The 72089-nt window shown below is 43.8% G+C and overlaps 1 protein-coding gene and 1 pseudogene across 2 annotated transcripts; one reads left to right on the top strand and one right to left on the bottom strand.

Annotated features, from left to right (window-relative positions):
- Window positions 1–23427: 23427 nt before the first annotated feature.
- Window positions 23428–24130, top strand: LOC123765342 (tRNA (guanine-N(7)-)-methyltransferase-like; annotated as a pseudogene).
- Window positions 24131–34938: 10808 nt separating this feature from the next.
- On the bottom strand, window positions 34939–49711 carry LOC138370855 (collagen alpha-1(VII) chain-like). Of its 2 annotated transcripts, none has more exons than XM_069335465.1 (3): window positions 49409–49711; window positions 48281–48366; window positions 34939–41543 (listed from the first exon to the last, which is right to left on the bottom strand). In XM_069335465.1, exon 3 carries the CDS (start codon window positions 37221–37223, stop codon window positions 35865–35867), a length of 1359 nt encoding a protein of 452 aa, XP_069191566.1. In that variant the 5' UTR covers window positions 37224–41543; window positions 48281–48366; window positions 49409–49711; the 3' UTR covers window positions 34939–35864. The 2 variants fall into 2 exon arrangements, 1 of the variants encoding a protein (XP_069191566.1); XR_011230229.1 differs by lacking the exon at window positions 34939–41543 and adding an exon at window positions 46692–47943.
- Window positions 49712–72089: the final 22378 nt, after the last annotated feature.

The raw sequence follows: 72089 nt of genomic DNA, 5'->3' as shown, positions 1-72089 counted from the left end.
GTGTAATCTCTGGTACCTTTCGCAGAGCTGCAGCTAAATGGCGCCCATCTGCATTGGCTGATCAAGTCGCATCCAACTCTAGACAATGAGCATTAATATCCCCAGCAATAAATTACATTTTCATGCGTGGCCAAGGCAAGCACTGCCTTAGGCAAACCAGTGTGCCGGGGGGGGGCCCCCCTGGGCAAACCAGTGCGCCGGGGGCGCCCCCCCCCCCCGCTGGGCAAACCAGTGCGCAGGGGGCTCCCCCCCCCCAGGGCCAACCAGTGCGCTAGGGGTCCCCCCCCTGGGCAAACCAGTGCGGTGGGGGCTCCTCCCCCCCCTGGGCAAACCAGTGCGCTGGGGGCTCCTCCCCCCCCCCCTAGGCAAACCAGTGCGCTGGGGGCTCCTCCCCCCCCCCCTGGGCAAACCAGTGCGCTGGGGGCTCCCCCCCCCCCTGGGCAAGCCAGTGCGCTGGGGGTTCCCCCCCCCTGGGCAAACCAGTGCGCTGGGGGTTCCCCCCCCCCTGGGCAAACCAGTGCGCTGGGGGTTCCCCCCCCCCTGGGCAAACCAGTGCGCTGGGGGCTCCCCCCCCCCCCCTGGGCAAGCCAGTGCGCTGGGGGCCCCTCCCCCCCCCTGGGCAAACCAGTGCGCTGGGGGCTCCCTTCCCCTCTGGGCAAGCCAGTGTGCTGGGAGCTCCCCTCCCCCCCTTGGGTAAACCAGTGCGCTGGGGGCTCCCCATTTGCAAACCACTGTGCTGGGGGCTCCCCGCCCTGGGCAAATCAGTGTGCTGGGGGCTCCCCCCCCCCCCTTGGGTAAACCAGTGCGCTGGGGGCTCCCCATTTGCAAACCACTGTGCTGGGGGCTCCCCCCCCCCCTGGGCAAATCAGTGTGCTGGGGGCTCCCCCCCCCCTTGGGTAAACCAGTGCGCTGGGGGCTCCCCATTTGCAAACCACTATGCTGGGGGCTCCCCCCCCCCACCTGGGCAAATCAGTGTGCTGGGGGCTCCCCCCCCCCTGGGCAAACCAGTGCGCTGGGGGCTCCCCCCCCCCCCTGGGCAAACCAGTGCGCTGGGGGCTCCCCCCCCCCTGGGCAAACCAGTGCGCTGGGGGCTCCCCCCCCCCTGGGCAAACCAGTGCGCTGACCAATGCGCTGGGGGCTCCCCCCCCCTGGGCTAACCAGTGCGCTGGGGGCTAACCAGTGCGCTGGGGGCTCCCCCCCCCCCTGGGCAAACCAGTGCGCTGGGGGCACCCCTTCCCCCTGGGCAAACCAGTGCGCTGGGGGCACCCCCTCCCCCTGGGCAAACAAGTGCGCTGGGGGCTCTTCCCCACCCCCCCCCCCCCCCCCCCCCCCTGGGCAAACCAGTGTTCCTATGACAACCACTCGCAGGAATAACAAGTAAATGGCCGGTAATATTATACATTAATTTTATTGGCACCAACAAAACTGGTGTTAATTAAAACATTAAAAACCATGCTGTAGAACATCAACTAATCAACATGATAAATATATGAACAATACACACAAGGCTTTAAAAAACAATAGTTTTCAGTAGGCTACACATTAGACGACAGCATGAAATTACTACAAACTTATTATAACAAGCATTTGTGGCATTTCTTTTCAGCGAATTACTTTATTATTGGCTTGAAGTCAATGGTTTTCAGGATGGGATTTTCCATGCACATGACAAAGCCAGTTCAAATGCTGCTGCCCCATTGTGCTACGAAGTAGATTTTTTGTGTCTTGAAAAAGAACGTTCTACTGTACGGTTAGTCACTATCATGCACACGAACACAGTGCAATTTCAACATTCAGGAATATAGATTACAAAATATCCCAAATTATTTTTTCTGTTCCGTGCAGGGAGAGTCAAAATTTTCATCAAGAGCCACGTAGTCCTCGAGATGCTCACCGTTATTTAAAAGTTTATCATAATTCAGGTCTGTGATACATAAAACTTTTGTTCAAACTGTTTCTTTAATGCATCATAAGCAATGGTTTTAAATTTACTAAAGAAAAACAGATTTCAAATCTGAATAAGCTTCTGTACGTTTTATCCATTCAAAGATTAGAGTGACCAGAATTGGGAGGAAATATTCCACCTCTCATTTTCGGTTTTAATGAGAAGTGCCTCTTCCGCCGATCCATCATATCTATTAAGACGCACAATTCGTTTTCGTTCAAGTTTTTCAAACGTTCCACAGGCTCACAGCAATTAATATACTGGAGAGTAAATATTAGTTGACCCGTGTGCGAGATGTCTGGAGTGGAATCTATTCTTAGTCAATAGTACTTTGACTCATACTTCAAGAATTGTACAAAAAACCTGTTGTCCCAATAATTCAATAGATTCCTCATATTTGTAAATAAATATGGAAGATTTCCTTTTTGCAGGATTTCCATAAATTGAGATTTTCTTCCAAGAAAGGGTTAAATTCACTCAGCTTCTCTAGTATAGCTACATTGTTGACATGTTTTGCTCACCCAATACGATTTTCTCCACGAAATGGCAAACCTCTAAAGGCAAGAAAGAATTATAGTAACCACACGTGTCAACACTATGCCAATATTCCTGCTCTGAGCGATGTTGCTCAAGTAACAAATAATCTACATTTCCAGTTTCTTTATGCCTTATCAAATATGCTGCCAATGCACACTATGTTCTCCATTTTCATGATCTACAATAACATTGTGGTTCTGTTACTGGAAGCACAGCAATGTGGCAAAGGGAGATTATTTCTTGGACAATAGGCGACATTCAGAGCAGTACAAACGACCTTAGGATTGTGATAGAGTGGCCATTCCAGTTTTACATGCTCGCCATTCCACAGTTCACGTTTGAACACATTGATAAATACCTTGCCTTCAGATGAACAAACCCACAAGGGCCGTGACGAGGATTCGAACCTGCGTCCAAGAGTGTAATAAAGTAAGGGCGAAGTAAGCAAGTTCAATAGAACTTCGGTTTCAACTCTTGACCATGACGTAGCTCATTCGATTAAGGCAGCGTCTGGGATGCTTTTGGACGCAGGTTCGAATCCTCGTCACAGCCCTTGTGGGCTTGTTCATTTGATGCATCACGTTGTGATTTCCGTGTGTAACCTTGCATTCATATTCTCTACTCCAGCTGTTTTACACACTGTGCGAGTTAGAAAGGTTGCTATCATAATTCTGACATAAGGGCCCACTACGAATTCAGTAATCTATTGCTAGTGTCATTATGTTCCATAGCCCCGGATGTCTCTTGGATTGCCAACTCCTTTACTGTTACAGATATGGTTATTTCCTCTTGTAAAATGTCACCAGCAGCAGCAGCAACAACAGGCAATGATGATATGGCTGCTGAAACTGGATGACTGATAAACAGGAATGGATGTAGATGTGGATGCTATATCTGAAGGAATGGTATGAGAGGCTCTCGTTGCACCTGTGTTGAGAGCCATGGTGTTTATTTTGGAAGTTTTCCTATTTTCTTCTCCTCTGCAGCTCTTCCTCTTCTGTGCTCCACTCAGAACATAACGTTTAATTTCTGCTGAAAGGGTTATTCACTTGGAAATATATTTCTTAAATACGTAATCCAACATCAGGTTGTAGTGTTATATAAGTGTGCTTGCAACATGACCTTAATATTTAAACATCCTGCTTCCATAATGAACATGTCCTATGCTCGTGGGGCCCTCAGGCAAGTGCCCATCGGGCCCAGGCGGTAAGACGGCTCTGCTCTTCAGATACATATTTACACAATAGAAAAAAATCCGTAAGAAAATTACCAAGCCAATACTATTGTATTTAATTACGCATGTATTATAGAAAACCTGCTCTCAAAATATACTAACAATTATATACAGTCACATACACGGCAGGAGAGCTCTGGGAGACATGACCACTACTGTGACGGTGTTCCCCCCCTTATATTTCTCCCAAGCCTGCTGTAAGAGTCATGTCCACTTTACCCGAGCGTTCTCTACGTCGCAGTCATCAGTTTGATATATGTGGGAGAGTGTAGTGTTCTCGAGGTGGCGAGAAATTTGTAAGAGTATTTTGGCCTGTGGTATAGGCCCATTAGGAAGCCAATATGGCGCTGGCCCCTCCGTTTTGCCGCCAAAACTGTGTGACGTCAGTAGCGCCAGATTGGTCACCGACAGCAACGTGGCACAGGGAGCCAATGAAAACCTCTCTTGGCAAGTATGACGTCACGAAGGAAGGGGGTCCGGTCATCGTGCCGCTGTGGCACCACCTGTGGGGTCTTCCTTCGTTCATGTGTTGGACTAGAGAGGGAATTAAAAGAATATTGAGCAACAAGTGCTCCCGGGACAGGTGTTGAGCAGGTGAAGTCTTGGCAACAACGTATGCGACGGCTGATAGCTTCACAGTGATGACGTAGTGGCTGGGCCAATCCTCCGTGAGGGAATCAGTGTCACGACATGTCAAGGTGGACGGATGTGTGAAGGTTGATCCTGTCAATCTGACAGTAATACGCCACTCCCGTGGATCTTACGCGTCACCCGTAGTTTGCAAGTACGTCGAGATGTCTTCATTCATTCCATGTGTGGACCGAAGAGGGAATTAACGGAATATTGAGCATCAAGTGCTCCAGGGTCAGGTGCTGTGCAGGTGAAGTCTAGGCAGTATCGTCTGGGACGTCTGATAGCTTCACAGTGACGACGTAGTGGCTGGGCCAATCCACCAGGAAGCAGTGAAAGAAGATACTAATTGGGAATCCGTACGACTGCAGCTGAGACGTAGGTTGGCAGCCGTAGTTGGGAGAAGTTGACGGCCGGGAGATCGACTCCAACCCTACAAGACGTGGAGGAGGAGGAGCACGAACCCGCGGAGGACAGAACACAGAGACGACGCGTTTATTTTGGGACGTTGATTGGGTTCCTGGAGGACACGACAGTGTGTGTGTGGGGGCGTTCCCTACACGAGGCGGGAGCCTGGACCAGGAGCTACAACTCAACTCTCACTGGAGGATAGGTGGAAGTAGGTGACTCTAGTTTCCCTCCCAATTCCCCTTTAGTCAGCTATATTATTTAGCCAGAGTATTTTGTATGTCGTGAGCAAGGCTCACCAATGTCACGGTAGGACACAGTTGTGAGAAGTGGGGCTGGAGAAAGCTCTCACAGGATATTTGCGGTGTGTGGATACACCTGTGTTATTATTGAAGAGTTTGCTGTGTTAGTTGACGAATTCTTTCATGTGACATTTATGGTGTAACTTATGCCAGAGAATATATATATATATATATATATATATATATATATATATATATATATATATATATATATATATATATATATATATATATATATATATATATATATATAAAGTGAACCAGTTATTGGTGTTAGGCTATGTGCCCAGTATTGATATTATTACTATTATTGATATCTATGATTTATCTATATATATATACATGCTTGTGTGTTGAATAATCTCATGTGTGCAGTGATCAATTGAATATTCGCCTACGAAAGGAATTACTGAGAACTCCAGTATTATATCTTGTAGCATTCGTTATCATTATATGAAGTACAGTGTGTTACGCCATGATAGTGAATTATTATGTTCATTAATATAGAAATATGTGATTGAGCTCAAGATCAGTGCAGTGAATCATATGCGTTCTATTGCCATTATAGCAGTAATCGTGTTGTGTGTTAATACAGTGATAGTTGAGAATTTAAAGAAACAGGCGCCTCACGCCAGACAAACAGATAAACGAACATTCGCGCGGTGAGAATCGCTCAGCTGATTTTGGCATTTGACGCGAGGGGGAGAGCGTGTTGCCATATAGTGTGCCCAAATTATATGTGGAGAGAGAGAGCGACTCCTGCTTGTACTTGTTCGCCTGTGGATATATGAATATGATCTCTTGAGTTTTAAGTAAAATACAAAATTTCTTCTCGTTTGTATTACCCCTCCATAATTCTTGCTGCTACCTAACTATTACAAAGGTGAGAGTGATAGATACATACCTGCCTGATATCAGACCTATTGAGTGTTATCTTGCCGCTGTTACCACAATTCCACAATACCACTAACGTGTTACTGGACACAGGAAACACCAGTTGGCGACCTTGTGGTTAATAGTAGAGCCCTTGCCGGGGCGGGCACACAGTTGAAAGAGCAAACTGTGTCCCCACTCATCTCTAACTACTAAGGCCGGTTGGGGATCGACTGGGGTACTCTCCTGGCGTACAGTGGCTTTGCGAGGATGGAGTGAAGACCCGCAGGGCTATGGTGAGTAACGGTTATCGCTAATAGTGCGACCGTTGAGAGGACATCTTGTATACTGTTGCTCACGCCTCTTATGGTGAACCCCGACACTACCTACAAAATTCTAAGAATCGACAGGGAATAAAGATAAATTTTTAACACTGGTGGTATGTGAACAAGGGGACACAGGTGGAATCTGAGTTTCTATCTGACTACTATCTACTATCGTCAGTAGGATCACCACCAGACAAACTGACAATTATTGCTTTTGAGCTAGAGGGGTTGACTGATGCAGTCAAGGACGCAAAGGACGAGGCAGAACTACAAAACCACCTTAGAAGAGAAATGCCATCTGCCGAAAGGGTAGAATTAAAGCGCAAACTGAAACGCGCTAAGCACAAATTATTGCTCAAAACTAGAGCAGCTAACAAGTATGCCGTAGAACATGTTCCGTCTAGTGCAGATTCTAAACAATTTATTTTCAATGATTCATTGAGGAAGTTAAATCAATTTTGTTAGAAATTGTTAAAAATTGGTTAAAGTATGATTATAATTACATATGTAATAAATAATAATTATATGGTTATGCATTAAAAAGAACACTGATCACAAGGTAACTTAGCCTGCATCTCCTCCTCCCTCTCATGTGTGGTTTTTAAAACATTGCTGCAGTGTTGGACATTCTTGAATTATTCTAATATTCAGGGGTGGCGCGAGTTCATAGCTCCAACTCATAGCTGCTATGGCAAAGCATAATAGAGGCGAGTACGGAAACAAAATAACTAACATTTACCGAGAATAATAAATACAACACTGGTAGTACTAGCCTCATTTACCAAGTATTTATTAGCCGCTCTCGGCCATGATTCTCAGTTTTCACTACATTGCAGAGATACTGGTAGTGACAAATAGTAATAATCCCCAATAATTATGAGATGTTGAGCCAAAATTTAATTTAATTTAAATTCTCTTGGTCAAAATTCAGCAGATGACCTCTAACCGCCACTAGGCTACAGCACAAGTTTGATTATTATACCACATCAGTAATCAGCACACCTTAATATATGTAAATCAAAGCATATCCTGACAGTATTAGATTATAAAACCTGTTCTCTAAGGAGCTCCTTATCATAAGGGGATATTACGGGAGGGGGGGGGGGTATTAACAGTTAACTAGTATCACTGAGGCGAAGAGCTGCTCCTGGCCCAAGTTTCGCCACTGCTTCAGATGCTGTCTCCAATGACGTTACTCCCTCACCAGTTGTCCTCCGATGTTGGGTGCACCCTTCAATCCACTCCACTTTCTAATAGCCTCGGTGGGTATTCACTGGCTTCATATTCCAGCTTCCTCACATCCGAGCCCACCACTACTTGGCTTCCTCGTAAGTGTCACAGGTCACGTTCCCGGGGGTCCTTCCTGAACCCACTCGGGGCCCTTCCGGAACCCACTCGGGCTAAGCTGTTGTAAAAGCTCTTCGCTCTACTAGCCTAATCGCCATCCCCGTGTAGCTGTTGGGAAGTTGCTTCACACACTAACAAGCTACACTAGCGCCGAGAACCCCACAACCACTGTCACTACTTGTTGGCCAATATTTAACACTAACCATCTCTGCTGACCAATAGTTTCTCGACTCGACAGCGAACTCCTCATTAATCACTGCTTTGCCGCATCAGTGTAATGTTTCCTGTCACTGCAATTTTTTGACTGAAAATTGCAGTGACAGGAAACATTACACTGATGGAATTTTACATTACAATTTTTCAGTGAAAATTGTCACTGGCCACTTCCAAACCGGCATTTCGTGTGCACTGACCACTGACCGACTCCCTCACTTCTTCGGGACTGCGTTGAGGACCTGGAGGGTGACTACACTGCCCACAGTTACTCTTGGGGTTGTGGCTGATGTCCTTGGTCACTTCATTAAGCTGTGGAGCGACCCCTCACTAGGCCCTCCTGCACAGTCTCTTCCATCCCATATACCTCTTCAAAATGTCATCAGCCGCCCCTCACGTAAAGCAGAGGTCTATTGCTGTCTCTTTAAAGCTACACTTTACAGTACAAAAGGTAATCCAGCAAAAATCTTTGAGCACTCACGTGTACGTCGTTCCTCGTCCAAGTCTGAGATAACAGTTACATCGTCAGGATCTATGAGCTGTCTCGTAGTTCGGCTCGCCCAAAACAATCAGAAGGTACAGCCCTGCACCTTTCCTATTGATTAGAGGAAGGTGCAGGGCTGTAGCCAATCACGTCTCTCGTTGCATCCCGGGTATGCCAGTGTCACCGCCCTAGATGGGAACCAACACCCCTACAACTGTCACAGAAGCCAAATTTGGAGTACTAGGCAAATACCTTCCCTTGCGAATTCCTCAAAGCTGACGTTATAAACAAAATCGTGCAACTCGCACTTTCCCACAAACTTAAACATTCTCTGGGCCATCTAGCACATATGTAGGGTGGATATCAATGACTGTGGGGAAGGCCTGAATTAGACAAATCAAAATATTCTACATGGTGCAATTTCAGAAAAGGTTTCATGTATCATTTCATCTCTTGCCTGCGTGTGCTGCTAAAGACCTTGTTTTCATAACCATATCTTTACATTTAAGTCATTGAAGGCTGGTGCAATCCCCGTTTTTCTATTACTCCCTTTCATCTAAGCAAGTGGATCGTAGTTGGTCAAATTCTTGAACCATCTCACTGATTCTGATGTTGCAGTTGTTGTGTTGTGGTCACTGTATGTCTTTGGCATTCCCCTCTCAATTATTTGCTTAATCTGTGCTAAACTAGTATGTAAATGTCCAGATTTTTCTCTTTGTTGCAAGTTTAAGTATCCTACAATCTTAACTGTCGAGTGTTCACATTAATGCTATGACATTTGTAGTCAGATGGATGTTGCAATGTCTGTTCAACAAGAGCAGGTTCCAAAGCCTTTTGAATGGCTAGCATTTATGTAAGGTAGAACACCTGTTTGAGTCTCTCCAACTAGCTACAGAATTTACTGCCTTAACTGCAGCTCCGGATTCATGTCCTTGCTGGTCTACTGATCCGTCAGTGAAGTGAAGCCGTCAGGTAAGTTTGCTTCGTATTCATCTGTGCAATGAAACAACAGATCGGGATTAGGCCGATTCTTTTTTTCTTAAAGAGCAATGATCTTAAAGTCTGCTGGCAGATGGATTACCAAGGAGCCTACATAAAGAAGTCTGCATGTATTTCGTCGACAACCCACTCAGTGATTGTATTTGTGACCTCTTATGTATGATGTGTTTATTGCACAATGGGTCCACGTGCTGGAGTCTGAAGCTCTTCGGTTCCGAGTTGGTGCTCCAGTGATTATAATTTCAAGTGAACCGATTCTTTGTCTAATCATTATCTTGGTCAATGCATCAAGCCCATATACCGTTATTTCAACCGATGTTAGTTTAAATTCTAGTCTTAGGCTTAATATTTTCGTTCATCTAGGCGCTCCTGTTGTGTCTCACATTACATCCATTTGAACAACCTCAACCTGTGCCCATTGGCCCAACCCGTCCTCGACTAAAGTCCATTACATCCAGGGGTCGACCCCACAGATTCACTCCAAATTTTTTACATGCTGTTCATTCAAAACGGAAATTCTCAAAGATAAATTAATATAATATAATAGCAAATTGTGCATATATAGGCATAGGTTAGGTTAGGTGTTTAGGTTCTGTTGATTATTTGTATTTGTAGTACCTGGGTGAAGCATTTACAGCGTTGTGGTTCGAACAAAATTCGTCAGTGAAGCAGTTGTTCTGGAAGTGTTCGAATGAAATCTGTTGCGATTCATGTGTATTCCGTTTTTCATTTATAAACTGGGGGGTTTGGCAGGTGCATGGAATCACTTTTGGGTCTGTTTGGAGGATTGGAGGATCGGCCGATTGGCCAGTAGGAAGAATGATTAAGAAAAACGCTGCATAATCAACTAGGGAACGAACGACACATTTGTAAAACATTAATACTGTCCAGCTCCTAGACTGTGCCATGTGATTGCTCTTATTGTGGTGATAATGCTCAGTCGCCATGTACCATGTGATAATTGTTCAGTCGCAATTATGCCTTCTGATATTGAATTTACTGACAATGTCATTTTAGAATTAATCCCCCGAAGATACCAGAGTTGTGTAACCCACTGAAGGTTAATGTCGTGAATGCGTAGGTGCCTGTCTGGAGTGTTGTCACCTTGTTTCAATGCCTTAGGTTTCTTTGCAGACATGTTTAGCCCTAAAATGCTGCATTCGGCCGTTACTTTATCTAGTGCTACTTGTGTTTTATTCGAGAGTGAAGGACCTTTGGCGACTAATGCTGTATCAGCATAGCTTTCTAATTTAACTCCTGCGAATGCCATGGTAACTTTTTATCATTATTAACATATTTAAGTACAATTGCATTTGTGCAGCTATCTTAGACAATATGAAGGAAGAGTACAGTGTGTCAAAAAGCTAGCTACGTGATGGTTAAATCCCCATCACACAGGATGGTTAGTCATTTGGGGCCGTATGTGCAGTAGCCTGCACTGGCAAATTTTGGGTGCATTATTAAGATATCCTCAAGAACACGAGTGTGAATAAAGTTATTGCAAATCTCCAGGTACCTCATGCCAAAGGATCTGAATGGTCTAATAACTGGGCATTCGGTGATGTGTGCAAGATCATACCCCAGTTCCTACTCACAGTTTGCATCTGGAGTGCTCAGGATTGGGAGATCTGTCAGAGTTGCGTGGTGACCGCCGGCCAGGTCGGACGTTCCTGAGGTCTCTCCGCTCCTGGCTAGTGTTTACGTTGGGTGATCGCTTGTTTGCCCTGCTGGTGGTGGTGGTGGTTTGCCACTGACAGGGTGACGTTTGCTTAGCCATGGGGACGTCTCGCCCTCCAATGACGAGGACGCTGTCAGCTGGTCTGGCGTTTACGGTGCCGGTGGACCATCCATTGGTTGGTGTCGCCCTGGTGGACGTGCTGCATGTGGAGCTGTCGGACCTGGTGGGCATCCAGCTGCTTCAGGGCCACCGTGCTGTAGTCAAGTTCCGCCTCCAGGCTGCCTTTCAGGCGTTTCTCGAGCGGTGTGAGGGGCGTGTTTACCCTCTCCCTGATACTGCTGGCTCCGTTAAGGTAGTGAATCTCAGTGTCACCTTGACGTCTGTGACGGTGCATGGTGCCCCCTTCGAATGTCAGGACGACTTTTTAACGTCCTGTTTCGAACGGTTTGGGGCTGTGTTAAGTGTTCAATGGAATAAGGTCGTTGCCGGGCACTGTGTTGGTATGCTTGACGGCTCCCGCACCCTGACGATGTCGCTGAAGTGTAATGTACCGTCGTCGATGTCCGTGTTGGGTTACACGCTCCGCTGCCAGTACCGGGGTCAACCGCGCACCTGTTATCGGTGTGGTCACGAGGGTCATCTGGCTGCGGCGTGCGACGTGGGAGCAACTGGTCGGGTGCATGTTCTTCGTGCGGAGGATTTTCCGCCCCTGATGCGTTCGGACGGTGTGGGTGCTGTGCCTGAGGCGCCTGTCTGCTGCTCCGCCTGTTGCGGCGAGTTCTCTGGCCCGTGCGACACGTCGGGTGACTGCTGTGGCCCCTGGGGTTGTTGAGCCGGTGTGTGAGGGTGACGGGGCGTCGCCTGCGCTGCGTGTAGTGAAGGGTGTCCCGGTGGAGGTTCATGTCCCAACCCCGCCTGTGGATGTGGTAACGGGTCCCGGGGACGCGGGTTCTGCTGTTTTGGAGGGGGTGCTTCGGCAAGGTGAGGTGCCTGCCGTGCCTGTGTGTGTTAACGACTGTAGTTCTGCTCTTTCCATTCCTTTGCAGAAGCGTGCACGTCGGTGTTCTGAGGATGTTTCCGTGGATGATGTAAACAGTGTGGGTGATGTGGCCTCTGTGGACTCTTCGGACGGTGCGGGTGTGGCCTGTGTGGATGTAAAGATGGTGGTCGTGCCTGCGGAGGGGCCTGCTGGGCGTGGTGTGGTGCGGCCTGTCTCGAAGCGTTCGCGGCGGGCTCCCCCCTTCGTGGTGTGCCTTGGGAGGAGGTGGAATATGGTGCTCAGCTGGCGTCCCCCGCCGTGGATGATGGTGCTGTGCGGGGCTCCGAAGTTGCTACCTGTGTCCCCCTTCCTGTGTCACCTGCTGTTGGATCCCCGCAGTGGGGGGTTGTCCCTGATGATCGGGACCTCGTCGTGATGTTGCGGAAAGATGTGCGCCGGGGGTCCTCGGCTCCTGTGCCCTGTGGTGGGGTCGCTGCCGCGCCTGCATCCCCTGCTGTTCCCCCTCCTTCATTGCCCCGATCTGGTGGTTGCCTAGTCCCGTCTGCTGGGGTCGTGCCCTGTGAGGGTCCGAAGTTGGGCCCTTATCGGGATGCCCGGGTGCTTCCGATCCCATGGTGCTCGTCCACTATCTGGGTATCGTCTGAGAAGGTGTTTGTTTTAGGGTGCCGGATAGGATGTCTCAGCCGAGGGCACTGCCTGATGGCCGGCTGCCCGCCGACCTGTGGGTGATTTGGGAAGCGTACTGCTTGCGCTTTCCGATACGCAAGTTTCCGGAGAAGTATTAGTTCCCATCTTGCGCACACGGCTACGCCGTGCCTGGATCAGCTGCCGCCGTGACCACGACTCCCCGCCCCCCGGTGCGGGGAGTCTCCCTCTAATGTTCGCCTCTGTTTTCGCCGCCACTCCTCTCTCTACGGCCCATCACATCTACCGCTTTTGACTTTCTTCTCCTCCTCACCATCAACGCGTCTCCTTACATCTGTCCTGGTGCAGTCATCGGGAGTGTTACCCCTTCATGCAAACTGCACTTATTCTCAAGAAGAAGAGATCTGTCACCTGTAACCACCTGCCACAGGTAACTAACCCAACCTGATCCTGGCAACCACTGTGTCGCACAGTCTGGTGGACGTTTAGTACTGACCATAAACATATGGTTCAGTTTCAGATCTGAACAAAACTTTTTATACTGGTGCTTTCAGGTTGTTGGGAGTCTAATTTCTCTATCAGACCCGAGTGTTTGGAACAATATAGTTTTGACAGCAGAGATGGTGATACCCAGGTTAATTTAACTTCATCTTTGTTACACGCTATTTTGGCTGCTATGTCATTATGATGGCTTATATTTGTGTGATGGTATCCATGCAAAGTAGATTCGAAACCCTTTACTCTGTGCAGCGATTAGGTCATTTAAAACGTGGTAGTATGAGGCTCTTGCCGTCGACCTTCCTGAAGTTTTTGATTGCTGGAAGACCAGACTTTGAATCACTAAATATTTTTCTTCCTCTTATGTTTTTTAATGTACTGGTAGCTCGTTCAAGTGCTGCTAGTTCTGCTTGTGTGGAGTACAGCCAGTTGTTTAACCAGACACCGACAGTCTGTGTGCATGTGTTATTTCTATAAAACATTTATGCTGCGGCAATCCGTCCAGTAGAAGATTGGACAGTACCGTCGGGGTAGACAGTGCTCGTGAGATCAAACTTTTTATGAAGGAGGCAATTGTTTCAAGTGTAACTTTGAGAAGAGCAAGTTTCTCATTACCCTTCTTGGTGACTGGTGTGTATGACACCAGAATGGTGAGGTCCAGATGAAGAAGAATATCGGAGACAAGTAGATTGAATGTAAAAGGAATGTCGAGTTTGATGAGATTGTAGGCACTTTTTCTCAGCCATTAATCACAAAAGGCGTGAGTCTGTAAGTTGGCACCAGTCATTAGGGTGTTAACAACACTGAATAATGTCAGAGTAATGCAGGAGATGCAGGGTTTCTCATGACTAAGGCGAAAGTTAGGATGGCAAAAGGACCATGGCAGAGGTGGACTCCTCGAAGAGTTCCACTCTCATACAAGTGTTGTCTCGCACTTGGCCTTGCAGCTTTACTAAAGCATGTGCGCCTGTGCCTAAGAGCCAATGTCTACAAAATAATTATAATTATTATATAATCAATGCAGTCCGATTTGCAATGTCTACTAGCGAAGTGGAGAATATGGAAGTCGATTCCATAGATAAGTTCTACTAAGACAGGTAATACCAACAGAAATTGATTCTGCATTGATTATTTATGCCGGTTTCTGGTGTTGTCTGAATGCATCTCTGTCATCCAGTATTTCGTTGTTGCTACATATCAAACTGCATTGATTGTTCATGTCTGTCTCTCTTGAATTACAAGATATCATTGATTCTGAGTGGCTACTGCTTCCTGCAGCTGCTTTAGTGGATCGTTATGGTCTGATGCCTTTACTACCAGACTCTTATTGGTAGTCTGTCCATGTCGTGTTTGTCCTCTTGTGCTCCGTCTTTTCTCATACTGTTGCTTATGTAACTGTAGTCTAATGCACGACCGTGTCTATTATTACACGTGATTTATCGAGTCTTGTTGGGCGAGTCTGCGTTATCTGTAAGCACTTAATAATGGTCTTTAGCCATGATCTTCACAATGTTTCTCAGCTGGACCTCTGTAAAAATGTAAATCATGTGTTGACTCAAAGTAATTGTATTTTGACCAATCCACACTAGAAAATGAAGGGACGATGACGTTTCGGTCCGTTTTGGATCATTCTTAAGTCGATTGTCTTAACAATCTACTTGAGAATGGTCCAGAACAGACCGAAGTGTCGTCGTCCCTTCATTATCTAGTGTGTGGATTGGTCAAAATACTTCATTCCCGTTATTGTGAATCATCGGCTGCTAATTGTATTTTGTTACCATGTATTTCTGCAGTGTTTTTGTTTATTAACCTATTTGGAGTTGATTGAGTCGGGAAATTGTGTTCCGAGTACGCGTTTTTGTCGTGGCTGTGCACGAGTGTTCCAGACGTTGGTGTTTGTGTATGTAGTGCTGGTCTGATTAACCTAACCTCAGCTGTCTGTACCTTTTCTTTCCGTGTGGCTCAGGTTCTCCATGCACGATGTTTGCCGCCATAACTTGGACATTTGGCTGCTGTGGTCTGGGTTGCCTTGTGCTTTGCTATAATGTCTTTGGTTGGATGCCTCAGGCTGTACACTCCGCATCTCTCCTGCTCGGTGCAGCGTGTTTGATGGAGGCCGTATTTCTGACATCTGAAGCCGCGCAGGGGTTCCGAGACGTATGGTCTCTGTACATTCTCCAACTTCCATGATTTGATTCCATGATTTGACTTCCATTCAAGATTTGCTTGTGTTTTAGTATTGGATCTAGTGTTACGTCGACTGGGTATCCCAACAGCAAGTCTCGTGTGCGTCTTTCTGAAGGGTCCAGCTTGAGCAAGCACACAGATTTTCCTTGCAGGAATATTACCATTTCTAGATAAATTGCAGTCTTTTGGACTGGTTGTGTCATTATAATTTATCCTTTTAGGTTGACTGGGATGGGAATTTTGAGCTCTGGTTGGCTCTTCCATTGCCGTTACTACTCCATATATTATAGGAAAGTTGGCTGTGCATTATCTTGAATTTGGGAAAATGCGCCGAGTCTGACGGTGGATGGTGTATGACTGGTGTTATCCTCTCTAGGTTCATTATATTTGATGTCTTTCTGGTAGAAATACTTTGTGTAGCCTTGATAGCAGTTTCCTTCTCTACTTGCTGTTCCTCGGTGCACTGTCCCTCGTTGTCAGGAAAAGGCTTCCATTTCCCCTTTCTCCGGAACTTCTTCATGTCGTTTCCCCATAGTGAGGACATTTTCACTGTCCTCCCAAATCTCCAAGTCACTCGTAAATCTGGAGAAATTTATTTCACTCCAACGGAGGTCTAAAGTGATTTTAACATTGTAATCAGGGATATCTAACACCTAATTGAGCGGTTTGGTTTACCTTTCACAGGCAAGCTCAGTGCACCTTGTAAAATGCCCCTTTGTGGCACTACCCACAGGGTATCGCCTCCCCCTTCAGGGTATGACTAAGTGACCTGGTCAGTGGTAATGCCCTCACACAAAATAATAGGTCATGGGAGCTGAGCTACCAGACCACTGTGTTAACTGTGGGTCTCCTGCATAAGGTGCAAACAGCAAATAGTCAACAACTGTATTTATAAAAGAATTGCAGACGAAATCTTCAACGTTCGTTCCAAACAAGCTATGATCAGAGTTTGGGTACTAATTGGTTGTTCCTCACAAGTTAGTAAGTAATTATCAAAAGAAGGCACCAAACCGGGAAGGCTATGTAGCACCATCAAATACGCAAAATAATCAGAGGGCGCTAAATATCACCAAGGATGCCAATACGAGAACAAAAACGCATAAGGCGAACGATATCAAAAGTATCCGAGTCACCAAGAATTCTATCGAGGGACAGGTGACCGCGAGGGGCGGTCGGAAAGCAAGACACACGCCCGTCCTGGAAGTCAGGACATTCAAGAAGGACATGCACGACCGTAAGAGGGACAATGCACCTAGGACAATAAGGAGCAGGGCGGCGCTCCATCAAGTGACCATGGGTTAAGCGAGTATGGCCAATACGCAACCTCGCCAGAGCTGTTTCCCACCGCCGGTTACGGTGGAAGGAGGACGGCCACGAGGAAACACAACATTTAAGAGTACGTAGCTTGTTACCAGTAACAGACAACCAAGAAGCCTGCCAACGGGTAAGGTCTGAGGAATGGATAACCGGGTAAAAGTCGGAATACGGAATGCCTTTACGAGAGATGGGACAAGAGCGGACAGCTTCCTTAGCGGAAGCATCCGCACGCTCATTTAAAGACACACCAATATGGCTGGGAACCCAACAAAACTCAACCGACTTAAATTTACTGTGAACGAGAAACAGCCAATGCTGGATCTCGACAACTACTGGATGAACCGGATTAAAGGACCCGAGAGCCATGAGGGCACTACGAGAGTCAACAACAACCACAAAGGAAGACTGACAACGAGAAAGCAGGAGATGAAGAGCATAGAGAATAGCATAAAGTTCCGCTGTAAAGATGCTAGTCTCCGGAGGCAAGCGACACATATAAGTGCAATCAGGAAACACAACAGAGTAGCCAACACCGTCCGCTGACTTAGACCCATCGGTGAAGACAGAAACGGAGCGGGAGTGAGAAGAAAAGTGCTCGAGGAAAAGGCGTTTTAGAACCGTAGGAGGGGTAAAAGCTTTAGTGATACGGGTCAAGGAAGTACAAAACCACGGAAGAGGGACCCTCCACGGGGGCAAAGAAGGAACAACACGAGGAGAAACATCAGAAATACGAACGGAGAGAATACGAACGGAGAGAGAATCCTGTAGGCGAGATAACCGGACAGAAAGAGGGAGGTGGTGAAGAGGAACAGGAACCGCAGGAGGGGTAAAAGGTAAAGCACGACAGAGGCGAGAGGAAGGATGTTGCAAGGACCGCGCAAGATAGCGAAGACAGTAGCGATCACGGCGGTCCTGGAGAGACAGGAAGCCAGTGTCAACATATAAGCTAAGGATGGGAGTCGAACGAAAGGCACCAGAACTGAGGCGCAACCCAGTATGGTGCAAAGCATCAAGACGGCGAAGAGTAGAAGGAGAAGCAGACGAGTAAGCAGGGCAACCATAATCGAGCTTAGACAGGACGAGAGAGGAATGTAAAGCAAGGAGAGTGCGCCTATCTGCCCCCCAAGAAGTATGGGACAAGACCCGAAGGAGGGTAAGGGCCTTAGAGCACTCAACACGGAGGTAAGAGATATGGGGAGACCAAGACAAACGAGTGTCAAGGAATTACCCCAAAAGCTTTGCGGAATCTTTGTATTCAAGGGGATGACCATAAAGTGACAAAGAGGGACGAAGAACAACCCGTTTCCGCGTAAAAGTCATGGCACAAGTCTTAGAAGTAGAGAACTTGAAGCCATGACCTGTGGCCCAAGACGACACGGCATCAATTGCAAGTTGAAGCCGGCGTTGAAGGAGAGGCGAATCATCACCCTGACAACAAAGGGTAAGATCATCGACATAGAGAGCGGAGAAGACACCAGAAGGAAGAGAGGAAAGAAGACCATTGAGGGCAACAAGAAAAAGAGTAGTGCTCAGAACACTACCCTGGGGCACACCTTCGTATTGCTGAAAAGAGGGAGAGAGAGCGGTACCAAGGCGCACCCGAAAGGAACGACGAGAGAGGAAGCTGCGGAGAAAGAGAGGGAGATGACCACGAAGGCCAAAAGAATGAAGTTGAGATAGGATATGATAACGCCAAGTGGTGTCGTAAGCCTTTTCTATGTCAAAAAGGACGGCAACAACGGAGGTCTTCGCAGCAAAAGCAGTACGAATATAGACCTCCAAGTTCACCAGGACATCTGTCGTGCTGCGGCACTTGCGGAAACCAAATTGAGAAGGGGAGAGGAGGTGATGGTGTTCCAGGAACCACATCAGACGAACGTTAACCATACGTTCAAAGAGTTTGCAGACAACTTGTGAGAGCAATAGGGCGAAAGTCCTTAGGGGAAGTACCCAGAGACCCCGGTTTGCGAACAGGGAGGACAACGGCATCGAGCCAGTCCTCAGGGACTGACGACGACTCCCAGATCCGATTATACAGACTCAGTAAATACTGAGACGTGCTCGGAGGGAGATGGCGAAGCATCTCATAATGAATACCATCGGAGCCCGCCGCCGTAGAACCGCAGAGAGCCAGGGCAGAACGAAGTTCAGAGAGAGAGAAGGGATCATTATAGGGAAGCTGAAGATGAGTGCAGAAATCTAAAGGACGAGACTCAAGGACAGGTTTACGAAGAAGGAAAGATCGGGGAAGATGAAGACCAGAGCTAACAGAAGAAAAGTGGGAACCCAGTTCGGAAGCGACCTGCAACGGGTCCGCCACAAGAGTATCATGGAGGTGAAGGACCGGTGAAACATCGGGAACGAACTTACCCGCTATCTTGCGGATACGCTTCCAGATCTGGGCCAGAGGGGTCTCGGACGTAATTGTTGAGACATAAGATGCCCAACATTCACGTTTAGCCGTACGGATGGCCCTACGGGCCACCGCACTCGCTTTCCGAAAGAAAAGAAAAGAATCGGTCGTCTGCCTACGGCGGTGCCTCTTCCAGGCTGCACGCTTACAGCGGACAGCCCGAGCACAGTCCGCATTCCACCAGGGAACGCACTTCCGTGGACCCCGAGAGGAAGAGCGAGGAATAGAGCGGAGGGCAGCGTTGAAGACAGTGTCATGAAAAAGGAGGAGAGCGCGAGAGAGAGGCAGAAGGGAGAGGTCAGGGAGAGCAGCACTGAGGGTAAATAGGGTCCAGTCTGCCTTAGCAAACTGCCACCTAGGGAAAGAGAGGGAAGGGCGAAAAGAGAAAAAGGAAACAAGGATGGGGAAATGATCACTTCCATGGAGGTCATCAAGAACCTGCCACGTGAAATTTAAGTAAAGAGAAGAAGAGCAGAGAGAAAGATCAAGACAAGAAAGGGTGCGAGTCCGAGAGTCCAAATGAGTGGGCTCACCAGAATTCAGAAGAGACAGGGAAGAAGAGGAGAAACGGCTCAAGGAGGCGACCCCGGGTATTCGTCAGAGCGTCACCCCAGAGAGAATGACGACAATTGAAGTCACCCAGCAGGAGCACAGGCTCCGGCAAGGAGTCCAGGAGGTGTTTCAAATCAGGAAGAGAGAGCGTGACACTCGGGGGGAGATAAATGGAACAAACTGTGTACCATTTCCCCCCAAAGATACGAGCAGCAGAACAATGGAGAGGCGAAGGAAAAAGTAAAGGAACAAAGGGAACATCAGCCCGAACCAAGAGAGCAGAAGAATTAGAAGCCCCAGCAATGGCTGGGGGGGGGGGAGAGAAAGGAATTGCCACGAAAACGACCAGGACGAGCACCAAGCATTGGCTCCTGGAGACAGACACAAAGGGGCGAAAACCGCGAAATCAGAAGTTGGAGTTCGAGGAAATTGGCGTAATAACCTCGAACGTACCATTGAAGAATGGACAACGATGAGAAGAGAAAGGACAAAAACAGAGAACAAGGAAGAAACAAAGGCGAAAGAGCAAAAGAGCACGTTAAAGAATATCAGGGTCGGGATCAGGGTCAGCAAAGTCAGGGTTAGGGGGCATGGGTAAACTGAGCAAAGACGGAGGGAAGGAAACGGGAGAACAGATCAGAGGTGGGCGGGCAGGGTCCGGAGGAGGAGGAGGAAGAGGAGGAGACAACGGAGAGGAGCCGTCAAGGACAGCAGCAGGAGGAGGGGGAGAGGGGAGCGCACCCCAGCAAGAGCAGCAACCGAAAGGGAAGCAGGGGCCAAAGAAACCTCCATAGCAGGAACAGGGGCGCAAACACTGAAACGGGAGGGGAAGGAGCAACAGAGCCAGGAGGAGGAGCTGAGGAAGAAAGCGAAGCCTTCTTACCCGCCGGGGAAGAGGAAGGAGAGGAGCCAGGCTTACGCTTCTGACTTAAAAGAGACCGGTGTCCCAGCAACTACGTACCGGGCAACGGATTCCAGTGTCTCAACAGGAGAAGCCGAACGAGAGCACACAAGACGGCCGTTAGGAGAGCGATGGACATCCGCCCGCACCGACAGGCGGTGGGGAGAGCCGATAGATGGAGGAAGAGGATGGGAAGGAGGATCGGAGGGGGACGAGGAAGAAGACACAGAAGACACGACAGACCGGGTAGAAGGAAGGGGAACCCCAGACAGAGGACCAGGAGGAGGATCCTTCGGGAGAGAACCCAAAGGAACAGAGGAGGGGGCAGTGGGCGCATCAGGGTCCAAGGCCCGGAAACGGTTGTGAGTCTGAGGAAGGCGGGAAGGACGAGGAGAGGAAGAGCGCAACACGCGAGCATCAGAGATATTAGCATAAGACGGGAGCCGGCGAACCTGGCGCCTCGCCTCAGGAAAAGATAAACGCTCCCGGTGCTTCAGGTTGAGGACGGCTGCCTCAAGCTTGTAATGGACACACGCACGGGAGAAGGTAGGATGGGCCTCACCGCAGTTGAGGCAACGAGCCTGGGGAGAAGTGCACTCCGACTTAGAGTGACCTTCGCCACCACACAAAGGACAGAGAGAGATAGTCCCGGAGCAGCGGACGGCACCATGCCCAAACCTCCAGCACTTGTTGCAGAGCCGAGGAGAAGGAATGTACTCCTGGACAGAGCACCTGGCACCAGCAAGAATGACAGAGGGTGGAAGGGTCCTACCATCAAAGGTAATCTTCACAACCCGGAGGGGTTGACGGCGACTACCACGAGGGGGACGAGTAAACGTGTCCACCTGGAGAATAGAATGGCCCTGGGCAGCAATGATATGTCGAATATCGTCGTGGCAGTCGCGCAGGTCCCGAACACCGGTTGCAACATGGGGCGGGAGCAAAATAGTGCCAACACTGGCATTCAACTGAGCATTCTTCGAGACCCGAACGGGGGTCTCGCCAAGGCAGGATAAGGCAGCCAAGCGGGAAGCAGCGTCCTGAGAAGGAGCAGCAACGACACGTGTACCGAGACGAGTGGGGTTGAAAGTAATGGAGGCATCCACGGAATCAATGAGATGTCGATGAAGGGAGAAATCGTCAGGAGGCGCAGAATCAAGAGGGAGGAGATCAAAATATTTGGCCCACGAAGCGGGACCAAACAAGGCTTGATAGGTAGCAGAACTGGAAGGAATCGAGCGAGGGCGGCCGTGACGAGGACGGCGGTGAGAACCCCCAGAGAGAGAGGGGTTAAAAGGCGCAGTAGTTACAACTAGAGAAGGAGCCGCGCCAGGGGACGAGGTAGTCACCACTGGGGGCTTGGGGCTCGACCCAACCACAGAGGAGGGAGGGGAGCCAGGGGAAGGAGTCAGAGAGGCCAAAGGAGGAGCAAGGTCGGGGCCCAATGCAGCGGAGGCTACAGAGCCCGGTCTTCCAATACGGACCGACTCGGGGGCTTGGTCGCCCACCCCACGAGCCTGAGAAGGTAAGCCAGAAGCAGCCGAAACAGGGGTTATCATCTTGACGAAAAGAAGAATTCACTCACGAATGTGCCCCCACACCCACCATGGAGCCACAATTAGAGGCAGGACACCCAACAAGAAGCTATCGCCGATCTTGTCGGGGCCTCCTAGGGGTGCATCGTGAGTATACGCCCCACAAACGCCACCTTAAGAAACCGACAGTCCGTCGAGATCGGGTTCAGTGACGAAGTGGGGATTGACAATAAAAGGTTCCCCTCGCTCTCGACGTCGGGTACTGCAGTTCTACGGGTGCATGAGTATGCCTCCTCAAGCACCCGGGCATCAAAATAGAAGAAGGCCATGGAAGAACCAGAACGAGCAAAAGGTCGGCAGGAAACGGCAAGCAGATAGGAGAAGAGGGGGGAGAAAAACGAAACAGAAGGAAAAGGAAAAGGTGCCCAGCAGAATTGGAGAGGACGGCAGCATGAGCACAAGGCTAGAAAAGGACAGAGGACTGTCCTAAGGAGCATCACACTCCGGCAGCCGCCCACGAAGCCCCCACACGGCGACAACGAGCTGAGCGGGGAGGGGGTTGTTCCTCACAAAACAGCGAGGATTTGATCTCATAACTGCTCAAAGTCTGAAGTTTTCCATAGAACAAACCCGTGTGTCCTCTGCTGTACCAGTGGCGAGTCTCACGGCTTGTGATAGGCTCATCTTAGTAATGTAGGTCATTATGAGCTTTAGCCACAGCCTATAGTTTTTAGTTACCTCTATCTCTCGCCTGATGCTTCACTACTCGTAATTTGTATTATAGCTGCACTCAATTCTTAATGGATAGACCAAGTTATGGTATACTTTTATTAGCGTCTTGGCCTTGACACATACCAAACATCCATGATCCCTCCCAATTATTAAAGATTCTAGAACATCACGCACTCCCGGCGGCCCGACACACATGCAGTCAACATGTTACATCAACAGCTGTGCAAGTTCACTTCCTTGTATCACTGGAGATTACTGCGAACCCAAAATGTTTCGTCTGAGAACATTTAATACAAGAACATTAAGTCCAACAGATGCTATGTAGTGATTGTCTACAAGAAGACCTCATCCAGTAGACGACCCCGTCGTCATAACCTCGGAGAGCTCAAGAGGTTCCTGCTCATGCTAACACCGCCAGGTGATGAACATTCCTTGACATGAGCGCTATGTGATGAGCATTCCTTCACATGAGCGCTATGTGATGAGCAACTGCAGCCATCGTGTTGGGTTTGAGTGTTGTGAGTGGTGAGCCGGACTACGGTGCTCGGTGCTCACATGGCCACGTGTGCTCTTCGCCCCACAACCAACAACACTGCTCAAATAATGGAGAGAAAAAGGCCTCCAGAGACAACCTATTCTCCCTTGCCAAGCTCTCCAGTAATTCACTAAAAATGCCTAAATGACCACAGAAGAAAAATTATCGACAGTGTGCTCACTTCAACCCAATTCCCGGACTGGAATTGGAATTACAATGGACCGGAGTCCATACTTTCCCCAAGTACTTATCTGGAGATGTACCAAGAAGGTGGAATTTGCTGACATTGTGTGTGGCTATGGAGGAGTGTTGGTTGTCCTTGCCCAGATTTTTCCTGACACGCTTATGTTAGGCATGGAAATACGGGTGAAGGTGCCAGACTTTGTTGTTGACCGCATTCATGGCTCGAGAGATAAGAAGGATGTGCCTGGGGGATATCAAAATGTAGCTTGTATTTGTACTAATGCAATGAAGTACCTTCCAAATTTCTTTGAGAAAGGACATTTAAGCAAAATGTTCATGTTTCGTCATCCACACTTCAAAAGAGCCAAGCACAAATGGAGAATTATCAATGCATCACTCCTGGCAGAATATGGTTACGTTCTGCGTGAACGGGGGCCTTGTGTACACTGACGGATGTGAAGGACCTTCATGAGTGGATGGTTCATCATTTTACAGAACATCCTTTATTTATTCGTGTGGATGAGAATAATTTGGCTAATGATCCAGTGGCACAGTGCCTATTTGAGAGCACCGAGGAGGGTCAGAAGGTATCCCGCAATAGTGGAGACAAGTTCCTGGCTATTTTGTCGCAGCATGTCAGGTCCAGGACAACTTAGCATTTTGGAAGTGTGTGTACAGTAACAAACTGTATCAGACGACAGACGAGTGGGCGCCTGACAGCTGAGTGGACAGCGCTTCGGATTCGTAGTCATGAGGTTCCGGGTTCGATCCCCTGGGGCGGCGGGGACATAGGGCAAAAAGTTTTTCACTGATGTCCCCTGTTACCTAGCAGTAAATATGTACCTGGGAGGTAGACAGCTGCTACGGGCTGCTTCATGGGTGTGTGTGTAACAAAAAGGAAGCCTGGTCGAGGACCGGGCCGCGGGAACGCTAAGCCCCAAAATCTCAAGATAACCTCAAGAGAAGAGTAGCGAGGGCAGCCAAGTAACATTCTTACACATGTCCACTACTGTGTACACTACCAACAATCTCTAGCAGCTTCACGCTCCAGTACTACAGGTACAAATGTCCACCACTGTGTACACCACCAACAATCTCTAGCAGCTTCACGCTCCAGTACTACAGGTACACATGTCCACCACTGTGTACACCACAAACAATCTCTAGCAGCTTCACGCTCCAGTACTACAGGTACACATGTCCACCACTGTGTGCACCACAAACAATCTCTAGCAGCTTCACGCCCCAGTACTACAGGTACACATGTCCACCACTGTGTACACCACCAACAATCTCTAGCAGCTTCACGCCCCAGTACTACAGGTACACATGTCCACCACTGTGTACACCACCAACAATCTCTAGCAGCTTCGCGCCTCAGTACTACAGGTACACATGTCCACCACTGTGTACACCACCAACAATCTCTAGCAGCTTCACGCCCCAGTACTACAGGTACAAACGTTACCATCATCCTCCTGGTGGTTCCTGAACCTCAGGCAGCTGTGAGTGCTTGACCGCAGCGGTCACCCATCTGTGGTCACAGCCACCATCTTGTGTAAATAAGGACACCTGGGTGTGGTCACAGCCACCATCTTGTGTAAATAAGGACACCTGGGTGTGGTCACAGCCACCATCTTGTGTAAATAAGGTCACCTGGGTGTGGTCACAACCACCATCTTGTGTAAATAAGGTCACCTGGGTGTGGTCACAGCCACCATCTTGTGTAAATAAGGACACCTGGGTGTGGTCACAGCCACCATCTTGTGTAAATAAGGTCACCTGGGTGTGGTCACAGCCACCATCTTGTGTAAATAAGGTCACCTGGGTGTGGTCACAGCCACCATCTTGTGTAAATAAGGACACCTGGGTGTGGTCACAACCACCATCTTGTGTAAATAAGGACACCTGGGTGTGGTCACAACCACCATCTTGTGTAAATAAGGTCACCTGGGTGTGGTCACAGCCACCGTCTTGTGTAAATAAGGTCACCTGGATGTGGATTTGATTTTCACGAACTTATTATTTGTGTGTTGAATTGTCTTCCACTGACGTGTCCATGTCCACAGCCATTAGCCTGTCAGTGCCAGAACAGGTGAAGGCCGAGTCTTGGAGACGAAGATTACCTGACCATCCCTGGCGTGTCCAGCACTGGGCGAGGTGTCCTCAGGTGAGTGGGTAAGTATAGCGGAAATATCTTATTTAACAACTCACTTTTCAACACTTTGTAGAGATTATTTAATGTATCAACTATGCATAACAAAGAACAATTATCTTGATTGGAACGTGTCTAAATCTTTGAAATTTGGGGAGAGAGAAGCCATATTGGTGAGGCAGGTCAAAGGGTTAAGGAAAGATTTCCCTCGAGAGGGTTGAGTACCCATCCAGTTGTATTGTTATGTGCCTCTGATATACAGATCAATCGCAGCATAATGCATTATGCTTAATACACTGGATGACGAACACGTCAGTTATGTTAGGTTGATTAACGATCCAACCCAACCTTGCAGGTTAGGTTGGGTTGGTTTGCAATTAAAAAAAAAAAACATCTGGACTAGCACTATAGGTCACTGGTAGATGGAGGAGCTGGTAGGCGGTGGACAACGGTGTGACCCGTTAGATGAATGGTGGATTAACAGGACGATGACTCACTGGTAGATGAATGGTGGATTTACAGGACGATGGTTCACTGGTAGATGAATGGTGGATTAACAGGGCGATGGTTCACTGGTAGACGAATGGTGGATTAACAAGATGGTGGTTAACTGGTAGATGAATGGAGCTTTAACAGGGGACACCGAGGGATGATGGGGTTTACATCACACAATTCGCTCTTGTACACAATAAGACTATTTAGGTTAGGTCAGGACAGTTAGTGATGCATCGACATTATTTACACGTTAAATGTGTAGTGGGAGGGGGGGGGGGGGGGAAACAGTCGGGACGGCCAGCCGACGAACGGAAGGGCAGACAGTCGGGACTGCCAGCCGACGAACGGAAGGGCAGACAGTCACGACTGGGTGTTACTCTTGTACGGGAAGTAATCATTGCTAACAGGTATTGTATCTCACACCCCCTAAACCTTCCTTCATGCTGACACTAACCTGGTAATGCTTATCTCCTCACTCTAAACCTTAATGGCTTCACACAATCTACTTTAAATGTTCCTTGAAGCGACCTTGAAAAATGTTTTTTTTCCTCTGTGAATCCTTATTTGCTTAATTGCTGCAAAGGGGCCTGACGGCTGAGTGGACAGCTTTCGTTATTCCTAGTCCTAAGGTTCCGAATTCAATCCCCGGCGGAGGCGGAAACAATTGGGTAGTTTCTTTCACCCTGAAGATCCTGTTCACCTAGCAATAAATAGGTACCAAACAGACAGCTGCTAAGGGGTACTTCATGGGGGTGTGTAACAAAAAGGGAGCTTGGTCGAGGACCGGGCCGCAGGGACACTAAACCCCGAAATCATCTCAAGATGACCAAGATAACCTCATTGAAACTGACTTAACCAATTTGAAACTCTTCCCGAAACGTTTCTCCTCCCGAAATTAAAGTCTAATGTTTGCTGTATCTCTCACCCTAATTCTTTGTTACAGTATATGAAATGATCAACTGTATGAATCTATTTAAAACATTTGGAATTCTCTTCGAATTTCCTCCCTTCCCATCATTCCCAGGCATGTTGCAATGATAATTACAGTTGAAAAACCATACTTACACTATCTAATGTACGAAACATTTTAAAACGCTAAGACATTGATAAAACAAACATTTTGGTTTTCAAAGTTTTTAACTTCGTTCGTCACTTATGCTCTTCTTACCCTACTATTTTATCTTGTTGTGTACCACTATAAATGTGTTTTAGTAATATTCTCATACAACGAGACAGGATAGTTGAGGGCGCCAGGCTGTCTGATCTTAGTAATTAAGGGATCTCACCCTTTAGAAGTAATGACTACAGGTTGACCTTGCCTTTTGCCAAGCCGATAATTGCAGACGGCTGGCTGGGGTGTGTTACCTATCGTTCGTTACGGCTCGTGACCCTACAGCAGCCAAGCTTTAGTTACGTCTAGGGATACCACTGCTGCTCTCTAAAGCGGGTCACCAGTATAACCCCATGAATGATAACAGGCTAAGACTTAAAATTATTTCTCCCTTAGGACTGAAGAATTATACATATAACTTATAATATATATATTCAAAACAGTATAATATAAACACACAGATGGTAAAATTAACTTATACAACAAACCAAAAAAGTATTGTCCTTCTCCTAATATAATATAATAAAATATGGCACAACAAGAAGTAAACAGACTTATCTCCCACATGTTATTCCTTCGAGTCCCGTGAAGCTACTGAACTCTCGCTCTGTCGCTACCCATAATTCTTTCCCGTCTGCCTCATCCAGGATGAGGGATGGAAACTAAGGACTTTTTAATATTTAAAACTAATTGAACAACCACTTGTTCTCAAACACATAAGAATGCAAATTACATATAATAGTTACTTACAAAATATATAAGTACAATGCCACCTGTTTAATTACAGTACATAAACAATTATATAAACTAAATAAAAGTGACATCTGGAACTCCCAAACTGAACAGGTCCAACTTCCCGAATCTAACAGGTATTAGACGTGTGCAAAGCAACCGCGCTCCTGTCCCCACTGACGCTGCCACACCACACGATAATTTATAAAAACACTGTGTACATATACAGGCATGATATAATGGAACAAAACAAGTTATTTTAAATTTATATACGTATTCTGCTAGGAGTACGTAACACTTCCACCTCCAAGAAAAAAAATGCAATAGATTGAAGATCAATGGCATTTTTTCAAAGTAAAATGTATGACACTTGAGATTTATGGTATTAATTACACCAAACATGTAAAAGTAATAAAAACACATTTCTGGACAAAAATGAAAACACGCCAAATATAGTCTTACAGGAAACTCAGAAATTTCAGTCTTATGACTATGTTCTACATATGTGTCACTGGAGTATGCAAATTTATCTCTCCAAGGTACTATCTCATTTATTTCACTTTGTTTCAGATCATATTTCACACTCCTATCTACAACATTATCATTATTAGCATGAATAGAATTGTCAAGAAAGGTAGCTGCATTCACACAGTTATCACAGCAATTTATCTTCCTATCTGTTTCTACTATTTCTCTAAGATCAGTCCCATATTTCCATGTGATCCCTTTTCCACATGGTGAATTTTTCCAAGACAGACTCCATTTCCCATTACTCCCTTTTTATGGAGCTGAACTGCTTAATTGAAGCTGACTTGATGTTGAGTAGATTTGGGACTTCTCCTGGGTATGCTCTGACACAGACATCTGCTCTTCATCACTCTTGATCCTCTGTGGAACACATACTCTCGCCCAATGTATACTAAAATTAGAGAAATTAGTATTAAACCTCACAATTATGCATAAGACTTTCCCATTCATAGAACCTTCCGAAACACAAGACACCGACTTAGCAAACCTTTGACCTTCAAACCAAGAAATACAACCCAAGATAAGTGCAAAGACTACCTGATCGAACTGACTCAGATGATCCATAAGGAACACAGAAATCAATTGCCTCATAACTCTGTCATAACGATCAGTGAAAGAAAACAGGCATATGCCTAGGCACCATGTCTCAATCATAACTCTCAAGACAAGTTCACACCCTCTGATGGTGAACTTGAACACCACACACACTTTCATCAACCGTCTAGTCTGCCAAAAGACTAAATAAAACATGCCGAAAACTTTACAACCCTCACCATCACTTCCCAAGTGATTTACGTCTGATGACAACCAATCAACCAAGAGGTTTAAGGGTCTTAACATCTTGAAGATGAACAGCAGATTACCTGGGAAACACACAAGGACAATCTGAAACCCTTCACAATGATTAACTCTAGGTAGGATAACCTTATCCCCCAACTTGAAATACACACCTGGAGCCTCAAACATCTGCTCCCCAGTATGATTTAATCCTTCACCCACAATATGACTCTGAAAGTCAACACCACACTTGAGTGGAACATACACTTTTATCACTCGTGCATCAAAATTAACTGGATCTGAATATAGAGACACTGCTCTAGCATAACTCACCACTTCCTCAGAACTGGATGCACAACCTACTTGAGTAAACTCTCTCTGCTCAACCACAAGGCTTGACAAAGATGTCCCACAGTCCATTACTTCACAAGAAAATGGCTCCTGCAGAATAAATGTAGATTTCAACATCCTACACACACTGACTCAATGTACACAATGAGAAATACTTACTCCACATAGAATAAGAATCACAACTCCGCAACTTAGATCCAAATGATACCTTACCACTCAATGATTTTACCAAAATTTCCTCCCATGACTTCTGGAGCTGCTCGGAGTACTGTCTGCTCACAATCAATAATATCACTACCAAGCTGGGTCACATCCTCACAGACAACTGAAGAGGGAGGCTCAATGGGTCTCCATCTACTCAACAGAAGCTGATCCTCTGGCTGCTTTCCCACACTCTCCAAAACTGGATCTACAGTACAGACTGTCTCCTTGCTTCTCTCTGAAATCTTAGGGTCAGTTCTACTCAATGCACTTAAATTAAGGGAATCTGAAACGAGCGGGCAAGTAACAGGTAGTTTGACCTCCTCCCCTATTATATCACCTTGACTAGGGTGAGGCGGGGCCTCTACAACAGACTTACTCTCGACAACTGATTCTAAACTTGGAGTGAGCGGGAATACTTCTGCCAACCCGACATCCTGTCCTAAACCATTCACTTGGCTGGAATACAGAGTCGTGGCTTTTAAGTTTCTCTCAACTCCTGGCACAACGTTCGTAGTGAGCGGGCAAGACAATGGTACATGGACATCCTTTCCCAATTTATTGGAATAAAGCAGAGTCATAGTATCAGGCTTACTCTCAACAACTAAATCGGCCACACAGGAATCTGGAACAACCACATCCCACTTCTCCACTGAAGGGGTACTGGTTACTGGAACAAATGCTTGAGCAACAACATCAGAACTGACAACTGGATTTATATTAGTACTGACATCAGCACAGGTAGAATGGACAAAACCATCTTCTACAACAGGTTCATTCATAGAACTAATTTCCGCACAGGCAGAATAAACATGGTCTGCAACTGGCTGTTTACACAAACGGGGATCAATCTCACCCACAACATGATTTATGGCCACATCATTACCCAATATTACATCCACACCTGGGATGGGCAACTGTGTACTAACACCCACAGTGCATAAACTTGGTGTAATGGTGGATCTGAAATTAATGTCTATTAGAGGTACAGTTTTACATCCTGCAACACTCTGAAGAACAACAAACTTTCCAGTCTCTCTCTGTTCAACATCAGAAAGAATACTGGATGAAATTATGGTTTGGGAAGCACCTGTATCACGAAGAATAACCACTGGCTTCCACTTCCCATTAATACACAAAACTTCACCTGAAGACATATATGGTGAATACTGTTTCACCCAATTTGGGTTTACAGTTACATGTTTATTAAGTTTATTTTGCACACCTCTGCAATAAATGAGACCAGTTGGTCGTAACTCAGGGTGCAATATAAAACAGGAATTAATTCCATGGCCTTTTCTCTTACAATGGGAACAGGACCTTACAGTGGACACACTGGTAGAACCAACTGTAGGTTTAGAAATAACCTTATTATTATTTGACATTCCTGACAATGAAGTAGCAGGGTTAGGTTTTGTAAGAGAAGAGCTCATGGGAGTAACTGGAGCACTAGGACTGGATGGATTCTGATAAGGAGTTCGGTGAGCATTATAATTTACTCTACGACTAGACTTAGGTGAAGTTTTTTTTTTTTTTTTTTTTTTTTTTTATTTTTAAAACAGAGCAAGTACAGCGTATAGTAACCATATAAACAGGAAAGCACAGAATAACGAAGAACATAGAATAACAACAACACAGATAACAAGTAACACAGACCAACACAAAAGTGTAAACAAAGAATAACATAAAACACATAAGAACACACACACACAAAAACAAAAGCAGCACTACCCAGACGGGGCGTGCCAAAAGCGTCAGTAATTACAAAAGCGCACAAGGAGCACAATAAACCAAGGGTAAATTATAAACAAGAATACACATACAAGAAACACATACAAAAATAACACAAACGCAAAACACACGCACCATGCGCCACACCACACAACAGCAGACAACACACCATAACAAACATGTCAATAAACACAATAACAACCATGTCAATATAACACTGTAAATACAACACAGTAAGGAAATGCAGGAAAATAACAATGGAATACAACAAAGCAAAACACAGCACAGTACATAAAATAAAGGAAACAGAACACATTAGCATTACATAGTAAAATAACATAGTAAAAAAGAAAGGAATCGGTATAGTACAAACCGACATTGGAACATATAACACAGTAAAATGACACAGATAACAGAAAAAAGTGTAAAAAAAAACAGACACACAAACAAACAACACATGCCACCCATACGGGGTGTGCCAACAGGAACCATAATGAAAAGCACATAACACATGGCAACAAGACAAAATGACAAACACAAGCATACAAAAACACACAACAATGGAACACACACGAAACAAACACAGCCACCCAGCACACAACCCCGACCCCCACAGACAGAGGACGGCCAGCCACCAAGCAGAGAAAAAAACACCCACACACCGGACACATCAGGAGAGAGACAGACATGCCACACAACACCACAACACACCCATACCCACCCACACACAAACAAAATCCTGCCACACAAGGTAACCAAGCAAACCCCAGTGCACACAAACCCCAAAGACAAACAAACACAGACCCCCCAAACCCCCACCCACCAGAGGGAACCGAACCAAAGGAACACGCACACACACACACACAACCACACCCACAGGAACCCACCACCTACACCAACGCAGCACCCCGGACATACTCGACCGTGAACCAAGCATCAAAAACCCTAGGAAAGGAGCGACGCAACCACCACATAGTATAAGACAGACGGCCTTTCAAAAAACCCAAAATCCTCCCCACCCCATACCCCTCCATCCTACCAACCCATAAACAAAAAATATAGTCCGCTAACAACACCCCGAGCGTGTTACGCACCCGCCTGGAGCCCCGAGGAAACGAAAAAAACAAAAACCTCAATAGGTCGACCTGCACCCCTGGACCACAAAAGGCTGCAATGACATCCCGCAACCACCCAACCAAACCCTGAACCCGCGCACAAAAATAAAAGACGTGCAACTGAGTCTCACGTCTCCCACAATGAACACAACCATCAGAGGCGACCAAACCCAACATAAAGAGCCTTGCATTCGTAGCCAAAGACTCGTGCAAATATCGAAAAACCAACTCACGCGTCCGTGGCGCAATACACGGCCCACTCAACGCCTCCCACACATTCCCCCAGTCGAAACAAGGGTACAAACTTTCAACCCTGGGAGGCACCCGAGAGGCAAGCGCCCCATACACCTCCCGACAACCAAAAGAGACAAACCCATGAAAGCGACAAAGCGCCCGAAGGATCAAAACCGCCCACGAATACACTGGAGGCGTATACATGGCCACCTCCTGGCAACGATCCAGATCAAGCAAAAAACTAAACCTCATAGAGCAGTAAAACAACCCCAAGGAGTTTAACCCACCCCCTAACACCAAACTCCTCCGCACCGACCCCCAAAACAAAGCCAACGCCTTCACATAGACATCAGGAATACCAATTCCACCTTCTGACACCTTAAGACATAACGTAGATCGACGAACCGGATGATACCGGCCACACCACACATAACGATACACCAAACCCTCCAGAGCGCGAGCCTTCCGCCGATCCAACGGAAAACACTGCGCAACAAACCAGACCCGCGACAAAACCTTACAAGACACGACAATCGCCCGCTGGTAAATAGTCAGGGCCCGTTGCGACAACATCCCCACAGCTACGCCCACCCCCCGCGAAACTGCCTCCCAATTAAACTCCAAAGACTGCACATACGACCTAAACCACGTAATCCCCAGAACCCGAATGGACAGAACCACCGGAAACCACGAACCAGACCACACCAAACGAGAGGCCCAACCCCCCAACCCCAGAAGACAAGACTTTCCACGATTGACCAAAGCCCCTGTAGCCGATTCAAATTGAAAAACCAAATCCTGAACAGCAGGCACAGAACCCTCAGAGGCAACAAACAAGACTGTGTCGTCCGCATAACCACAAATCTTGAGGGACAAGCCATTCGGCAAACACGGCGAGACAACTGAACGACAAGCACGCACCGCGCGAACAAAGGGCTCCTGAAACAGAATATATAGAAGCATCGACAGAGGACACCCCTGTCGAACCGAACGCCGAAGAGCGAAGGGAGCACTAAGGAACCCATTGACACACACCCTACTACTACAACCAGCATACAACATCCGTATCCAGCCCACAAACTGGGGCGGGAAACCAAACCTCTCCAGGACCCGCAAAACAAACCCAATCGGCACGCGATCAAAAGCCTTGGACCAATCCAGGCTTATCATGGCCGCGGGAACACTAGACTCCTCCACATAGAGGAGCAAATCCCGAAAAAGGGAATTACATTGCACCAACGACCTACCCGGAACGCCACAAAACTGACCCCAAGAGATCACCGACCCCACAACCGAGCGCAAACGTCCAGCCAACAACTTAGAAATAATCTTGTAATCCACATTTAGCAATGTAATAGGCCGCCAATTTGCAAAAAAACGTAAATCCCCCGGCTTCGGAAGAAGCCGCACAAGACCATCATTTTGCGAAACAGACAGAGACAAACTCCGAAGACAAAACCGAACCACCTCCAAAAAATCGGCACCAAGTACATCCCAAAACTCAACATAGAACTCCATCGGAAACCCATCCGACCCTGGAACCTTACCACGACGAAAGGACCGCACAACCCCCCAGAGCTCCGAAGGGCTTACCTCCCGCACAAGACCCACACAATCCAAACCCGACAACCCCGGTGCACAGTGTTGGAGGAAGGACTCCATCAACCCCTCATCCCCCGCAACCACCCCATACAAAGACTAATTCACCACGCACATGATGCAAAATCGCCCCCGTGTCCGACACAACCGAACCGTCCGGCCGATGAAGACCTGCCAACAAAACAGAGGCACGCCCCACCCGTTCCCTCCGCAGTAAAAACTGCGAGAGCTTCTCACCACATAACCGTTCCTCCACCCCAGCCCGCACACGTACCCCCTCAGCCATCTCCTCCCTCAGCCCACAAATGAGATCCTTGCACACCGAGATCTCCCGAAACCTATCTAAGCCCTGATTCAGCAACCCATACAGGCGAAATAACCGTGCCTGCAAGACCCTCAACAGACCAAACCTTCCCGACGCCTCCTGCTTCGCCACCACCCGAAAAAACGACCGACATTCCACCTTAGCCCACTCCCACCACTCCAGGACCGAGGGAAAAGTCCCCTTCCGAGCGGCCAAAACAGCCCACCGGGCCCGGAACTGGGCACACACAACAGGGCATTTCAGCAACCCACAATTCAGTTTCCACCAGCCACGGCCAACCCGCACCTGGCTGCGAATCCCCACCTGCAACACCACCATGCAATGGTCCGAGAACCCCACGGGAACCGTCTGCAACGAAAAAACCGAACCACCCCCAGTAGGCACGTAAAAACGATCGAGGCGAGAGCAAGCCCCACGCGAGAGAAAAGTATACTCCAAAGGACCCCCTTGCAACACTGCCGCATCCCGAAACCCGCAACTCTTCAAGGTAGCAGTCAAAGCCGGCGAGATATTCGCTGGACGAAGACTATTGCTATCCCGCGGCGATGTAATACAATTAAAATCCCCCCCCAAAATCATCCCCCTCGTATCGTGCCGCAAAAAATGCAGCACATCACGGGAAAAGAAAACCTCCCGGTTCTGCCTCTGCGCCGCCCCAGATGGCGCGTACACATTCAAGAGAGAGACCTCAGATCCCAAAAAGGAGACCCGAACTAACAGCACCCGACCACCTTCGTCCATCTCCGTGTGAAGCACGGAAATCGGGGCCCGCTTAGAAAGCAGGATCAACGTACCTCCACGCAAGCCACGCGAAGGGTTTAACACCACCGTAAACCCCTCAGCCAACACATGTAACAACCCCACGTCCTGCACATTGTGCTCCTGCACAAAAGCCACATCCACCCTCCACTCACGCAGCATCGACACCAGGCCCAATTGCATAGCCATAGAACGCAACCCATTCACATTCAGCGAAGCACACGTTAATGTAGGATCCATCGGGAAAAGAGATAAACCCTATCTAACCACAAAACCGTCATACCGGTCCGGCCGACACCCCGCGTACGGAAGCAGTAGCAGCCGCCACCGGGTTCCCAGGCGACGGAGACGCACTCCCCACAGGGGGGGGGAGGCTAGAGTCCTTCCGGAGCTTCACCACAAGGCCGCGATCAGCACTGCCACAGTCCCCCGGATCCACTACCGCCCACTCCGGGCCCCGTACCCCAGGGGACCCACATACGAGATCACCAGGAGGGTCCACAACACACCCTCCACCACCCGGCACCGACGGGTCTACTACAGACACCGTCACACCCCCACCATCACCGACACTCGCATCAGGCTCTAACCTCCGCACCGAAGGCCCTCGGTCCCCGGAGCGACCACTCCTGTTCGTCTTCCGGCGCTTCGTCAGAGAGCCAGGTTGACCCTGGACAGCAGTGGTGGAAGGACGACGAGAGGGGCGACCCCCTTCCAAGAACTCATCTGCTTCCAAGGGTTCCACACCACGTGCACCAGAATCTGGCGCGACATCCTCCACCGGTGACAAAACAGGGCCACGCCCCACCGAAGCGCCAACATCGACGGCTATGGCAACTGGAGGCGGATGCACCTCCACATGCGTGACCACCGCACTACCACCCACACCAGGGGGGTCCACAGACATCGGACCCGACACGTCAGCACCAGTGGGGCACACCGCACCCACAACGCCATCACCGGTAGGTGCAGGAGGAGGGTTCAACCCGGCAGGAGCATCCCCCAGGTCCACAAGGCCATGTAGAGGTGGAAAATCCTCCTCTCGGAAGACATTGACCAACCGGACGGTGCCATTACGGCAACCAGCAGCCAGGTGTCCAGCCATACCGCACCGAAAACATGTGCGCTCTTGTCCCGCATAAAAGCACTGCACCTTGAACCCCAGCAGCACCATCGACGACGGGATCGCCTTCCTCAGCTTCATGGTAACCGTGCGGATACCCATCAGGACGCCACGAAGACGGCCAGACTTCAGCACATTTGCCCGACAGGCGAGAACACTCCCATATCCTCCTAAGAACCGGCGGAGCAGGCTCTCTGGGAACTCAAACGGCAGCCCCCGCACCACCACAAAAGTCACTGGAACACACAAGTCCGTTACAGTAACCGTACCCGCCGCGCCAGGCAAGGGTACAGTACGCCCATCATACTTGTCGACCATATCCCGGTACACCACAGCGTCAGTCAGCTTAACCAAGGCCCGATGTTCCCCAGCCAGCTGCACACCACACACATCTGCAGGGTTGACACCCAGCACATCCAGGAGAGCAACCTCCAACAACGAGTAGTTCACCTGACCAGAGAAGGCCAGCTCAACCGTATCCACACGCCTTATAGGCGGCATGGGCAACGCCATCCCGCCGGCCCACCAGGCCAGAGGCCCACAAAAAACGCCACCAGCTGTGTGCACGCCAAACGTCCAGGCAAGACTGAGGAGCGAATGTAAACAGAACCGCTCCGCACGGCTGCCAAACAGCCAGTCCTCTGGGCAACTGTGTACTAACACCCACAGTGCATAAACTTGGTGTAATGGTGGATCTGAAATTAATGTCTATTAGAGGTACAGTTTTACATCCTGCAACACTCTGAAGAACAACAAACTTTCCAGTCTCTCTCTGTTCAACATCAGAAAGAATACTGGATGAAATTATGGTTTGGGAAGCACCTGTATCACGAAGAATAACCACTGGCTTCCACTTCCCATTAATACACAAAACTTCACCTGAAGACATATATGGTGAATACTGTTTCACCCAATTTGGGTTTACAGTTACATGTTTATTAAGTTTATTTTGCACACCTCTGCAATAAATGAGACCAGTTGGTCGTAACTCAGGGTGCAATATAAAACAGGAATTAATTCCATGGCCTTTTCTCTTACAATGGGAACAGGACCTTACAGTGGACACACTGGTAGAACCAACTGTAGGTTTAGAAATAACCTTATTATTATTTGACATTCCTGACAATGAAGTAGCAGGGTTAGGTTTTGTAAGAGAAGAGCTCATGGGAGTAACTGGAGCACTAGGACTGGATGGATTCTGATAAGGAGTTCGGTGAGCATTATAATTTACTCTACGACTAGACTTAGGTGAAGTGGCCGTAAACTGGGCCTTAGTCAACAACTCGTGCTCATCCGCGAGCTTTGACAGCTCATAAATGTCTGTTACATTCTTTTGTTCTGCCATAAAAGTAAACAACTTGTCTGGGAGACATGACAATACTTCTTCCATTATAAGAAGAATCTTTAGAGCCTCAAACTCAGTGACTGAAAGTGACTAACCATCTGTTGCAAAAATTTGTCTTCTGACGAGTAAAATCTGCTATTGTCTGATCACTTACCCTCCTTAGGTTCCTAAACTTTTGCCTGTGTGCCTCTGGATTTATTTGATATGCATTTAAGATGCTTTTCTTTACAAATTCGTAATCAAAACTATGAGCGTCAGGTAGGGATGTAAAAACCTCCTGACTACGCCCCTTAAATTGAGACTGCATAATGGCTACCCACTGATCCCTTGGCCAGTTCATACTGATGGCAATTTTATAAAAATGTGCAAAGAAAACCTCAGGAGCCTCCTCATTGAACTTGGGTAATTCTACATACTTATTCATCCTGATGGGATTATTATCACTATTTGTTGAAACATTACTAGTATTTCCATGCCCAGCTGCCATACGCTGTGATTCAAGCCTGAAGTTAGTGTCAGCCATTTGTTGTTGAATCTCTAATTGCCTAGTTTGTTCCTCGGCTTGTTGCTTCTTTGTGGCTTCTAGTTGCAACTGTGCCATAACCTCTAACCGCCTAGTCTCGAGCTCCCTCTGCTGAGCTTCAGCCTCTAACTTTTTCTGTTCCTTTTGAGCTTCAAGTTCTAATATTCTCTGTTCTTTTTGAGCACCAAGCTTAGCATATGCTATTTGCGCTTCTAACTCAAGACGCTTTAACGTCATCTGATCACTCGACTCCTCTCTTAACTCCTCTAGAATTTCTTCCTCTAACTCTCCATTCTCAACAAAATGTGTCACAATGACTTTCAATATTTGGGCTTTAACCATTCTATTGTTGACGGTCAAATCCAACTGATTTGCCATTTGTATTAACTCAGTCTTTTTCAGGCTCTGAATCCCTTCAAAGTCTGGGTGAGCCACCAACGCTGCAACTTTCTCCTCCATCGTTACTAACACTTGGCACTTGATTCACAACAATAATTAAAAACAATGGCACTGCACTACACTTCACTGTAAAATTGTCACCACACTGAAAATTCGCTTGGCCTCACTGCACAAACAATATATAGGATGACTTGCCTCAAAATCGTGAAACGTTGTTACTTGACACACAGGAAAGCTTGCTTGGCACATGGAATAGTTCTTAAGAAACACACAGACACTTAACACACTGTTACCTAGGAAGGCAAGGTTAGATTAGCACAGTTAAGTTTAAGTAGGAACAATATTTCCCAGCACAGGCCCCCATAACTCTGTTACCTATCGTTCGTTACGGCTCGTGACCCTACAGCAGCCAAGCTTTAGTTACGTCTAGGGATACCACTGCTGCTCTCTAAAGCGGGTCACCAGTATAACCCCATGAATGATAACAGGCTAAGACTTAAAAGTATTTCTCCCTTAGGACTGAAGAATTATACATATAACTTATAATATATATATTCAAAACAGTATAATATAAACACACAGATGGTAAAGTTAACTTATACAACAAACCAAAAAAGTATTGTCCTTCTCCTAATATAATATAATAAAATATGGCACAACAAGAAGTAAACAGACTTATCTCCCACATGTTATTCCTTCGAGTCCCGTGAAGCTACTGAACTCTCGCTCTGTCGCTACCCATAATTCTCTCCCGTCTGCCTCATCCAGGATGAGGGATGGAAACTAAGGACTTTTTAATATTTAAAACTAATTGAACAACCACTTGTTCTCAAACACATAAGAATGCAAATTACATATAATAGTTACTTACAAAATATATAAGTACAATGCCACCTGTTTAATTACAGTACATAAACAATTATATAAACTAAATAAAAGTGACATCTGGAACTCCCAAACTGAACAGGTCCAACTTCCCGAATCTAACAGGTATTAGACGTGTGCAAAGCAACCGCGCTCCTGTCCCCACTGACGCTGCCACACCACACGATAATTTATAAAAACACAATGTGTACACATATACAGGCATGATATAATGGAACAAAATAAGTTATTTTAAATTTATATACGTATTCTGCTAGGAGTACGTAACAGGGTGTCCCGTTCAGACAAGCAGCTGCCTATTGTTTTAGGGAGAGAGCCTGAGGCTATCTTACCGGGTAGGCAGGGCTTAGCTCCAGGATCCCCCACAAATACCCATGGAAGTGTACTTTTGAGAGGAGACAAAATTGAATGTTGAGCAGAACAGTAGTGGAGATTGCTGGTCGTGAGTCCCACAGCCAGGCCAGGCTTCCACAGGCCGGGTGGGGAACTCAACTGTAACCATCCCACCCCCTCCCCTCTCTATCAAACTTTGGCTCAGTCTTGGGTGAGTGAGCTTGTGAGGTGACGTATAGTGTGTTTTCCAACTTAGGTGTTGTGTGATTTTCAGGGGCAGTCAGCCGTAGAACTGTCAATTTCCTGTATGGTGATTTACATTTGTGTATTCATGTTGATACTGAACATGTTATTATATAGTTGAATTGTATTATCCATTTAAGTGAAGACCTAATAGTAAATATAAATGATTAATTTGTTGCTGCAAATTGGCTTTAATTCCGATCCCGGGATCTTGGGTTTCCTATGATGGGTTGCAGGTTGGAAGGGGAGGGGGAAGAGTTCTTGGATGCTTATGGACTTGAAGGCTTTATTATATACGAGTACAAACTTACAGTTGATCCGTAAAAATCTCCGATAGTGTTGTACAGACAAGTTTCATTCCTTGTATTACATACGTTTACTAGAATGGATGGTGGCGGTGAAAAGTATTAGTCTCTCGAGTTTACTGGTAGCTGATCAGGTACAATGCCTTGTTTTTGTGGTACCTTGGTGATCAATCATCGAGGTTACAGGGTGTTGAACTGGAGCGTGTAGTATGAACTCTTGGGAACTCATGAATAGTTAATATAATGACCGGGCTAATTTACAGAGGAGCTAGTACTTTCCGTTTTTCGTTACAGTAACATCTTGCATCCAACCAAAAACAATTGGTTTCCTATAATTTCACCTTTTTAATGTTGCATGCACCATTGCAGCACGACTTAACCACGTTTTAAATCCTCAGTATTGCTTTGCAAATTTGCAACCCAGGACGGGAGGCATCCTTTACATCCTCAATAACCCCTGCAATGGTCCTCTGCTATTATTATTTAATCTTAGTCTTAGGCATAGTATCTTACCTGACAGCTGGACACTGACTCATAATACCCAAGCCAAATTAGCAACAATTCAGGCCCACATCAGAAAATTAATGGGACTCGAGAGTTAGAGTCGAAGCAATACTCGGGGGACTTCCAATCAAAGATTTTAGACAATTACACCACCACATGGTCAAATGAATTGCAACCAGGAATGTCTTGGATTTCCCAGAGCCGAGGTTCGAATCCTGCTCACAAGCACCTAATTTTCTCATTGATACATCACATTAATATGATTTCTTTGCGCCTTCAGACCCATCTCTGACATCCTGTAAATATAAAGCTCTTGAAAAGATTATATACGACAGGTTAATGATTCAAATTAGATTCCAACTTGCTACTAACCTGTATGGTTTCCTTCCTGGAAGAAGCATTTAGACTTGCTTTACTGAATATTTTATTTGACAGGGACCATGTTCTCGGGCGACATTTATTGACCTCCAAACTGCTTTTGATTCATCAAAAAGGGGAAATAATCTTAGAACAATTAACCTCTTTTGGAGATAATGTTAGACTTGACATACCTCAAGGGGTACCCTTGTATCACAACTGCCTCAGTTCTTTCAAGGGGGCTCATAAGTAAACTTTCTGCACCATTCGAGTCGAGTTCGTCGAAACGAGGCGTGCTTAGCCCATCATTGTTCAATGTGCTAAAACACCAAATAAACTGATATTCCCACACTATTGATGAAGCTGTCATCTGTTATGTCTGACATTTGTATTGTTTCGAATATCAAACGAGACTGCAAGCTCTACTCGATTCACTCGCTGCTAAAAGCATCGAATTCGGTTTCGTATTTAATTGAATCCATCGCTATTTTTCCCTAAAATGAACTAATGTCGCTCAAGCTTTCAAAGTCAACAACCAAAACAAATATAGGCAGCACAAATACCTTTGAGTAGGTATCAGTGACAATGTAAACGACCTTCATCTTAGGTTAAAAGACAAATCACTGAAAATACGTTCTGGTAAGAAAATTGGTATTAATGTTAAATATGGTAGACTATTCAACACTTGTTAGTTGATTGCATTTATCTTCCTCGCCTGTTTGAACAAATGAAGTAATACATAATGAAGCCATGAGGGTAATTCTTGGTACCCCAAGATGCACATGAATCATTAACTTGAGGGAAGAACTGAAGCTTCCAACTATACTAGAGAAACATACAAGTCAAGTCAACCTTTTCCCATAAAGTCATGAGACCCTACATCTCCAGCCTTGCTCGGAGACAAAGTATTCTGTACCGTTAACACCGTATTAAGTGGTGCAACATACCAACTCACTCCTTGTATGATAAATGACCGAATAAAATCCCAACAATTTAATCAAACTGAACATTCCTTTTAAATGCAATATACCTGCAACTGATATTCCTCTTCATCTGTTCCCACAATTCAAGTACCATATACACCTGCCACTAAGAAAGGTAATGAGAATCTGCTCTTTTCAAAGCTGTCACACTTTATATAATTGCCTCTCGTCATAACTTTTAAGATCCCATGAGTACTGTCTACACCGATGACCCAGTCCAATCATCTACAGGACGGACTGCAGCAGTATGCAGGTACAGGAACAACACTTCCACACAGTAAGTGCCAGGTTAAACAACTGGCTGACCTCTGTACAAACTGCTGCTGCACTACAACTAGCTCTCAGTATATATAAAGTCACAGGAGGTGGTGACAATTGTGTTTCAAAGTCTGCTCTTCAAAACTTTTCCAGCATGATCGACAGTAAGAGCTTCATAATTGCACTTATAAATAGTCGCAGAATAAAGGGTTCAGAATCTCATGTATGGATACCATCTCACAAATATAACCCACTATAATGACTGACTGTAGCCAAATTTGCGTGTAACAAGGAAGAAGTTGAATTAGACCTAGGTGTCCCCATCTCTTGACAAGACTATATTATTTAACACTGGTATAAGAGAAATTACCGACTCCCAACGGTCTGAAAACACCAGCATATAAACCTGTGATTTATTTAGATCAGAAACCTATGTATATGGGCAGCACAAAACGTTCCCAAGACTGGGCGACGCTACTGAAAATCCGAGTCAGGCCAAACCGACCTGCATAAGACATTAACATACTGAGAAGATGCACATTTACCACACAATATATCATAACACTTGACTGACTGAAAAAGCCATTGACACACTGGCTTGACTACTAGAAGTAAATTATGAATGACCCACGTCTGATAAAATGCTTCTTTGACAACTACAAAATAAAAGATTCTTCCAACAATACACTGACTATTCCCTAATGCTGGATTACCACAAGGCTGTGTACTCGCGCCAACATTACACCTCACACTACAGAGGGAAGGAAGGGGAGGAGTGGCGGCCCTGCTGATAAAGGATTAGGGTTTCCAGAAGATTGATATCCCAGGCTGCGAGGAGTTCAGAGACTACATAACAGTCACCATGACGATGGCAGGACCAAAGACAGTAACTGTGATATATAACCCTCCATTAAATGACAACCATTGCAGTTCCTACCATAACTGAAAGGGCAGACTGTCGCCTGTAAAAAATCGATTCCGACTTCCAATCATAGGGACTCCACCCATTAAAAGATACAAGAACCATATGGTGGCACAGCGAGCGAGCTAAACTATTGGACATGACAAACGTTTTAATCCAACATGTAATCAACACGTAAAGATTAACCAGCTTTACTTTACCTTGAATTCACTGAACGATTCACATACATGGGCAATAAAGTTCGAAGACTCATGGGAATGAGTGAACACTGTCTTTACGTTTAAATATATGGTGAAAGAAGGGATAACTTACTCAGGGAAGGGACCAGAAAGCCAAAGCCTGCAATATCTAAATTGAAATTACAAGGAAACAAAATTTATAATATAAACACAGGTAGCAAAGCTCAAAAAGTAAGACTGCACAGACGTTATTGATTAAATCACCCAGAAGAGCAAGGAGGTGGCACAAGTTTGTCCTGGTATGAGAGAAAGGATTTTTACTTGTGTTAAGTTGGGTGAGTGAGTATGACCAGATGTATATCAGCGTGGAATCTACAGGAGTGCACATCCATCCGTGCACTCTCCTGTATTCTCAAGTCTGGGACCAAGGTCTGCCTTGCTGGGTTTCTATGGGCTGGACTCTGGCTGGGCTGACCAAGGATATTGCAAGAGTTGTTGCACGCCCAGATCACCAGAGGAGACTATGCAAGTCATCAGTGGCACTCAGTTGTTCCCATCATAGGGAGAGAACTTAGAGGATTAGTTTCGTGCACCCAAGTCTGAAGGGTTCACTCACACGTTAAGGCAGGTCTAACCCTCCTTGTTACTAGTCCACGACACCATGAAACCTTGACATTACTTTATGGAATTGCCATTTGTCACGGTAAAATCTCTAGGAACAGATTTGGCCTACTCCATTATCACCTATTCTACTCATTCATGTCTATTTAATCAAGAACTGCAGCCAAGAACAACTACTACTTCCAGACGTCTAGACAATACCACCAGTCTACCTACCCCATCGACCCTCACCCCACCTTGCACCTGGGTTGCTGGGAGACCACACCCTCCGAAACAAGCAGTTTAACAGCCGGTTAATAGTTAAAAAAGTCACCAGCGCCATCTGCATGGCTGATATTCTGTATAAATTGGGCGTTCTTGCTCAACATGAGTTGAATTACTCCTGTGTGCTCAACTGAGTAGACCTGTTAACATTGTGTGGTAACGGATTTAGTCAGTCTAGCCCATAGTATTCTGCACCATATTTTGCACCTTAACATAACGTAAATTTGATTGTTCATCCTGTTTTGCACACTTTGTATTAGAGCCAAGCCTGGATATTTTTGTAATTTGTTTAATTTATTTTTAAAGTAAAGTATTTAAAAAAAAAAAATTTCCCTCTGCTTTATCCTACAGTTTACCTCACTGTGAAGACACCTTTGCAGTTTAATTTTAATTTTTTATATTTTGTGACTGGTATTAGAGACTGCACGACCACCAACGTTTCCCGTCACACATTCGTTTACGCATTTGTCTGCTATTCGTTTATTAGGTCACTAGATAATTAGGCAAAGCGAAACTAGACCAAATTATGGATTTTTTTCACAGGTAGGATTGTGCAGCAAGCACTACTGACAGAACTCATCAATAGCATCAACTGAGAGAAAACATGAAACCAGGAAGTTTGTTCTATCCTTGTTTGTATGTGATAATAATGGAACTAGTACTCTGAGCAGACCTAGATGAATTGTGGACTTTGACTAAGGATTTCAAAGAGTACACAGGACTATGATTCTTACAGCAGAAAAATTATATTTCTGTCGATTGAAAGAATAAAAGATTGAATAAAAGATTCTGTCGATTGAACAGAAATAATGCATATGGCAAACAAGCTGGAGACAACGATAGGCACAGACAAAGAGGCTAAGTAGGAGGAGACGCCTGGTCACCAGGACCAGTTACACTACAAAGCAGCTATAGCTGTAACAGACCATGTAATGTCCTGCGGGTATTTGGTAACAGGGGCCACCCCCTCCCCCCAGAGAAGGCTGTGGTTCTCCCCCCAGAATAGGAACCAGGTCAACTGATTCAATAATGTGTGACAACCCATGGAATGACCGCCAATTGTAACATTAGCCTCAGAGGGCCATTACATTTTTGAAGACTCACTACGAAAAAAGGAATTAGAGATACGAGAGCTACACTAGAGACAACAACTATGGGTACAACGGAGAAGAGATATTGGTACAACTAAATGAGGTAAAGTCCCATACAAAAGATTTGGTTCTTTAGAAGATTCTCTAATGCAAGTGTTACGACATGGTTGGTCTATGTGATAAGAAGTATATAATAAGAAATACAAAAAAAAAATATTATACAATTAGTATACGGTGCATATTTAGGCATTGGTTAGGTTAGGTGTTTATGTTATGTTGGCGATTATTTGTATTTGTAGTACGTGGGTGAAGCATTTACAGCATTGTGGTTCAAACAAAAGTCGTCAACGAATCAGTGTTAAAGATATGTTTGAACGTCATCAGTTGTTACCTACCTGATCAACCAGGTTGTGATACCAGATCAACCAAGCTGTGATTCGTACGTCAGACTGCGAGCAGCCGCGTCCAACGGGCTGGTTAACCAGTCCAGCCACCAGGAGGCCTGGTCGATGACTGGGCCGCGGTGATGCTAAGCCCCGGAAACACCTCAAGGTGAGACATTTAAAAACAGGTTTTTCATTCATAAACCTTTGGGGGGCGGGGGGTTAGCAGGTGTATGGAATGTACTATAGCTTTTGTTTACGAGGACGAGCTTTTACACTTGACTCAATAGATCGTGTGCAAACTTCTCAGTGCTTAGCTGGCGACCTCTATTAGAATTCGAAAGCTCTAACTTTCACTTCACCTACTTCTAATAAAAGTAATAGCCAACAGAACCTTAACACCTAATCTAACCTACCCCCTAACTTTGCATTGAAATTTAAATTATAATATTAACTCATGACAACCAATTGTTTACACAATGTTAAACCGGATGAATACATTTGGCCGGGAGCTAACGGGATGGGGGGGGGGGTATGGTCACCACTAATGAGCCTGGCCTGAGGACGGGGATGCTGGAAACGAGCATTTGACCTTTGTCGAAAAAGAGAGGTTGGTTTAACACAGTTCAACCCATCCATGAATGGGTAAGTTCATCCAGACCTGAAATTTACCATTTGGAGCAGCTGCCCTTCCTAGGTACCTGCGTATGTATATATATAGATGGAGAAAGAGGCCCATAAAGGTTTATTACAAAGTCTGAAACCTTCACGTTTATAAACATCCTGCCACCCGGTTTCTCTCTCAAGAGATCTACCTTTCTCCCTGGGAACCCGAGTCAAAGGTAAAACTAGTGATCAGAGTAATCTGGAGAAAGGTTTGGAGGAGCTCTGGGGCAGTCAAGTGACTGCCCAGAATCTAATAGGAAAAGCTGCGAAGAAACTGGCCTCTCCAGTGACATTTTGTACGGGAACACACATCCAGTCTGTAGAGGAAGGTTCTACCCAAGTTACTCATTCCGACAACTTCAGGAAGCATCCGAAAGGAAGTTAACACGCTCTAGTCTTAGATGAAGGAAACCTTCGGTGAACATCCGGCCTGGAACTCTCTTCCTTCGGAGCCTCCTTTGTTAGCTTGGACAAAGGGAACACCCCCCTGTGACATTAGTAACGGTTTCATTCCCAGCAAAACCATAGACCCCTTGAGTAGTCTGGTGTCCCTGCTTTAAAACCTTTTATCCTGTGGTCATAGGAGCTCTGCCAATTATATAGTCTTCTCGCAATAATGAGGGACACTTAGCACTAACAACAAACCAGGTAAACTACGTTACGCAGTTCTGGAGACCCAGAAACCTTCACCTCTAACACTTCACAGGGCCTGCCACCTGACCACAATATCTGTTGATCTGTAGAATTGCTGCAACGTTCCAGAGCTACCAATACCTTGTGCAAGATGCGGATGATGGCCACGTAGCTGCCAAGTGGTCAACCTCCCGAAACTGTCCCCGACGTTATATTCAGCTTGTTAGGCTTTGCCCCGACACTTTCCCCTCATGCTATAACTTTCCTTTCGCAGGACAGTCTTCTAACCCCCAGCTGAAGCATCACCCTCTTGGGTAGTTTTTGTCTATAATTGATTGACTGGTGGGAGAGAAGAGACTAACAGAAGGGTGGATGGAGAGGGGAGGCAAGAGGATTGAAATGTACCCAAAAATGTTAGATTAACATTAACCATGTTACACTACCTACCACTAAATGGTCAAATTACTGGCCAAAAGAATGGTTTACCACTTAAGTGATTGATGCACAAATTAAATTAGACTATACCTATTACAAGATCACTGCTTCATGGTATAGCGAGTTAAATGATTAAAATTATTAAACCCTTCACGTATTGTACTTGTGGGAATATATACACTACATTATGACCACTGCGATTCGAGAGAAGTTTTTCCAAGTAACTTTAATCCCTTCTTACCTGCAGTGCCGTTGTACGAGACCAATTTCTTGGGTCTGGTTGACCATTCCTGCAGTGCCGTTGTACAGATGCACTCTCGTACATGTCTGAAATTACAAATTATATTAAAAAACTCAAAATAATAAAATGAACACATCTTCATGTAAAGTTTGAGAAATATCCCGCTAAACAATCGATCAGGTCAGACTTTGGTTGATCTAAAAAGCCGACTTACCACAATGGCAAAACCCAACCTCAGACTTGACTCATCCACAGGCCGTTCTCAACAACGGCCAAGTGGTCGTTAACCCGGGCAGTCAAACATGAACGTGAAGAACGCTTCACACACAACTTGTCCTCAATCTATGCTCCTCCGTGCTCTGACCCACAACAGTTCATACATTTTAACACTAGATTCATTTAAAATAGCTTTTCATACGTGAACTATTATTATACATAGTTATTTATTACGCGAGGGAGACTGGTTTGAATACACTCGGGAGCTACAATGTCCAACAACTATCAGACCTATACACTATATAAATATACATTAATATTTACTGGTATTGGACAAAATATAGTGCTTAGTTACACAGACGGTTAATGTTAATTATGGCGTCTCTGGTGTTGGCTGCAGCGTGCACGACATTGAGTCAGGATGGCTAGTTGCATTCACATAGGATGGTCGGAGGGGGGGGGGGGGTGAAGAGTGACACTTGCTAAATTAAAAGTCTTTGGTCCAAATTTCAAAGCCTGAAGTCTGATAATTCACAAGAAACACCTTGTAACTGCCAGAATTTAACTATAATAATTTGTAAACTTTTTCCACCTGCTTTTGGTCGAAGGTTCAATTTCACTATAAAGTTAACACGCCGCTGTTATGGAACAGTTAATCACATAGCAGTCGTTTTAGAATTTAATTTTGTTTTAATAAGCTTCATGAAAAGTCTTGAGCAAGGTAAAAGCGTCTACTAATAAACAAAGGTATATTACACTATCATATTTACTAACAAGTAAACCAGAGCTAATTGAATTATTTTAAATAAAGTTTTAATATTTTGTAGCCATGGTTAATTAGAAAATCAGCAAATATTGTTCTACCAACAGAAAACAATATAATAAAATAACTAAACATCTAGAGTAACTTACCTGTAAGCCTGGCGCAGGTAACCTGATCTACAGCACTGTTCAGGTGGCTAATTAGTAACACCAGTGAGGCGGGCGGTGAGCAGCACCTCTCCCCACGACGGCCCACGCCACACTGCCCGCCGCGACTCCTGACTACCTTGGCCTGTGGTGGGCGGTGAGCAGCACCTCTCCCCACGACGGCCCGCGCCACACTGGCCGCCGCGACTCCTGACTACCTTGGCCTGTGGTGGGCGGCGAGCAGCACCTCTCCCCACGACGGCCCGCGCCACACTGGTCGCCGCGACTCTTGACTACCTTGGCCTGATGGGTCAACTACCTGTGACGTCATTCACCTCACCTCACATGAGGTCGCCTCACTTACAAATAATTCACAAGTAACAAGTCACTTCAACAATATTAATATAGTTTATTTCTATTCATGTGAAGTATGAGCAAGTGTGAGTATGTATTAAAAGCACATATTTCTCTACTGGACATTAAACCCACTACCACACCCACCTAGTAGCATTGAGGTTCTATAACGCCTTCTGTAACTGTGTTATGTTGGGGTCTAGGCCAGGGGCCAGGTACAGTAACCGGTTATGGTGTTCAGCCTCTCGTGTGTGTGTGTGTGTGTGTGTGTACTCATCTAGTTGTGCTTGCGGGGGTTGAGCTCTGGCTCTTTGGTCCCGCCTCTCAACCGTCAATCAACAGGTGTACAGATTCCTGAGCCTATTGGGCTCTATCATATCTACACTTGAAACTGTGTATGGAGTCAGCCTCCACCACATCACTTCCTAATGCATTCCATTTGTCAACCACTCTGACACTAAAAAAGTTCTTTCTAATTTCTCTGTGGCTCATTTGGGCACTCAGTTTCCACCTGTGTCCCCTTGTGTGTGTTCCCCTTGTGTTAAATAGACTGTCTTTATCTACCCTATCAATTCCCTTCAGAATCTTGAATGTGGTGATCATTTCCCCCCTTACTCTTCTGTCTTCCAGCGAAGTGAGGTTTAATTCCCGTAGTCTCTCCTCGTAGCTCATACCTCTCAGCTCGGGTGCTAGTCTGGTGGCAAACCTTTGAACCTTTTCCAGTTTAGTCTTATCCTTGACTAGATATGGACTCCATGCTAGGGCTGCATACTCCAGGATTGGCCTGACATATGTGGTATACAAAGTTCTGAATGATTCTTTGCACAAGTTTCTGAATGCCGTTCGCATGTTGGCCAGCCTGGCATATGCCGCTGATGTTATCCGCTTGATATGTGCTGCAGGAGACAGGTCTGGCGTGATATCAACCCCCAAGTCTTTTTCCTTCTCTGACTCCTGAAGAATTTCCTCTCCCAGATGATACCTTGTATCTGGCCTCCTGCTCCCTACACCTATCTTTATTACATAACATTTGGTTGGGTTAAACTCTAACAACCATTTATTCGACCATTCCTTCAGCTTGTCTAGGTCTTCTTGAAGCCTCAAACAGTCCTCTTCTGTTTTAATCCTTCTCATAATTTTAGCATCGTCCGCAAACATTGAGAGAAATGAATCGATACCCTCTGGGAGATCATTTACATATATCAGAAACAAGATAGGACCGAGTACAGAGCCCTGTGGGACTCCACTGGTGACTTCACGCCAAACGGAGGTCTCACCCCTCACCGTAACTCTCTGCTTCCTATTGCTTAGATACTCCCTTATCCACTGGAGCACCTTACCAGCTACTCCTGCCTGTCTCTCCAGGTTATGTACCAGCCTCCTATGCGGTACTGTGTCAAAGTCTTTCCGACAATCCAAGAAAATGCAGTCCGCCCAGCCCCTCTCTTTCTTACTTAATCTTTGTCACCTGATCGTAGAATTCTATCAAGCCTGTAAGGCAAGATTTACCCTCCCTGAACCCATGTTGGCGATTTGTCACGAAGTCCCTTCTCTCCAGATGTGTTACCAGGTTTTTTCTTACGATCTTCTGTGTGTATGTGTGTGTGTGTGTGTGTGTGTGTGTGTGTGTATGTGTGTGTGTGTGTGTGTGTGTGTGTGTGTGTGTGTATGTGTGTGTGTGTGTGTGTGTGTGTGTGTGTGTGTGTGTGTACTCACCTAGTTGTGTTTCCGGGGGTTGAACTCTGGCTTTTTGGTCCCGCCTCTCAACCGTCAATCAACAGGTGTACAGGTTCCTGAGCCTATCGGGCTCTATCATATCTACACTTGAAACTGTGTATGGAGTCAGCCTCCACCACATAACTTCCTAATGCATTCCATTTGTCAACCACTCTGACACTAAAAAAGTTCTTTCTAATATCTCTGTGGCTAATTTGGGCACTCAGTTTCCACCTGTGTCCCCTAGTGCGTGTGCCCCTTGTGTTAAATAGCCTGTCTTTATCTACCCTATCAATTCCCTTCAGAATCTTGAATGTGGTGATCATGTCCCCCCTAACTCTTCTGTCTTCCAGCGAAGTGAGGTTTAATTCCCGTAGTCTCTCCTCGTAGCTCAACCTCTCTGCTCGGGTACTAGTCTGGTGGCAAACCTTTGAACCTTTTCCAGTTTAGTCTTATCCTTGACTAGATATAGACACCATGCTGGGGCTGCATACTCCAGGATTGGCCTGACATATGTGGTATACAAAGTTCTGACTGATTCATTACACAAGTTTCTGAATGCCGTTCGTTTGTTGGCCAGCCTGGCATATGCCGCTGATGTTATCCTCTTGATATGTGCTGCAGGAGACAGGTCTGGCGTGATATCAACCCCCAAGTCTTTTTCTTTCTCTGACTCCTGAAGAATTTCCTCTCCCCGATGATACCTTGTATCTGGCCTCCTGCTCCCTACACCTATCTTCATTACATTACATTTGGTTGGGTTAAACTCTAACAACCATTTGTTCGACCATTACATCAGCTTGTCTTTGTCTTCTTGAAGCCTTAAACAGTCCTCTTCTGTTTTAATCCTTCTCATAATTTTAGCATCGTCCGCAAACATTGAGAGAAATGAATCGATACCCACGGGAGATCATTTACATATATCAGAAACAAGATAGGACCGAGTACAGAGCCCTGTGGGACTCCACTGGTGACTTCACGCCAATCCGAGGTCTCACCCCTCACCGTAACTCTCTGCTTTGTATTGCATAGGTACTCCCTTATCCACTGGAGCACCTTACCAGCTACACCTGCCTGTCTCTCCAGCTTATGTACCAGCATCTTATGCGGTACTGTGTCAAAGGCTTTCCGACAATCCAAGAAAATGCAGTCCGCCCAGCCCTCTCTTTCTTACTTAATCTTTGTCACCTGATCGTAGAATTCTATCAAGCCTGTAAGGCAAGATTTACCCTCCCTGAACCCATGTTGGCGATTTGTCACGAAGTCCCTTCTCTCCACATGTGTTACCAGGTTTTTTCTCACGATCTTCTCCATCACTTTGCATGGTATACAAGTCAAGGACACTGGTCTGTAGTTCAGTGCATCTTGCCTGTCGGCCTTTTTGTATATTGGGACCACATTTGCCGTCTTCCATATTTCTGGTAGGTCTCCCGTCTCCAGTGACTTACTATACACTATAGAGAGTGGCAAGCAAAGTGCCTCTGCACACTCTTTCAGTACCCATGGTGAGATCCCGTCTGGACCAACAGCCTTTCTAACATCCAGATCCAGCAGGTGTCTTGTGACCTCCTCTCTCGTAATTTCGAACTCCTCCAAGGCCGCCTGGTTTACCTCCCTTTCTCCTAGCACAGTGACCTCACCTTGTTCTATTGTGAAGACTTCCGGGAACCTCTTGTTGAGTTCTTCACACACCTCTTTGTCGTTCTCTGTATACCTTTCCTTGCTTGTTCTAAGTTTCAATACTTGTTCTTTCACTGTTGTTTTCCTTCTGATGTGACTGTGGAGTAGCTTTGGTTCGGTCTTGGCTTTGTTTGCTATATCATTTTCAAAACTTTTCTCTGCTTCTCTTCTCACCTTGGCGTAATCATTTCTGGTTCTCTGGTATCTCTCTCAGCTTTCTGGTGTTCTGTTATTCCGGAAGTTCCTCCACGCCCTTTTGTTCAGTTTCTTCGCTTCCATACATGCCCTATTATACCATGGATTCTTCTGTTGCTTCTCGGACTTTTCCCTTTGGGCCGGGATGAACCTGTTTACTGCCTCCTGACACTTTTGGGTAACATAGTCCATCACACCCTGTACAGACTTATCTCTGAGGTCTGTGTCCCAAGGTATTTCCCTTAGGAAACTTCTCATCTGTTCATAATTCCCCTTTCAGTATGCCAGCCTTTTGATTCCTAGTTCTTTTTTGGGGGAGAAAATTCCTAGCTCTACCAGGTACTCAAAGTTCAATACACTGTGGTCACTCATTCCCAAGGGTGTTCTGCTGGTAGGGGGAAGCTGTTCCATGGGTGTGAGGACCTGTGAGATGGATAACAGGGTCTCAGAGGATACTGGGATTAGGGGCGGGGGATCCAGTGAAGGGTGAGGGACATGGAGGGTATGGGGTGAAAGGGGAGGGAGGAGAGGAAGGAAAGGGGGGGGGGAGGGAGGTGAAAGGGTAGAAGGGTGGGGATTGGGTGTGAGGGGAGGGAGATTTGGCTGAACATTTGAGTTGGGGCAGGGAGGGTTTGGGGTAGGGGGGTTTTCTTTGCAGAGGAGGGTGGTGGGGTTGTCCTCCCCTCTGGTGTTACTGGGTAGCTGGTTGTGGGTTTCCCCCTCGCCTCTGGGGGTGTTGTGTTGGGAGCTGTGATTTCCTGGTTTTCCCCTCTCGCCCTGCGCCTCTTCCTTGCTTCTGCCGCCACGGCTCTCTCCTCCCTCGTCATGTCTCTCTGGAGGAATACATGTGTGTGTGTGTGTGTTTGTGTTTGTAAATAATCCAGAGTCATGTTGTGCCTGTGTTGTAGGAAACAGATATCCCATAGGCCAGATATCCTTCTGGCAGGGGTGACAAGATATCCCCCTAGGCCAGATATCCCTCTGGCAATACGCCAGGAATAAACTTCTCACTGCAACAAATATCCTGAAAAGTGCAACATTTTCTCTAATTTCCCGTCAGACCGCTAATGGCACTTTGTCAAGGAGATGTGTCTCTTTATGTCATCCTCTTAACTCTCTTCCTGCCTCTCTGCGGACACATGCGGACACATACACATACACACACACACACACATACGAGGCTTGGAGGGGTCCTCGCGGCTGAGTAGACAGCGCTTTGGTGGTCGTAATTCTTATGTCCTGCGTTCGATTCCCGGTGGAGGCGGTAAAAAATGGGCAGAGTTTCATTCACTCTGATGCCTCTGTTCACCTAGCAGTAAATAGATACGTGAGAGTTTGAGAGCTGCTACAGGTTGCTTCCCGGGGACGTGTGTGTGTGTTAGAGGTGAATATATGTAGTAGATATAATAGAGGAAAGCATTAATTGATTAGAAAGGCGGGGACCAAGAGCTAAGAGCTCGATTCTGCAGATACAAATAGTAAATACACACTTATATGTGAGCACATATGAGCGCGGACATACTTACGTGTTTAATATTTGTGCCTGCAGGTTCGAGCTATTAGCTCTTGGGCCCCGCCTTTCTAACACTGGACACACTGTGGACACACTCGCGTGCTGACACCGTCAACCTCTTCTTCCCGATCATTTGGGCTGGACAGTTGAGCGACGGTCTCGCTTCATGCAGGTCGGCGTTCAATCCCCCGACAGTCCCCAAGTGGCTTGAGTAGTCCCCCTTCCCTTCTTCTCAGTTATCAGTATATCCTCCGTCCCTTCTCCTCACATAAATCATCAAATTCTCCTTAAACATTAATTTTCTCCATTTTGGAATGCTTAACTATTGTCAATTTGTAGGTAATTATTATATAAACAATTGCTTCAGAGCTCCAAGAGTTTGGTGTTGGAAGAGAATAAGAAAATTTACGAAATATTTTTGCGAATCATTTGCTTTGGAAACTCTCTACCTAATCACCTAATCGACACTTCAATTCCCATCCAATCGTCGCCACTACACATTTCCAATTCAATCCACCCGATAGATTCACGTCACGGAATAACTACGCACTCGCTAAACGACCGCTAATTGCTGTGATTCGACACATTACATTCCTCTAATGGCTGTCTGGCTATCGGCACGCGGACATCGACTTCGGATTTACGGCCATAAGAGCCGCTTCAGGTGATCAAATCCCACACAAAACAAATCAACAAATCTCCCTTTCTGTTTGTTAAAACCGTATATATGTACAATTAGTTTAAGTGAGGCCGTGAGAGACACGTTAGATTAAGGTTTGGTAGGTCTGAAAATCTCAGTCAATGCGATTTCTATCCGGCCGAAAAAGGTGGTACTTCTCCCACAACCCGTTCTCGCAAATTCGTAAAGTCAATATTGACTTATTAACTACGTGCATAGGTGATATACTAAACATAATAGATACCCTTGAAAAGATTCATAGAAAACACCGACCTTACCTAACCTTGTTAGTATCTTAAGATAAGCATCTTATTGCTTCGTAATTACAATTATTACTTAACCTATACCTATTATAGGTTAGGTAATAATTATAATTACGAAGCAATAAGATGCTTATCTTAACATACTAAGTAGGTTAGGTAAGGTCGGTGTTTTCTATGAATCTTTTTAAGGGTATCTATTATGTTAAGTATGTCACCTATGCACATATTTAATAAGTCAATATTGACTTATTAAATTTGCGAGAACGGGTTGACTTCTCCAGCAGGATAGCAGGCACTGTAGACGGTACACCCGTTGCCAGAGCCGGATACAATCAACCCCTAGCACCTCTCTATTACTTTATGGTACATACCCGCTCAACCTAATCCCACGCCGCGCTGACCAAAACCCAAATCCATTCCAGCAATATAGTTATTAATAGCGTTAACGCGGTTGTCTCTGCTAGTTGCAATGTTGAGCGCAACGGCACCCCACAGGTGTGAGAATGTGTGTGATCGGAGCTCAGTCAACTGTGCTCGGAGATGAGTCAACTGTGCTCGGAGCTCAGTCAACTGTGCTCGGAGATGAGTCAACTGTGCTCGGAGCTCAGTCAACTGTGCTCGGAGATGAGTCAACTGTGCTCGGAGATGAGTCAACTGTGCTCGGAGCTCAGTCAACTGTGCTCGGAGATGAGTCAACTGTGCTCGGAGATGAGTCAACTGTGCTCGGAGATGAGTCAACTGTGCTCGGAGATGAGTCAACTGTGCACGGAGATCAGTTAATGGTGCTCGGAGATCAGTCAATTGTGCTCGGAGGTCAGTCAACTGTGCTTGGAGGTCAGTCAACTGTGCTCGGAGATCAGTTAATGGTGCTCGGAGATCAGTCAACTGTACTCGGAGATCAGTTAATGGTGCTCGGAGCTCAGTCAACTGTGCTCGGAGCTCAATCACTGTGCTCGGAACTCAGTAAACTAATGTCAACATTTGGGGGTTTGCAATGCATGTTTTTAAATTATTTGGGGCAATATTTTACGAAAATCTATTAATTGTATGTAGACTAATTGCTGGAGGAGTGAGAGGTCTCGATAGACTCGTCTGATAGACTCGTCCTTGAAGATGACGAGTCATACTTGAGTCCATCCTCCTGTTTTTGGTAGGACTTACAGTAACGACGAGGACCATAGTACATATAACGACGTACAAGGAAATTAGAAAGTAGAAATCTAGACTATTGAGTTGGACAAACCAGAAAACTATTTTTTTCCTTGTGTTGCTTTGAAGAACTAAACTAACCTAACCTTCCTAGGGTTAATACACGATATCTGAGGCCTAACATAGTACATATGTGTACTATACTAGGTCTAGGGGATATTTTAGTTTGGGTTTTAGCTTCATGTATTTTAAAAGAATTCTTTACTAGTCAGTATACTACTATCTAAAAGCTTAGTATGTACAAATTCTGACTATTGGCGATCGTCGCAATAGGTACTATATAAACAGGAGGATGGGTTACATATTTATATACATGTCGTACCTATTAGCCAGAGTTGCCTAGCAGGCTGTATTTTTGTGAAATATAAAAATTTTCCAACTAAATTTTCTTAAGAAATTATAAAATTGTCATTGTACTATATATAATTGAAATTTTATGTTAAGAGTCAAAACTAACATAAATTTTATCAAACCTAACCTAATCTATCCTAACTTAACACAAACTAATATAACTAAGTCAGTAATTTATGTTCTTAGTGCAATAGTAGTAGTATTGCTAGAAAATAACCAACCTGGAAAGAAAAAATCTGAAAAAACAGAATTATTCGGCCTGTTATGCACATTGGACCTTGCATACTAGTCCAAAAAGTGCCGTTCTCGCTATCAGGCACGACATCTGTATATATATATATATATATATATATATATATATATATATATATATATATATATATATATATATATATATATATATATATATATATATATATATATATATATATATATATATATATATATATATATATATATATGTCGTACCTAATAGCCAGAACGCACTTCTCAGCCTACTATTCAAGACCCGATTTGCCTAATAAGCCAAGTTTTCATGAATTAATGTTTTTTTGTCTACCTAACCTACCTAACCTAACCTAACCTAGCTTTTTTTGGCGACCTAACCTAACCTTACCTATAAATATAGGTTAGGTTAGGTTAGGTAGGGTTGGTTAGGTTCGGTCATATATCTACGTTAATTTTAACTCCAATAAAAAAAAATTGACCTCATACATAGAGAAAAGGGTTGCTTTATCATTTCATAAGAAAAAAATTATAGTAAATATATTAATTCAGGAAAACTTGGCTTATTAGGCAAATCGGGCCTAGAATAGTAGGCTGAGAAGTGAGTTCTGGCTACTAGGTACGACATATATATATATATATATATATATATATATATATATATCGTACCTAATAGCCAGAACGCACTTCTCAGCCTACAATGCAAGGCCCGATTTGCCTAATAAGCCAAATTTTCATGAATTAATTGTTTTTCGACTACCTAACCTACCTAACCTAACCTAACCTATCTTTTTCAGCTACCTAACCCAACCTTACCTATAAAGATAGGTTAGGTTAGGTTAGGTAGGGTTGGTTAGGTTCGGTCATATATCTACGTTAATTTTAACTCCAATAAAAAAAAATGACCTCATACATAATGAAATGGGTAGCTCTATCATTTCATAAGAAAAAATATAGAGAAAATATATTAATTCGTGAAAACTTGGCTTATTAGGCAAATCGGGCCTTGCATAGTAGGCTGAGAAGTGCGTTCTGGCTATTAGGTACGACATATATATATATATATATATATATATATATATATATATATATATATATATATATATATATATATATATATATATATATATGTCGTACCTAGTAGCCAGAACGCACTTCTCAGCCTACTATGCAAGGCCTGATTTGCCTAATAAGCCAGGTTTTCATGAATTAATTGTTTTTCGACTACCTAACCTACCTAACCTAACCTAACCTAACTTTTTCGGCTACCTAACCTAACCTAACCTATAAAGATAGGTTAGGTTAGGTAGGGTTGGTTAGGTTCGGTCATATATCTACGTTAATTTTAACTCAAATAAAAAAAAATTGACCTCATACATAATGAAATGGGTAGCTTTATCATTTCATAAGAAAAAAATTAGAGAAAATATATTAATTCAGGAACACTTGGCTTATTAGGCAAATCGGGCCTTGCATATTAGGCCGAGAAGTGAGTTCTGGCTACTAGGTACGACATATATATATATATATATATATATATATATATATATATATATATATATATATATATATATATATATATATATATATATATATATATATATATACGTATATATACATATATATATATATATATATATATATATATATATATATATATATATATATATGTCGTACCTAATAGCCAGAACGCACTTCTCAGCCTACTATTCAAGGCCCGATTTGCCTAATAAGCCAAGTTTTCATGAATTAATGTTTTTTCGTCTACCTAACCTACCTAACCTAACCTAACCTAGCTTTTTTTGGCTACCTAACCTAACCTTACCTATAAATATAGGTTAGGTTAGGTTAGGTAGGGTTGGTTAGGTTCGGTCATATATCTACGTTAATTTTAACTCCAATAAAAAAAAATTGACCTCATACATAGAGAAAAGGGTTGCTTTATCATTTCATAAGAAAAAAATTATAGTAAATATATTAATTCAGGAAAACTTGGCTTATTAGGCAAATCGGGCCTTGAATAGTAGGCTGAGAAGTGAGTTCTGGCTACTAGGTACGACATATATATATATATATATATATATATGTCGTACCTAGTAGCCAGAACTCACTTTTCAGCCTACAATGCAAGGCCCGATTTGCCTAATAAGCCAAGTTTTCATGAATTAATATATTTTCTCTAATTTTTTTCTTATGAAATGATAAAGCTACCCATTTCATTATGTATGAGGTCAATTTTTGTTTATTGGAGTTAAAATTAACAAAGATATATGACCGAACCTAACCAACCCTACCTAACCTAACCTAACCTATCTTTATAGGTTAGATTAGGTTAGGTAGCCGAAAAAGTTAGGTTAGGTTAGGTTAGGTAGGTTAGGTTGTCGAAAAACAATTAATTCATGAAAACTTAGCATATTAGGCAAATCGGGCCTTGCATAGTAGGCTCAGAAGTGCGTTCTGGCTACTAGGTACGACATATATATATATATGTCGTACCTAGTAGCCAGAACGCACTTGTCAGCTTACTATGCAACGCCAAATTTGCCTAATAAGCCAAGTTTTCCTGAATTATTATATTTTCTCAAATTGTTTTCTTATGAAAAGATAAAGCTACCCATTTCATTATGTATGAGGTCAATTTTTTTTTATTGTAGTTAAAATTAACGTAGATATATGACCGAACCTAACCAACCCTACCTAACCTAACCTAACCTATCTTCATAGGTTAGGTTAGGTTAGGTAGCTGAAAAAGTTAGGTTAGGTTAGGTTAGGTAGGTTAGGTAGTCGAAAAACAATTAAATCATGAAAACTTGGCTTATTAGGCAAATTGGGGGTTGCATAGTAGGCTGAGAAGTGCGTTCTGGCTACTAGGTACGACATATATATATATATATATATATATATATATATATATATATATATATATATATATATATATATGTCGTACCTAGTAGCCAGAACTCACTTCTCAGCCTACTATTCAAGGCCCGATTTGCCTAATAAGCCAAGTTTTCCTGAATTAATATATTTACTATAATTTTTTTCTTATGAAATGATAAAGCAACCCTTTTCTCTATGTATGAGGTCAATTTTTTTTTTATTGGAGTTAAAATTAACGCAGATATATGACCGAACCTAACCAACCCTACCTAACCTAACCTAACCTATATTTAAAGGTAAGGTTAGGTTAGGTAGCCAAAAAAAGCTAGGTTAGGTTAGGTTAGGTAGGTTAGGTAGACGAAAAAACATTAATTCATGAAAACTTGGCTTATTAGGCAAATCGGGCCTTGAATAGTAGGCTGAGAAATGCATTCTGGCTATTAGGTACGACATATATATATATATATATGTCGTACCTAATAGCCAGAACGCACTTCTCAGCCTACTATTCAAGACCCGATTTGCCTAATAAGCCAAGTTTTCATGAATTAATGTTTTTTCGTCTACCTAACCTACCTAACCTAACCTAACCTAGCTTTTTTTGGCTACCTAACTTAACCTTACCTATAAATATAGGTTAGGTTAGGTTAGGTAGGGTTGGTTAGGTTCGGTCATATATCTACGTTAATTTTAACTCCAATAAAAAAAAATTGACCTCATACATAGAGAAAAGGGTTGCTTTATCATTTCATAAGAAAAAAATTATAGTAAATATATTAATTCAGGAAAACTTGGCTTATTAGGCAAATCGGGCCAAGAATAGTAGGCTGAGAAGTGAGTTCTGGCTACTAGGTACGACATATATATATATATATATATATATATATATATATATATATATATATATATATATATATATATATATATATATGTCGTACCTAGTAGCCAGAACTCACTTCTCAGCCTACTATTCAAGGCCCGATTTGCCTAATAAGCCAAGTTTTCATGAATTAATTGTTTTTCGACTACCTAACCTACCTAACCTAACCTAACCTAACTTTTTCGGCTACCTAACCAAACCTAACCTATAAAGATAGGTTAGGTTAGGTTAGGTAGGGTTGGTTAGGTTCGGTCATATATCTACGTTAATTTTAACTCCAGTAAAAAAAAATTGACCTCATACATAATGAAATGGGTAGCTTTATCATTTCATAAGAAAAAAATTAGAGAAAATATATTAATTCAGGAAAACTTGGCTTATTACGCAAATCGGGCCTTGAATAGTAGGCCAAAAAGTGAGTTCTGGCTACTAGGTACGACATATATATATATATATATATATATATATATATATATATATATATATATATATGTCGTACCTAATAGCCAGAATGCACTTCTCAGCCTACTATTCAAGGCCCGATTTGCCTAATAAGCCAAGTTTTCATGAATTAATGTTTTTTCGTCTACCTAACCTACCTAACCTAACCTAGCTTTTTTTGGCTACCTAATCTAACCTTACCTATAAATATAGGTTCGGTTAGGTTAGGTAGGGTTGGTTAGGTTCGGTCATATATCTACGTTAATTTTAACTCCAATAAAAAAAATTGACCACATACATAGAGAAAAGGGTTGCTTTATCATTTCATAAGAAAAAAATTATAGTAAATATATTAATTCAGGAAAACTTGGCTTATTAGGCAAATCGGGCCTTGAATAGTAGGCTGAGAAGTGAGTTCTGGCTACTAGGTACGACATATATATATATATGTCGTACCTAATAGCCAGAACGCACTTCTCAGCCTACTATGCAAGGCCCGATTTGCCTAATAAGCCAAGTTTTCATGAATTAATGTTTTTTCGATTACCTAACCTACCTAACCTAACCTAACCTACCTTTTTCGGCAACCTAACCCAACCTAACCTATGAAGATAGGTTAGGTTAGGTTAGGTAGGGTTGGTTAGGTTCGGTCATATATCTACGTTAATTTTAACTACAATAAAAAAAAATTGACCTCATACATAATGAAATGGGTAGCTTTATCATTTCATAAGAAAAAAAATAGAAAAAATATATTAATTCAGGAAAACTTGGCTTATTAGGCAAATCGGGCCTTGAATAGTAGGCCAAAAAGTGAGTTCTGGCTACTCGGTACGACATATATATATATATATATATATATATATATATATATATATATATATATATATATATATATATATATATATATATATATATATATATGTCGTACCTAATAGCCAGAACGCACTTCTCAGCCTACTATTCAAAGCCCGATTTGCCTAATAAGCCAAGTTTTCATGAATTAATGTTTTTTCGTCTACCTAACCTACCTAACCTAACCTAACCTAGCTTTTTTTGGCTACCTAACCTAACCTTACCTATAAATATAGGTTAGGTTAGGTTAGGTAGGGTTGGTTAGGTTCGGTCATATATCTACGTTAATTTTAACTCCAATAAAAAAAAATTGACCTCATACATAGAGAAAAGGGTTGCTTTATCATTTCATAAGAAAAAAATTATAGTAAATATATTAATTCAGGAAAACTTGGCTTATTAGGCAAATCGGGCCTTGAATAGTAGGCTGAGAAGTGAGTTCTGGCTACTAGGTACGACATATATATATATGTCGTACCTAATAGCCAGAACGCACTTCTCAGCCTACTATTCAAGGCCCGATTTGCCTAATAAGCCAAGTTTTCATGAATTAATGTTTTTTCGACTACCTAACCTACCTAACCTAACCTAACCTAGCTTTTTTTGGCTACCTAACCTAACCTTACCTATAAATATAGGTTAGGTTAGGTTAGGTAGGGTTGGTTAGGTTCGGTCATATATCTACGTTAATTTTAACTCCAATAAAAAAAATTGTCCTCATACATAGAGAAAAGGGGTTGCTTTATCATTTCATAAGAAAAAAATTATAGTAAATATATTAATTCAGGAAAACTTGGCTTATTAGGCAAATCGGGCCTTGAATAGTAGGCTGAGAAGTGAGTTCTGGCTACTAGGTACGACATATATATATATATATATATATATATATATATATATATATATATATATATATATATATATATATATATATATATATATATATATATATATATATATATATATATATATATAGTACATATAACGACGTACAAGGAAATTAGAAAGTAGAAATCTAGACTATTGAGTTGGACAAACCAGAAAACAATTTTTTTCCTTGTGTTGCTTTGACGAACTAAACTAGTTCGTCAGATTCTCTTAAACTTACCAGATTCTCCAACATGTTTTTGGCTGACGGCATCCCTGAGGACATCAGGCCTGTCTTTTATGGAGCAGCACTCTGTGCTCTAAAGAAGAAGGATAGGGGTATCAGGCCCATTGCCGTTGGCAACACCCTCCGACGCCTTGTAGCTAAGGCTGCAGTGAGATCTATTAGCCAGGAAGCAGCCAACTTGCTGAAACCTCATCAGCTCGGGTTTGGGATTCCCCTAGGTTGTGAAGCTGCAGCACATGCAGCGCGGGCTTACATTGTTGATCTCCCGGCCCAGAAGGCACTAGTAAAGCTTGACTTCAAAAATGCCTTCAATCAAGTCAGACGAGACGCTGTCCTCAGGGCTGTACACAACCATTTCCGGCCCCTTTACCCATTCATCCGATCGTGCTACAGTGGGGACTCTAAGCTTCTTTTTGGGGAGCATGAAATAAACTCCTGTGAAGGTGTCCAACAAGGTGACCCCTTAGCCCCCCTCCTTTTCTGCCTAGCTATCAAAGAGGTCACTGAGAGTCTGACAAGCGAGCTAAACATCTGGTACCTGGATGATGGCACTCTAGCTGGAACTCTGGAAACCATTTTGGAGGATATAAGGAAAATCCAGGAGCAGGGAGCAGCCTTAGGCCTCATTCTCAATGCATCCAAATGTGAAATAATCTCCTGCAACCCAGACATCACTGCGCAAATACAAAATGTTCTTCCAGACATTCTCGTTGTCGAGCCACCGGACTCCACTCTCCTGGGTGCCCCCATTGGCCCACGAGCAATCGAGGAGGTCCTGATTGCAAAAATCACTGACCTAAAGAGAATGCTGGACAGGATTGACAAGATTGATGCCCATGATGCTCTCTTTCTCCTTACAAGATGCCTGTCTCTCCCTAAGTTGACCTACTTTCTGAGATGTTCTCCATCCTACAGCAGCCCTAAGTTAAATGTGTATGACACCCTTCTGAGGTCCATGCTGGTGAAAGTCCTTAACCTGCCATTGGACGACTCTCAGTGGGAGCAAGCATATATATATATATATATATATATATATATGACAATGTCAGACCACGGAGGAAAATTGAAACAGGAAATTTCCTTAAGTACTTTCGTATATTAAATACATCTTCAGAAGGTCATTTTACAGATCGAGTGATGGGTATAAATAGGCAGGAGAGAGTGGTGAAGTAAGGTGAGGTACAATACTTGGACAACGCAGAAGGCCCATTGGCCCATCAGATGCACCCAATTAGCCCATCCGATGTAGCCCAATGGCCCATCTGATACAGCAGACATACAAGCATAATACATAGGTAATTATAACATAAAGAGGTAAATATATACAATAAATTAGTGAGACAAATGTTTTTCAATGATTCTACTTAAATCGCCCTTTAGCTGATCTATTAGAAATGGATCTAAGTTATATAGACCACTGCTAATATTCAAATTACTTTCTTTGGTGATCTGTATCAAAGCGGATTCAATTATGTTTCTGTTATAGGTGCTTTTACAATTTGTTATTGAAGACGCACTCTCCCAATCAATTTGGTGAGCGTTTTCTGACAAATGCACAAACAAAGCATTAGATAATTGGCCATGTCTTACAGAGTATTTATGTTGCGATATTCTACATTTTAAATCTTTAGATGTTTGCCCGACATAGAACTTATTACATTCCTTACAAGGTATTTTATAAATGACGCAATTATCACTACGAGGGTTGTTCCTTACTAATAGCTTACCAACAGTGTTTTCGTAGCTAAACATTACATCTATATTAAAAAGTTTCAAGGCCTTGACAATATTCTCAAACCCAGAGAAATATGGTAAACATAACACATTCTTTGGGCGAGTCCTTTCACTGCATACATTATTATAATATGTACGACGAGCTTTGTTACGACAAACTTCCAAAAAATTCAGTGGGTAACAAAGCTTAAGACCAATCGAATCAATATTCTTAAATTCTTCATCTAAGAATTCTGGACTCACAACTCGAAGAGCTCTTAGATACATTGAAGAAAAAATTGACTTTTTTACATTGTATTTATGCCCTGAAAAATAATGAACATAAGATAAATTGTTCGTAGGTTTTCTGTAAACACTAAACTTTAATGAAGAGTTTTCCCTATGAATAAGCACATCTAGGAATGGCAAACATTTATCAATTTCAGTCTCCATAGTAAATTTTATGGAGGTGACTTGGTCATTAAGTTTGGCTACAAATTCGTCTGTGTTTACATCTGAAGGCCAAATACACAAGATATCATCAACATATCTAAACCAAGGAATGATTCCAGGAGTTATTTTTGAAACAAATTTCTTTTCAAAGAATTCCATGTACAGGTTTGAGAGCAATGGCGATAGAGGATTCCCCATTGCCATTCCAAAAGTCTGTAAATAATACTCATTATTAAAGGTAAATTTACATTCTTTAATGCACAACTTAACAAGACTGACAATAATATCAGCAGAAAGAGGTAAGTCATGGCTCATTAGTTCACGAGCAAGATAATCGAGAATATCATCGACCGGTACCTTTGTGAACAAGGAACAAACGTCAAAACTGATTAACTTTACATCAGGAGTGACAGGAACACTATTCAATTTGTTAACTAAATCAAGAGAATTTGTCAAATGAGAAGAGGAGATAGTTCCTAACAAAGGGGACAAGATTTTGGTAAGCCATCAAGTAAGCCATTTGGTAATGATCTCCTCCTAGATTCTTCAACGTACACTAAGCTTAGGAAAAATCCTCTTGAGGACATCATCAAGTTCTTCAATAGTAGCTTGAGGAAGTTGTTAAGTAAACATAAAGATCTTCTTAATCAATTTACTACTTCATCACCTTCATTACCATATCTATATGGTCTTGTCAAGACGCATAAGCCTAACAATCCCATGAGACCTATCATCAGTTCTGTGGGATCCATTTCTTACAAACTCTCCAAATGGCTTACCAAAATCTTGTCCCCTTTGTTAGGAACTATCTCCTCTTCTCATTTGACAAATTCTCTTGATTTAGTTAACAAATTGAATAGTGTTCCTGTCACTCCTGATGTAAAGTTAATCAGTTTTGACGTTTGTTCCTTGTTCACAAAGGTACCGGTCGATGATATTCTCGATTATCTTGCTCGTGAACTAATGAGCCATGACTTACCTCTTTCTGCTGATATTATTGTCAGTCTTGTTAAGTTGTGCATTAAAGAATGTAAATTTACCTTTAATAATGAGTATTATTTACGGACTTTTGGAATGGCAATGGGGAATCCTCTATCGCCATTGCTCTCAAACCTGTACATGGAATTCTTTGAAAAGAAATTTGTTTCAAAAATAACTCCTGGAATCATTCCTTGGTTTAGATATGTTGATGATATCTTGTGTATTTGGCCTTCAGATGTAAACACAGACGAATTTGTAGCCAAACTTAATGACCAAGTCACCTCCATAAAATTTACTATGGAGACTGAAATTGATAAATGTTTGCCATTCCTAGATGTGCTTATTCATAGGGAAAACTCTTCATTAAAGTTTAGTGTTTACAGAAAACCTACGAACAATTTATCTTATGTTCATTATTTTTCAGGGCATAAATACAATGTAAAAAAGTCAATTTTTTCTTCAATGTATCTAAGAGCTCTTCGAGTTGTGAGTCCAGAATTCTTAGATGAAGAATTTAAGAATATTGATTCGATTGGTCTTAAGCTTTGTTACCCACTGAATTTTTTGGAAGTTTGTCGTAACAAAGCTCGTCGTACATATTATAATAATGTATGCAGTGAAAGGACTCGCCCAAAGAATGTGTTATGTTTACCATATTTCTCTGGGTTTGAGAATATTGTCAAGGCCTTGAAACTTTTTAATATAGATGTAATGTTTAGCTACGAAAACACTGTTGGTAAGCTATTAGTAAGGAACAGCCCTCGTAGTGATAATTGCGTCATTTATAAAATACCTTGTAAGGAATGTAATAAGTTCTATGTCGGGCAAACATCTAAAGATTTAAAATGTAGAATATCGCAACATAAATACTCTGTAAGACATGGCCAATTATCTAATGCTTTGTTTGTGCATTTGTCAGAAAACGCTCACCAAATTGATTGGGAGAGTGCGTCTTCAATAACAAATTGTAAAAGCACCTATAACAGAAACATAATTGAATCCGCTTTGATACAGATCACCAAAGAAAGTAATTTGAATATTAGCAGTGGTCTATATAACTTAGATCCATTTCTAATAGATCAGCTAAAGGGCGATTTAAGTAGAATCATTGAAAAACATTTGTCTCACTAATTTATTGTATATATTTACCTCTTTATGTTATAATTACCTATGTATTATGCTTGTATGTCTGCTGTATCAGATGGGCCATTGGGCTACATCGGATGGGCTAAGTGGGTGCATCTGATGGGCCAATGGGCCTTCTGCGTTGTCCAAGTATTGTACCTCACCTTACTTCACCACTCTCTCCTGCCTATTTATACCCATCACTCGATCTGTAAAATGACCTTCTGAAGATGTATTTAATATACGAAAGTACTTAAGGAAATTTCCTGTTTCAATTTTCCTCCGTGGTCTGACATTGTCACATTCTTAATCACGTGTTTATTTTCGTGATATACACACATATATATATATATATACATATATATATATATATATATATATATATATATATATATATATATATATATATATATATATATATATGTCGTACCTAGTAGCCAGAATGCACTTTTCAGCCTACTATGCAAGGCCCGATTTGCCTAATAAGCCAAGTTTTCCTGAATTAATATATTTTCTCTAATTTTTTTCTTAGGAAATGATAAAGCTACCCATTTCATTGTGTATGAGGTAAATTTTTTTTTATTGCAGTTAAAATTAACGTAGATATATGACCGAACCTAACCAACCCTACCTAACCTAACCTAACCAATCTTTATAGGTTAGGTTAGGTTATGTAGCAGAAAAAGTTAGGTTGGGTTAGGTTAGGTAGGTTAGGTAGTCGAAAAACAATTAATTCATGGAAACTTGGCTTATTAGGCAAATCGGGCCTTGCATAGTAGGCTGAGAAGTGCGTTCTGGCTACTAGGTACGACATATATATATATATATATATATATATATATATATATATATATATATATATATATATATATATATATATATATATATATATATATATATATATATATATGTCGTACCTAGTAGCCAGAACGCACTTCTCAGCCTACTATGCAAGGCCCAATTTGCCTAATAAGCCAAGTTTTAATGAATTAATTATTTTTCGACTACCTAACCTACCTAACCTAACCTAACCTAACATTTTCGGCTACCTAACCTAACCTAACCTATAAAGATAGGTTAGGTTAGGTTAGGTAGGGTTGGTTAGGTTCGGTCATATATCTATGTTAATTTTAACTCCAATAATAAAAAATTTACCTCAAACATAATGAAATGGGTAGCTTTATCATTTCATAAGAAAAAAATTAGAGAAAATATATTAATTCAGGAAAATTTGGCTTATTAGGCAAATCGGGCCTTGCATAGTAGGCTGAGAAGTGCGTTCTGGCTACTAGGTACGACATATATATATATATATATATATATATATATATATATATATATATATATATATATATATATATGTCGTACCTAGTAGCCAGAACTCACTTCTCAGCCTACTATTCAAGGCCCGATTTGCCTAATAAGCCAAGTTTTCCTGAATTAATATATTTACTATAATTTTTTTCTTATGAAATGATAAAGCAACCCTTTTCTCTATGTATGAGGTCAATTTTTTTTTATTGGAGTTAAAATTAACGTAGATATATGACCGAACCTAACCAACCCTACCTAACCTAACCTATATTTATAGGTAAGGTTAGGTTAGGTAGCCAAAAAAAGCTAGGTTAGGTTAGGTTAGGTAGGTTAGGTAGACGAAAAAACATTAATTCATGAAAACTTGGCTTATTAGGCAAATCGGGCCTTGAATAGTAGGCTGAGAAGTGCGTTCTGGCTATTAGGTACGACATATATATATATATATATATATATATATATATATATATATATATATATATATATATATATATATATATATATATGTCGTACCTAGTAGCCAGAACGCACTTCTCAGCCTACTATGCAATGCTCGATTTGCCTAATAAGCCAAGTTTTCCTAAATTAATATATTTTCTTTAATTTTTTTCTTATGAAATTATATAGCTACCCATTTCATTATGTATGAGGTCAAGTTTTTTTTATTGGAGTTAAAATTAACGTAGAAATATGACCGAACCTAACCAACCCTACCTAACCTAACCTAACCTATCTTCATAGGTTAGGTTAGGTTAGGTAGCTGAAAAAGTTAGGTTAGGTTAGGTTAGGTAGGTTAGGTAGTCGAAAAACAATTAAATCATGAAAACTTGGCTTATTAGGCAAATTGGGCCTTGCATAGTAGGCTGAGAAGTGCGTTCTGGCTACTAGGTACGACATATGTCTATATATATATATATATATATATATATATATATATATATATATATATATATTAGTATATTTTGGTAGCAGTCTTTCCTGTAGACATATTTTATTAAATATGACCGAAAAAGTAAGATTAATAATTCTAACACGAATTTTCTCAATCTTTCGTACATTATGCTTCACTGTTGGAGGTAAATCAAAAATCACTTCTCCAAAATTCATTTTTATTTCTAGTCTGACGCGACACGGGCGCGTTTCGTAAAACTTATTACATTTTCAAAGACTTCACAAATACACAACTGATTAGAACTTGCGTTTCCCTGATTTTATATCTACATTTGAGTGAGGTGGGAAGGGTGATGTGGCATTACATTTGAGTAAGGTGGGAAGGATGATGTGGCATTAGAGGATATTAATAGGGTATTAAAAGTATCAACACAAGACAGAACACGAAACAATGGATATTGAATAGAAGTGTTTGTAGAAAGCCTATTGGTCCATATTTCTTGATGCTTCTATATTGGAGCGGAGTCTTGAGGTGGGTAGAATATAGTTGTGCAATAATTGGCTGTTGATTGCTGGTGTTGACTTCTTGATGTGTAGTGCCTCGCAAACGTCGAGCCGCCTGCTATCGCTGTATCTATCGATGATTTCTGTGTTGTTTACTAGGATTTCTCTGGCGATGGTTTGGTTATGGGAAGAGATTATATGTTCCTTAATGGAGCCCTGTTGTTTATGCATCGTTAAACGCCTAGAAAGAGATGTTGTTGTCTTGCCTATATACTGGGTTTTTTGGAGCTTACAGTCCCCAAGTGGGCATTTGAAGGCATAGACGACGTTAGTCTCTTTTAAAGCGTTCTGTTTCGTGTCTGGAGAGTTTCTCATTAGTAGGCTGGCCGTTTTTCTGGTTTTATAGTAAATCGTCAGTTGTATCCTCTGATTTTTGTCTGTAGGGATAACGTTTCTATTAACAATATCTTTCAGGACCCTTTCCTCTGTTTTATGAGCTGTGGAAAAGAAGTTCCTGTAAAATAGTCTAATAGGGGGTATAGGTGTTGTGTTAGTTGTCTCTTCGGAGGTTGCATGGCTTTTCACTTTCCTTCTTATGATGTCTTCGATGAAACCATTGGAGAAGCCGTTATTGACTAGAACCTGCCTTACCCTACAGAGTTCTTCGTCGACTTGCTTCCATTCTGAGCTGTGGCTGAGAGCACGGTCGACGTATGCGTTAACAACACTCCTCTTGTACCTGTCAGGGCAGTCGCTGTTGGCATTTAGGCACATTCCTATGTTTGTTTCCTTTGTGTAGACTGCAGTGTGGAAACCTCCGCCCTTTTCCATGACTGTTACATCTAGAAAAGGCAGCTTCCCATCCTTTTCCGTCTCGTAAGTGAAACGCAGCACGGAACTCTGCTCAAATGCCTCCTTCAGCTCCTGCAGATGTCTGACATCAGGTACCTGTGTAAAAATGTCGTCAACATACCTGCAGTATATGGCCGGTTTCAAGTTCATGTCGACTAAGACTTTTTGCTCGATGGTACCCATGTAGAAGTTTGCAAACAGGACACCTAGGGGAGAACCCATAGCGACCCCATCTACTTGCTTATACATGTGCCCATCCGGGCTCAAGAAGGGTGCCTCTTTAGTACAAGCTTGGAGTAGTTTCCTCAGAATACTTTCTGGCATGTCAAGAGGAGTACAGGCTGGATCACGATACACTCTGTCGGCTATCATTCCGATTGTCTCGTCCACAGGTACGTTGGTAAACAGCGATTCTACGTCCAACGAGGCTCTTATCCCTGTGGCCCGTGCGCCCCGCAGTAAGTCCACAAATTCCTTTGGAGACTTCAGGCTGAAGGCG

This window comes from Procambarus clarkii, chromosome 33 (genome assembly GCF_040958095.1).
Source record: "Procambarus clarkii isolate CNS0578487 chromosome 33, FALCON_Pclarkii_2.0, whole genome shotgun sequence".
Classification (NCBI taxonomy): domain Eukaryota; kingdom Metazoa; phylum Arthropoda; class Malacostraca; order Decapoda; family Cambaridae; genus Procambarus; species Procambarus clarkii.
This window is presented reverse-complemented; position numbering and strand designations above follow the sequence as displayed.

Excerpts from the sequence above, each read along its gene's own strand:
- LOC138370855 (XM_069335465.1), bottom strand. The coding sequence starts at position 37,223 with ATGGCGTTGCCCATGCCGCCTATAAGGCGTGTGGATACGGTTGAGCTG.